The sequence below is a fragment of the Scyliorhinus torazame genome, chromosome 14, assembly GCF_047496885.1.
Source record: "Scyliorhinus torazame isolate Kashiwa2021f chromosome 14, sScyTor2.1, whole genome shotgun sequence".
NCBI classification, from domain to species: domain Eukaryota; kingdom Metazoa; phylum Chordata; class Chondrichthyes; order Carcharhiniformes; family Scyliorhinidae; genus Scyliorhinus; species Scyliorhinus torazame.
In genome coordinates, this window is record NC_092720.1 from 68125940 (window position 1) to 68198028 (window position 72089).

At 48.9% G+C, this 72089-nt stretch overlaps 1 protein-coding gene across 1 annotated transcript; it reads left to right on the forward strand.

Moving 5' to 3' along the window:
• The first annotated feature begins 8808 nt into the window (after positions 1–8808).
• LOC140389032 (large ribosomal subunit protein uL15-like) lies at positions 8809–26440 on the forward strand. Its single transcript, XM_072473198.1, is given in 3 exon segments — positions 8809–8927; positions 25777–26121; positions 26275–26440. Coding segments are annotated over 3 exon segments (630 nt in total).
• The last annotated feature ends 45649 nt before the right edge of the window (positions 26441–72089 follow it).

Below are 72089 nucleotides of genomic sequence, written 5' to 3' on the forward strand. Positions count from 1 at the left end.
ACAGTTATAACCTTAGTCGTTTTATTTTTTCAGCACAAACATAAAGTACATTCCTGAATGTACTTTATAACCAACTGGTGAAAATATTTATTATTTGGTTTCAAGTCAGCAATTCACACTGTCACCTTCTGTATGATGCATTGCTTCGGGTTTTTAATACCAGAACCAGTTTACTTGTAAATGATGGCATTTGTAGCTTCGGCACAGTGACTTCAGATTCAGTTTAAAATTCAACATTCTTAAATTCCATGAGACACACATTCAGTGGGACGCAAAGGGCAATTAAACTCAGCAAAATTGGTGTCATGAGTCTACAATTGAAAGCTGAGAAAAGAAAATGTAATGAACAGTCCGCACAAAACTCAGAGGAGGCCACCCCAACATTCACAGTTTCCCTTTCATATTGTTCATTCAGCCTGCACTTAAGTCTCTCAAGGATTCTATCCTCTTAGTGTACATTTAAAATAGTCCAACTGTGAAAGGTAATTTTGAAAAGTCATTATAAATTACATCTGACTGATTCTGTATCAATTTTACAAGCCCGTGAATAGAGTTGTATTTAGCTCACTAAATAACTGCCGTCATCTGACAAAATGCTTAGCAACGTGAAAGAGTGCACACAACTTAATACATTTTTAATGCAATTTTCTTTTGAAGAATCAGTGAAAAGAGATGACTGAGCACTTGTGTAGAGTTTTTAGCTGCTGCTACTCATGCAACATTGATATGTTTATCATTATTGAGATTTAAGAGCTTCAAAAATTCTTGTTGATAAATAACATTTATGGTATCAGCACGCAGTAAAACAGAGCCAACTAATTGATTATGTAAAAAAAGTTGAGGCACCAGACTTATTCGAGGTTGAAATTGTGATATTGCTAACAAGTGCATTAATATTTTGTGGGAAGTTCCTTTGCTATTTTAAGTTAAGGTGTTAACCCATTCAATCAAGGCTTGGGAAAAGAGGGTTTTTCGTTTTTGGATCAGTGTCATGCTGCGGGGAGAAAAATGAAAATTCATAATTTAGAAACTTGAATGTCAGCACTAGCCCAGACAATATTGTTTAATACACTCCATTATACAACTAGGGTGCACAGCTGGCAGTTCAGATACATGTCAACAACTGTGAGAACATTGTGCTGTAACAATATAGTTTAAAGGCGCTTTGTCTTGGCTTGGAAGTGTTTGTGCAGGATTGTTTCCTGGAGCAGTCACTTCAGAGCTGCCATGTTGACTGTCAGAGTAAGTTTGTATTGTAGCAGTGGTGATACGGCCAGGAATGCACAGTAACCTATTCCAAGGTCTTTCTGTATCATATAAGCTTTGAAGTATCATGTGGAGTACAATAATATTGTTGCTCTCTTGGCCCTTCATTGTTTTATTAATCATGCCATAAGACCATAGGACGTAGGAGCAGAAGTAGGCCACTTGGCCCATCGAGTCTGCTCAGCCATTCAATGAGGTCATGGCTGACCTGATATAATCCTCAACTTCAGTTTCCCACCTTATCCCACAACCATTGATTCCCTGACCGATTAAAAATCTGTCTATCTGCCATTGCCCATGTCCCAGTTTGCAAGCCCAGCTGTTCATTTTACCAGGATGGTGATACCACACAATGACGAGCCAAACAATTCACTTCACTGCAGTTAGATTTTGGAATGAAAATGCTTCAGGGGAAATTTTCCGCTCCCGTTTTCAGTGGGCGGGAATGGTGGCAGGAGTGGAGAATCGAGGAGTCCCAAAATGGCTTTGGCGCCGGCGTGATTTTCCCACTTGATTCTCCCTATCCCCCACCAATTAATTAATGGGGTTCCCACCTTAAAAGTATACATCACCAAATAGTTAGTGGGCCTCCCCTGCTGTATCATCCCCCAACATAGGGATTTCCCCATACCAGAATGACAATCCGTCAGCAGGGTTTACAACAGGTTTTATAAAATGGGAACCTGCTGAACGGTCCCCTCCAAGGGTGCACAGGGGGGAAGAGGCTCTTGCCTGGACAGTACCCTGGTGGTGCCCCCTGGCACTGCCATTTTTAAAGGGTGTCCACATCTCATTCTAAGCCCACCCCACCAGCATGATATCATGGGGCCCACCTCCAGCATTTTGTTTCAACTAAGGTTCAAAAAGTATGGTGGGATAAGCCAGCAGTGGAACCAACAGGCAGTACACCGCTTTCCCCGCTTGAGTTGGCAAGATAAAAAATGATAAAACTCTGCCTTTTGCTTATTTTTCATAATTTTGCGTGCAGTGTCAATGGCATTTTGCACCACTTGGCAGGAGCAACAAACAAAGATGTTGGGATGAGGAGAGGCACTTATTCCTAATAAGCCAAGGTAATTCAATGTTGGTCAATCCAGATTACTCATTTTTTGCACATCTAGCAGTCAGAGAGCATTTCTTATCCATCCCTCAGTAATGAAATGATGCTGGGCAATGTTGAAATTATCAGTTGTAACAAGAGTGTATAACAATAACAAGGCTGAAGTTCATGTTGGAAATTTAGACATTTCACCTCACTAACTTTCCCAGTAGTATCCTCAAAATAATTGAGTGAAACTTCCAACTCCAATGGCACAATTGTCCATGCGAACAAAATTCAATAGATTAAAAAACAGGTAACCATAAGAAGATTGTAATAATAGTGACAGGAATAGGCCATTCAGCCCTTCGCACCAGCTCTGCCATTTAATAAGATCATGGCTGATTTAACACTCACTAAGTCCGCTTTCCTGCCTTCTCTCCATAACCTTTAATTCCCCTACTGATGAAAAACCTATCGATCTTAACCTTGAAAGTGTTCAAGGATTTGGTCTCCACAGTTTCCTGGAGTAAAGAATTTCAGATATTCACTACTCTTTGTGAGGACAAATTATTCCTCAGATCCATCTTAAATCAGCATCCCCTTATTCTGCGACTATGCCCTCTGGTCCTACACCCTCCCTTGAATGGAAACACCTTCTAACCCCCTCTGAATCTTATATGAACAAAGAACAAAGAAAATTACAGCACAGGAACAGGCCCTTCGGCCCTCCAAGCCTGCACTGACCATGCTGCCCGTCTGAAATAAAACCCCCTACCCATCTGGGGACAATGGGCGGGGTTCTCCGCGAACCGGTGGGGCGGACCACTCCGGCGCCCAGGAGTGGCGTGAACCACTCCGGCGTCAGGCTGCCCCGAAGGTGTGGAATCCTCCGCACCTTCAGGGGCTAGGCCAGCGCCGGTTTGGTGCCATGTCAGCCGGCGCGGAAGGGGCTTGGCGCCATGCCAACCGGTGCCGAAGGGCCTCCGCTGGCCGGTATGAGTTGGCGGATGCGCGGGAGCAGTGCTAGCGTCATCCCAGCGCATGCGCAGGGGGGGTTCTTCTCCGCACCGGCCATGGCAGAGGTTGACAGCGGCCAGTGCGGAGGGAAAGAGTGCCCCCAAGGCACAGGCCCACCCGCGAATCAGTGGGCCAGATCCCCCCACGCCCCCCCCGAGGACTCTGCAGGCCGCCCGTGGAGCCAGGTCCTGCCGGTAAGGATCTGTTGTGATTTACGCCGACGTGACCCGCCGAAAACGGGCAGCCACTGGGCCCATCGCGGGCCGGAGAATCGCCGGGGGGGCCGCTGCCAGCAGCCACGATTCCCGCCCCCGCCAAAACCCCGGCGCCAGAGAATTCGGCAGCCGGCGGGGACGGGATTCATGCCGCCCCCCCGGCGATTCTCCGCCCCGGCGGGGAGTCGGAGAATCCCGCCCCATTTCTCTCTATTCTCATCCTATTCATGTATTTATCAAAACGCCCCCTAAACATCACTATCGTATCTGCTTCCACTATCTCCCCCAGCAGCGAGTTCCAGGCTCCCACCACCCTCTGTGTAAAAAACTTGCCTCGTACATCTCCTTTCAACCTTGCCCCTCGCACCTTAAATCCTTAAACCCATGCCCCTTCGTAATTGACTCTTCCACCCTGGGAAAAAGCTTCTGACTACCCATTCTGTTCATGCCCCTTATAATCTTGTAGATTTCTTTCAAGTCGCCCCTTAACCTCCATCGTTCCAGTGAGAACAAACAAAGTTTCTCCAACCTCTCCTCATAGCTAATGCCCTCCATACCAGGCAACATCATGGTAAATCTTTACTGTACCCTCTCCAAAGCCTCTACATCCTTCTGGTAGTGTGGCGACCAGAGTTGAACACTATATTCTAAGTGCGGCCTAACTAAGGTTCCATAAAGCTGCTTCATGACTTGCCAATTTTTAAACTCAATACCCCGGCCGATGAAGGCAAGCATGCCGTATGCCTTCTTGATTACCTTCTCCACCTGCGTTGTCACTTTCAGTGACCTGTGTACCTGTACACCCAGATCATTCTGCCTATCAATACTCTTATGCGTTCTGCCATTTAAAGTATATTTTCCATCTGTATTAGACCTTCCAAAATGTAATACCTCACATTTGTCTGGATTAAACTCCATTCGCCAGCTCTCCGCCTGTAGTGATTTGCATATCTGTATATATACAAGGGGTTAATGTATAGATGTAACAATCAAGTAATCACTAGAGGGCAGCAATAGAGATGTATAAATAGTCAGACTCAAGGGAAGATCCGCCTCTTCACAGGAACTGGTGACCACAAGCATACGAGGACAGCTCAGCACAGGTGTAGATAATCATAAGTATTTCTTAATCAATCATGTTCATGTAACATCTAGTTTAAGCATTGGAGAGAGAACAAACTCAGTTAATTAATCAAAGTTACTCAATGAAGTATTTGCTCTAATTGGAAGACTACGAGTGTGAATCATTATCGAGTTAAAAATCATCCTGGAAGAAGCAAGTGAATAACACAAGTTGCAGAAAGCAATACAACATTACTATCATAAATAGTAATAATACCGCCCAAGTCTCCAACCGATCTATATCTTGCTGTATCCTTTGACGGTCCTCATTGCTATCTGCAAACTTTGTGTCGTCCACAAACTTACTAATCAAAACAGTTACATTTTCCTCCAAATATGTTTCAATCATGTCACCTCTCATTCTTCTTACCTCCGAGTACTGGCCCAACCTGTCCAATCTTTCCTCATATAGCTGTTCCTCCATACCCGGGATCACCTAGTAAACCTCATTTGTCCTGCCTTCAATGATAATATATCTTTCTTTAAATAAGGGGACCAAAACTGTACATGGTATTCTAAATGTGGCCTCAGTAGTGCCTTGTACAATTGCAGCAACAACTCTGCTTTTATAGCTCCAGCCCTGTTGGAATGAAATCTAGCATTCTATTTATCTTCCTTATTACCTTCTGCACCTGTATCCTAGCTTTCTCGGTTTCATGAAGAAGGACCCCCAAGTCCCTTTTTGCTACAACTTTCTGCAGTCTCTCTTATTTAACTAATAATCCGCCTTCTCATTCTTTCTTCCAAAATAAGCAATCTCACAATTTCAAACATTGAATTCCATTTGCCAATTTTCTGCTCACTCACTTAACCTGTCAATATCTCTCTGAAAACTATTTATATCTTCCTTAAAACCTGTCTTCCCTCCCACTTTTGTATCATATGTGGCCACAGTACACTCTGTTCCTTCCTCCAAATCATTAAGATATACAGTGAAGAGCTGCAGTCCCAGCACTGATCCCTAATGGAACACCGCTGGTTACTGCCCTCCAACCTGAGAAAGATCCCATTTCGCTACCCACTGCTTCCTGTTAGTTAGTTAGCCAATCTTCTATCCATGCAAAACTCCACAATATCCTGGGCTGGATTCTCCACCGGTGCGGTGCTCCTGGGTGTTGCGGCGGCGTAGGGCCGCCCCACAATGGGAAACCCCATTGACTAGCCGGCATAACAGAGCATCCCGTCGGCAGGGCAAAACAGAAATGTGGTGCGGCGGAGTGGAGAATCCAGCCCTATATCTTGCATCGTAAACTTTTGTGTAGCACCTTCTCAAATGCCCCTTAAAAATCCAACTATACAACATCAGCTGCTTCTCCAGTATTTACCCTGGCTGATACCTTTTCAAAGAACTCTAGTAAATTTGTCAGACAGGATTTCCCCTTCATGAAACCATACTGACTCTGTGTGAAGTTTGCACTTTCTCCCGTGTCTACGTGGGTTTCCTCCAGATGCTCCGATTTCCTCCCACAGTTCAAAGATGTGCGGGTCAGGTGGATTGGCCATGATAAATTGCCTGCCCCTCAGTGTCCATAAAGAAAGGTGGGGTTACTGGGTTATGGGGATAGGGTGGAGGTGTGAGCTTAAGTAGGGTGCTCTTTCCAAGAGCTGGTGCAAACCCGATGAGCCGAATGGCCTCCTTCTGCACTGTAAATTCTATGATTTTATGGCTGGGATTCTCCATTCTGTAGCCACCATCAGAGGCCCCCATCACATCCCCGATCAGAGATCTCAATTTAGACTCCCATCAGACCCCCCCGTTCAGAGACCCCTAAGAGAGACATGTCACACCTGCCTGAAAGCTGAAGAGCAGCCCTGACAGTAGAGTGAAAAATCATTGCATTTTCACTTACCCTTCCCTAACATCTGCTGCCTCAGACAAAAGTATTTAAAGCAGCAGCCTGATACAAATATCAGAGGCTTCCTCAAAAGCTAATAACACTTCAAATGGTTTCAAATTCCTTGACAACCTTTGAAATGCAAATCTTCCATTTAATTTCACACAGCAATATGTTGAATTAGCCAGTGATAGACAGTTTTATTACTCCAGAGACAGGTCCTTGGTGGATTGTTTATCTATCTTTCCCTTCATGCTTGATGCATCTCAAGTATCCTGTTTTGATGCTAACCATAATGTTTGTAAACACTCTTGCTATGACTCATAGCTCTTCGCCGCATCAAAATGAGATAAGTGCTTTCTGGTGTGAAAAAGAGAATGTAAAAAGAGGGTCTGATGGGGGGTTCTGATGGGAGTTCTGATGGGTGTCTCTGATGGGTATCTCTGATAGGGTTTTTTTGGGAGTTCTGATGGGGTCTCTGATGGGAGGGGCTGATGGGAGTTCTGATGGGTTTCTCTGATGGGATCTCTGATGGGGGTCTGGTGACTGGGTTGTGGATGGAGGAGTTGGGTCACCCTCATGTTTATGTGCTGTGCGGGGAGGGGTTGGGGGGGCGATGACCAGTTATTCCTGTGGTGGGAGGGAAGGATGCCCCTAATTTTCAACAAGGGGAGGACTGGATTTTCATTGAGGGGTGCCTTTTGATGGACTTTGGGGGGGCACCTCAGTTATGCACTGACTCACGTGCCCCAACTCGGGATCCCCCACGTCAGGGCCATGCTTGGGAAAACTTGCACCAGTGCCCACCCAGAGGGTTTCCCACTGTGGGGGTCAGTGCATAACTGGGGGAAGGTGAATCGGGCTTTCAGCCCATTAATCAGATTTAAATAGATGCAATTCATGGATTTGCATGGTGCCGCAGGACTCGGGCGGGTAGGTCTCTGAGGCCGGGGGTGGGGAAGCAGAGCATTGCAATGGGTCTGGCGCCAGGTCCCGTTTTACAGGTGACCCGCCATTCTCCGCCCGATCAGGAATCCCGATACCGGTGTTGAGCAATGGAGAATCCACTCCTCTGAATTTCCAAATGCACTGCTGGTCTCTTATTGATAATTGATTTTAATATTTTTCCAATAACTGAAGTTAGACGAATTGGCCTGAAGTTTCCTACATTTTGTCTCCCCTTTTTGAACAAGACTACCACATTGGCAATTTTCCAATTCTTTGGCACAGTTTCAGAATCGAAGGATCTTTGGAAAATGACTACCAATGCATCCACAATCTTTGTAGCTACCTCATTCACAGATAATGTTCCACCTTATGGATAGGACTTTTCAGATGGCAGGATTTTCTGCCCAGTCAGGGAACATGTTCTTGTTGATCACAGTGCCCCACATCCATCTTACAGTCAAAGTGGCATGAATTGGCTGGAGACAGGACTTCCAACCCTCAATCAGGCAGAAGTCCTGCCTCAGAGGACTGCCAGCCAATCTGATTGTCTCTGGTCCCAGCTGCGTCAGTGGCAACAGCGGCCAGAACTGGGGCTGGGATGACAAGCAGTCTCCAGAATCTAAGAGCTCCAGAGTCCAGGACCGGACGCAGGGGTCACACATTCAGGAAGGGAAGGCCGAACTGGGGTTTTTGATGGAGATGCTGGGAGAGTGGAGGATGCACTCGCAGGGGGTAGACCATGGGAAAGGGAGCTTTTAAGGGAGGCACCCTACTTTCTGCCCAAGTCCCAGACTGCGTGACCTGCTGGGCTTCCCCCACCCTGAGCTCCTCCTGCCAATTTCAAAATTGAGGCTGAGTAGAAGATACCCTTTAGTGACCTCGCCCACCCCACATAAAAGTTTGGATAAAAATTAGGGCGGGCAGCAGTGGGGAGTCTTTCTGCAAACTGTTGGCAGGGACAATAAAATTTTGCCCCATGGCTGCGCTATTAGCTTAATATCTGATATGATGAATATTGATAATTGCATGTTAAATAAAAGACCTAAAATTCTGCCCATGTGCATCTCAGGGACCTGGGTTCATTTCCCTGCTTGGGTCACTGTCTGTGTTGAGTCTGCACGTTCTCCCCATGTCTGTGTGGGTTTCCTCCGGGTGCTCCGGTTTCCTCACACAAGTCCCGAAAGACGTACTTGTTAGGTGAATTGGACATTCTGAATTCTCCCTCAGTGTACCCGAACAGGCGTCGGAGTGTGGCGACTAGGGGATGTTCATAGTAACTTCAGTGCAGTGTTAATGTAAGCCTATTTGTGACACTAATACAGATTATTATTATTATCCTGCTTTGCTGCCGGAGGAGTGGAAAATGGAGCACAGCCCAGATCTACCAAAGTTCATCCTGATCACAGGAATCCAGAAAATCCTGGTTCTGCAGGCAGACACAATGGTGGATATTCAACTTTTGAGACGCCAATCAGTCGAAAGGCAAGAATAATATTGATGAATGTCACTCATGTCAGCCTTTATATTTCAAAGTTGTTTTTAAACCAACTGGCATATCTTTTAATTAATGTACCAAGTTGTAGTTCTAATAGCTGTGGAAAAGAAAATCCACCGTCACTAAGCTTGATTACATTTTTGAAGTTTTAATTAATATTTCTCACTTATTTACCTGACTTTTTTATATTTTCAAATCAAATCAACATTCTTTGGGGGTTTCTAATTTTCCCTTGAATTCTGACGATCTCTTCATACAGTGTCAAAACAAACATTTCCAATGGTCAATTACTTCTCAGTCCAATTACTGGATCATTGTTGAGGCTCCCTAGAGGTCACCCTGGAATCTTGAAATAAAGCAACTTTCTTTGAAAGAATGCAATGGCAATGAAGAAGGCCTCTGTCTGCTGAGGCTGCTTCAGGCTGATACACATCAGTTCCCAGAACTCTTTGTCGTGGGTCTTTCTGAAAATAATGGGAAGAGGCTCAAAGTGGAAGTAGATTTTCAGGATCAAATAAGGGTCAGGGGATAAGAGTTTAATGGTGAAAGCAAACACCAAAAGAAAAGTAAGTATATGTGTCTAAAAAGTGGCAATCTCAGGTGAACTGCAATTAGTCTTATTAAGCTTCAGTCCCTGAGGAGAGGACTCCCATGCTCTTGCTGCACATAATGGCACCTTCAGGATGTTTGGCTAGACTAATGTGTGGTCCTGTCATAAATGGAGCTGTCATTTTTGAGTTAACCCAGTACGTGGAAAGAACAAGAAGGTGGTGTGCTTGGAACGCTGGGAGTGTAGTGCATCAAAATTTAAATATTCGGTAATGTACCGTTGTAGTATCGGCAATTGCTCTTTTTGCACATCAGGTTTGAATCTAGCTACAGATCCAAAGTTTTAGTACTGAAAAAAACCTGGTGGGATGGCCGATAATTAAAAAAGAGAGTACTCATAAAAGCGGTGACAATCTTTACCCATTCACTTTTAACAAAGTAAAACATCCAGAAAGCATTTGACCGAAAAGGCTGGGGACAAAATATTGTTATGTTTGGCAGTTTGTGTGGCCGCACATTATTGTGAGCAACTCCACATCCACTGAAATAGACTTTAGGGGATTTGATAGATGCACCATTTTCTAAAGAGTGCATACCACTTCTCCCAACTGCTTCACCAGGAAATGAATATATAATTCCATGAGGATTGGTTCCTCTGACCTAACACCCAGCTGCTAATTTTGCTAATTAAAATGAAATTTGAAGATTTTGACAGAGTGGATACTGGGACAATGTTTCCTCCTGTGAGGAACAGCATAACTACAGCCCATCAATATGAGATAGTCACCAAGAAATCCAATAGGGAATTCAGACAAACCCTATTTACCCAAAGAGTGCCGAGAATGTGGAACTCATTACCACAGGGAGTAGTTGAAGCGAGCAACATAAATGCATTTAAGGGGAAACTAGACAAGCATTTTAGGGGGAAGGCATGGTTACCATGGTAGATTTAAATGAGAAACAATGTGAGGAGATTTGAGTGAAGCATAAACACCAGCATGGACTGGGTGGGCCAAATGATCTGTTTCAGAGCCGTAAATCCTACGTAACTCTGAAATAAACAAGTGTTTCTTTTGTTATGACAGAAAGTATGATTAAATACATCAAGTTGTGGTGCGTGCTCACAGAACAATAATTCCACCTCTGCCCTTGAAGATGTTTTATTATGCATTTAATTTTCCCCTTCTTTTTAATCTCATATGCCATACACCAATCTCAAGCCAAACTCACAGGCAAGAAACCTGCTCTCTGATCTTGGCATGCTGTCCTTGAACTGCACCAAGAGATATATGACAGCAACTACTAACTTTCTCTAACTATAGGGGCACCACAAACTGGAAGAGTTCACTGAGAGTGCACTGAATTTTGCATTTGACGTTTGATATTTTATGAAATGGATTCAAAATTTCCAGTTAGGGGTATATATAATTTCAGCTTTATTTTTACACAGCAATGGTGAGCTAGTTAACATTTAAAACAAATTATTGGGGATGATTTGAATCCTTCTGACCCTGCAAAAGGTGGGCAGGCGGGTAATTAAGAAAAAGCAGATTACTTACCCAAATTCAACATTGATCCATTGGTGCTATGTCAGATTTTAGTCTTGAGAGTGGATGAAGCAGTGACCAAAAGCAAGCAGGGGCCTTGCAAATTGAGATCTCATTTCCAGATATAAATGGGGCCCAAGTGCATTCCAATCTCGAGTGGGGAAGTCACACAGATTTCACCGTCAGGTCAGCAGTTGGGCTGCAGACAGAATGGGCCCTTCAAAGTATGTGTAAAACATTCGTTCCGGGGCCAGGAGGAGCACAAGTGATCCTTCAAGCCCTACAAGGAACGTTAAAGTCTGCCCTGCCCTGGACTTCACTGTCACCCAAACCGCCCCCCAAACACTGCCTCCAACCGCCCCCACTACCTCCAACCATCATGATTCAATATAGAGCATTCCCCACAACTTTATTGCCTCCTTTTATGTCGGACGAAGCATCCTATCCTTTGGCAAACCATCCATGTTTGCAAGGCAGCTTGAAGATGAGGCTTGTGAATGGAAATACTGGATGTGAAACTCCAGCCATATCCCCTGCGTGCTCAGGGTTAAGAATCAATTGTTTTGTACTTTCCTCAATGTGTCAAAATCAGGTTTGATTTGGGTTTTTTAAAATTGTTTTCCCGTCCTGTGGAATTAAATGCTTGAAGATACTTATTGATTTTTTACCTTTAAAATAATGTAGTTAAAGCTGATATTGTGTTGGTAATATTGGAACTGTCCCACTTTCTCCTTCTTTTAGGCCTGCATCAAACTGAAAAGCAGAAGCTGTCACATTGATCCCAGATTTCAGCAATTACTGCTCCTCAACCAGTCACCATGAGATGAAGCCTTGGCTGACTTTACCTGTAATATCTCTTTTCTTCCAATTAACACCTCTCCCAAATCCTTCTGCACAATGTAAACTTGTCTCTTGTGGTGGATTTTTAAAAATTATTTCTATTTCAGTCTGCTTCCTTTCTATTCAAGCAAAGCGGATCTCTGCAATCTATAGCTACGAGCAGCAATTTGGTACAGCTAGTAATACTGCTGCTTCGAATCAAAAAGGCATATGTTCAAGATCCCAATAGATTTGAGCAGAGGTTGGCACTTCAGTGCAGTACTTACAAAGAGTTTGTTGGAGGTGCCATCTTTTGGATGAGATATTAAACTGAAACCTTTTGTGCCTGCCCAGGCAGACATAAAATAATCCATTGCAATAATTGGTGCGGAGCAGAGGGCTCTCGTGGTTCACTGACTAACATTTCTCTCTTAATCAAGCTACGAAAAACAAATTATCTGGTTGTTCAAATATTTGTGGGACCTTACTCCCAGCAATTCACTGCAGCAATTATCTGTATAACTATAATGGTTGCATTTTGACAGGTTTTCATTGGTTTTAATGCCTTTTAGGATGTTCTAAGATTTTACAGAATATCATCACAGTTTAAGTTCTTTCTTTTAAGCGTATTAACGTTTATAGTTATTTTGTGTACTAATTTGGGAGAACAAACTCTTTGCTTTTCAAAAAGGTTTAAAAATGAATTTTAAAACTGGCCAGCTGTAGCATTGTGAAATAGAAGTCACTGAGGCCTTAAAGGTTGACACAACGTTAGTCTCTAATAATTTTATATGTTTTGTCTTGATGTCATTTAACTTACTCCCAATTTTAAATCCATGGGAACAGGGTGTGCAGAGGAGGCTACAGGGGCATGCCCTTCAATTCTATATACCATAGGGCAGAAGTTAATGCCCTCCAGCTTGCTGAGATTGGTGTTGGGGGTATTTAATATGGTGGGAGGGTGAAGAACGGGAGGCCCATTTCTGCCCCAATTAAGCCCGTGGTGGGAAGGCCTGGCACAACATTTCCATCCTGATCTAAATCGAAGCTCTAAGGTAGGTAAATAATGTCCAAATAACATTTAGGGGCTCATGCCAAAACTGAGAGAACTGTCTCACAGACGAGTCAAGCAACAACCTAACATAGTCATAGTCATACTGTCATAGTCATACAGAATCATACCATACAGATCATATCCCAGACACCACCATCACAATTTCTGGGTATGTCTTGGCTCACCGGCAGGACAGACCTGATAGAGGTGGTGGAAAAATGGTGTGCAGTCGGGAGGGAATTGCCCTGGGAGTCCTCAACATCGGCTCTGGGCTCAAATATGTTTCTTGGCACCAGGTAAAACATGAGCAAGGTAACCTCCTGCTGATTAGCACATCAGCTGCTGAATCAGTACTCCTCTATGATTAACACCACTTGGAAGAAGCATTGACGGTGGCAAAGGTGCAGAAAGTACTCTGACAGGGGCTTTAATGTCCATCGCCAAGAGTGGCTCTGTAGTACTTGTCATAATATACACCAGTATATAATGGTGCAGACACACCCACTCCCTGTGATGCCGGACAATGGCCCCTGCTTCGCGAGCCAGGAATGGTCCAACTTTGCCAGCAGGTACAACTTTGTGCATGTGACATCCAGGCCCCTGCACCCCCAATCCAATGGCAAAGTGAAAAAGGGCGTCCACATTGTCAAACGGCTCCTCTGCAAGGCTGCCGATGCAGGATCCGACTTCTACCTCGCCTTGCTGGCCTATCGTTCGGCCCCACTCTCCACGGGCCTGTCGCCAGCCCAGCTGCTCATGGGTTGCACCCTCAGGACCACGGTGCCGTCTATTCACGTCCCAGACCTCGACCATGTTCCGGTCCTTCAGCGGATGCAACAGTCTCGTGCACAACACAAGGCAGCGCATGACGCTCGGGCGACTGATCTCCTTGCTCTGGCGCCAAATGACAACATCCGCATCCATCTTCCGGAAGGTGGCTGGTCTGCAACTGCTGTGGTTCTTCGGCAGGTGTCTCCCCGCTCGTACCTGGTTCGTCTGCCAGATGGTTCCATTCACCGCCGCAATTGGCGTGCCCTTCGTCTCGTTCCACGCTCGCTACGTGATCCTCCACCGGTGCCACGCCCTCCTGTTGTCCCCAACCTGGACTATGTGGAGATTCCGAATACTCTGCATCCTCCTCACTCTGCCGTGGCCCAGCCCGTTCCTCAGCCGGTGGCTCCTGACCCACCCTTGAGGCGATCAACCAGAATTTGTCGCCCACCTCAGAGACTTGACTTATGAGGTTTACAATGTTGGACTCTTTGATCTGTTCTGTTATCCTGTTTCATCATTCCAGTAGTTTGTATATAATGTTCATTTCGTTGTTGGTGTGACACCCTATTTCTCTGCACCAGGCACCTTCCCGTGTAAATAGATTAGCCTCATGTACATAGTCATGTAAATAACGCACACACACATAGTCAGGTACATTCACTGCACAATATTTATTGTCACGCAGGCACATGTTCATTATATAAAAGGGGGGATGTCATAATATACACCAGTATATTATGGTGCAGACACACACACACACTGATGGACATGCTGTGGGACCAATCAGCATACACAACACTGCAGCCAATCACCAGTGAGAGCACACGCACTATAAAGACAGGGGACAGGAGAGTTCCCGCTCATTCTAGTAGCAGCCAGCTCAGAGCACAGAGCTCACAGCCTGCAACACAGACATTCACCATGTGCTGAGTGCATCACCTGGTTGGGACTAGGCAAGGGTCAACAGTTAAAGCTGGTATTGCATTTACCCACAGTTCAAGTATGTTAATATAGTTAACCTTATAATAAAATAGAGTTGCACCACTTCCAGTGTTGGTGACCTGTTTGTGATCCAGAACACCCAACACATCAGTACTGCCAGATACCGAGCTGGCTGGGTCCAAAAGGAAATAGCTACTAGACTGGATCTGCGGCAGGTGTTGAGGGAACCAACATGAGGGAAAAATATACTTGACTTCATCCTCAACAACCTGCCTGCTGCAGATGCAGCTGTCTAGGACAGAATCAGTAGTAGTGACCATTGCACAGTCCATGTAGAAACAAAGGGTGAAGTTCTCCATTTGGGTGACTAAGGGCCAGATTCTGCATTTCTGAGAAAGTGTTGATGCCGGGACTGAATTGCGTGCAGTCCGCGTTCCCGTTGGGGGTGCTATTTATGGAGCAATTCAGGACAAGCTAATGGACCAAAGGCTGCGTATAGGTGACCTCTAGTTGGGGTAAGCCCTGCTGATCTCCTGTTTCCTCTGCAATGGGGCAGCGCTTCTGAGGACTGCCAACACGTGGTGTGCCCCTAATTGAACTTGGCCTTTGATGATACAGCTGTGTATGAGGGTGTCCAGACGGGGTGGCCTGGATGGACTCCCAGATGACGAGAGAACTTCTGAGCATTTGAAGGACACAGGCAGAACCCAGCTGTGTGAGCAGCCAGAAGCCTGTAAGTGGCACCAAAGGGGTGCATTTAAAAGACAGATTGCAGCAAGATGGCTGTCTGAGCCAGCCCATCCCGATCCCAAGGGGGACAGCACAAGTCCACAGATTTGGCACCAAGTCATTACCCTCCACAGCCCCCAGCCCAGGCAACTATCCCCCAGCAAGCCCGACTGTTTTCAACGGTTTTTCAGTGTTTTTTAGCCTTCCACTCGGCCTCCGCAACCATAATGCCCAGTCCACATTTATAAATAATTGCAGTAATTCATGCCCGTGTGATTTCTGTCTGAGAGGAGCGGAACATCGCGGAAGGGTGGAGTAGTCTGTGTCCAGCCCTCCAATCACATTCAAATACATGCAACTGCCATTTTTGCATACCGCTGTCGGCATGGGTCACAAATCTCATTATCGCCACCGGCGAGGGACGGAGTATTGCGGCCGAATCAGCGTCGGGCCCAAACTTCGATTTTGGTCGGATGCCTGGTTCACTGCCCGATTGCAGTTCGCATTTGCGGTGGCGCGAGGCAGAGAATTTCGCCCAAAGTTACACCTTCACAATGAGGATTACCTCCATCGTTTTGTGTGGCACTACCACTGTGATAAATGGGATAGACTTTGAGCAGATTAGCAACTCAATGCTGGGCATCCATGAAACGCTGTGGGCCATCAGCAGCAGCAGAATTGTTCTCAACCACATCTATAACCACATAGCCTGGCATATTCCCCAGGTTACCAGATGATGATGCAACACAGTACAACCTGCAAGCCAAATAGCATAAGCAGCAAGTAATAGACAGAGCTAAGCAATTCCACAATCAGCAATCCAGATCGTAGCTCTGCAATTCTGCCACATCCAGCTGTGAATGGTGGTGCTCAATTAAACAACTCACTGGAGGAGGAGAGTCCACAAATATCCCCATCTTCAATGATGGAGAATCTCAACACATCAGTGCAAAAGATAAGCAACAATCTTCAGCCAGAAGTGCCGAGTGGATGATCCATCCCAACCTCTTCCAGAGATCCCAGCATTACAGATGTCAGTCTTCATCCAATTCAATTCACTCCATGTGATATCAACAAATGGCTGAAGGCACTGGATACTGCAAAGGCTATGGGCCCTGACAATATTCTATCAATAGTTATTCCTCCACAAGGGGCTGTTTAGCACAGGGCTAAATCGCTGGCTTTGAAAGCAGGCCAACAGCACGGTTCAATTCCCGGAACAGCCTCCCCGAACAGGCGCCGGAATGTGGCGACTAGGGGCTTTTCACAGTAACTTCATTTGAAGCCTACTTGTGACAATAAGCGATTTTCCTTTCAACTTGCTGTGCCCCTAGCCATACTGTTCTTGTACAGCTACAACACAAACATCTACCTGGAAATGCGGAAAATTGCCCAGGTAAGTCCTGTGCAGAAGAAAAAGGACAAATCCAACCCGGCCAATTACTGCCTGCTCAGTCTGCTCTCAATCATCAGTAAAGTTATAGAAGCAGTCATTAACAGTGCTATCACATAGCACTTCGTCAGCAATAACCTGCTCACTGATGCTCAGTTTGGGTTCCAGCATGGGTTACTCAGCTCCTGACCTCATTACAGCCTTGGTTCAAACATGGACAAAAGAACTGAACTCCAGAGATTAGCTGAGAGTGATGCCCTTGATATCAAGACAGCAATTGAACGAATGTGGCATCAAGGAGCCCTAGCAAAGCGGGAGTCAATGGGAATCAGGGGCAACCCCTCCACTGGTTAGAGTCATAACTGGCACAAAGGAAGATGGTTGTGGTGGCTGGAGATCAATCACCTCAGTTCCTGGACATCACTGCAGGTGTTCCACAGGATGGTGTCCTAGGCTTCAGTGGCTTCATCAATGGCTTGCCATCAAAAGGTCATAAATGGGGATATTCGTTGATGATGGCATAATGTTCAGCACAATTCGCAACACCTCAGATACTGAAGCAGTCCATATTCAAATGCAAAAAGATTTGGGCAATTTCCAAGATTGGGCTTATAAGTGGCAGGTAACATTCGCAGCACACAAATGCCAGGCAATGGCTATCTCCAAGAAATGAGGATCTAAACATGGCCCCTTGACATTGAATGGCATTGCCATCACTGAATCCCTCACTATCACCATCCTGGGGGTTATATTTGACCAGACATTCAGCTGGACTAACCATATGAGAACTGTAGTTTCAAGAGCAGTTCAAGGGCTCAGAATCCTGTGGTAAATAACTCACCTCCCTACTCCCAAAAGCCTGTCCACCATCCATAAGACTCAAATCAGGAGTGTCATTTGCGTCTGGATGAGTGCAGCTCCGACACCACTCAAGTAGCTCGACACCATTCAGGACAAAGCAGCCCACTTGATTGTTATCCCTTCCACAAACATTCAAGCCCTCTGCCACCGAGAACAGTGTCAGCCATGTGCACCATCTACAAGAGGCACAGCAGGAACCTATCAGTGTTCCTTTGACAGCACCTTCCAAACCCACAACCATTACCATCTAGAAGGATAAGAGCAGCAGATACCTGGAAACCCCACCACCTGGAGGTTTCCCTCCAAGTTACTCACCATCCCGACTTGGAAATATATCGCCATTCCTTCACTGTCGCTGGGTCAAAATCCCGGAACTCTCTCCAAAACAGCACTGTGGGTGTACCTGCACCTCAGGGACTGCAGTGGTTCAAGAAGGCAACTCAGCACCACCTTCTTAAGGACAGTTAGGGATGGGCAATAAATGCTGGCCGGGCCAGCGTTGCCCAAACATTTTTTTAAAAGGGCCTCATCCTGCCACCATTGGTATTAATCTAGCATCGGACACTGATAGCCAACACCCCTTCCCTTGCTACCGACACCACTACAACCCCCTTCCCGCCATCATTCCTCTGCGCCTTGTCTATCAGCGATTCCGGGCCTCAGGTGGGTGCAGTACCGGCAGCAGCCACTGCCTCCCTGATGGGCACTGACAAGTAATAAAGAGTAGGCAGCCTCTGATTGGTTGGAAGCTCTTGGCATGCGAGACATCCAACCCTGGGACCTTGACCAGAGGGTAGGCCCAATACTGCCCAGTTAGCTGCCTAATTAGCACTTAATTCAATGGGCCTTTGTAAAAAGGGTGCAGGTTTTCACTATCTGGTGTGTGCAGATTCCTGTCGCCCCCATTAATTACCACCCATTATTTTCAATTAAAAGACTTAAATAATTTATAGCGTAATTGTCTTGTTAACAACGACAGAGCACCAATTCTGGAACAAGGTTTAATGATATAAATTAAAACCCCTTTGTTTCCCCCACTCATCGGAACAAGTTTTTTTAGGTTCCTCGTGCCTCTGTTGATTGGAGATGAAATATAAATATAGGTATGGATATTACTTTGGGCACCTGTGTGTAGAAATCTGCTAAGCAACAAAGTAATTTGAAGCAAGTAAAAATCAGCATATACAATCAAATGATGAAAAAAGATTGAGGCACATTTTACGAGTCAACAAAAAAGACTGCAGTAATTGCAGCCCCCCCCCCCCCACCGTGAGAATAGGTGACCTTCAAACTTGTACACATTTCTTAACTTGCAATAAAATGTAATTGCCCTTCTTGAAAACCAAGTGCGTTTATTTTATAGATAAACAGTTTGTGAAAAAGATGGCTTTAGGAGAAGTTCTAATGAAAGTAAGAAAATTTATTTTAAAGAGCGAGAACCTGTGTAATGGCCAAGTGAAGTGATTGCAATGCCATTTATAACCTTTTAACTCGAGTTATCCCGCTAAGTACACTTACATGGAATGTTGCCTTTGTCTCAACCCATGTCTGTGTTGGAATGTTAACAAAGTCGGGAGAAGCCCTTTACATAAAAGAACTAGTGTAAGAGAATAAATCTACGCTCAAGGAATAAAGCAGATGTCTTATAGAATTTTGTTAAAAGAAAATGATTATTTCAGTAAGTTGCTCCGAACATGCTGGTGCATATATCAATATGACAGTTAGCACAAGATGTAAAATGAATTAGGGTGAGGTTTAAATGCTGAAGCCAGTGTCTTTGCTCATATCTGTTAGCAGGTAAAAATCAAAAAGCTTTTGTGTGTGGCATTACAATCCACTTCCCGCTTCCCCAGTTTCATTTATGCTTTTATTTTACAGCTTTGATCTTACCCAGAGCTACTTTCCACAGCCTTCTTCAAACAGGACCGCCTCCTTCCTAAAACCAACAGGTACATTGAGCTTTGAGGTTTTAATACTGGAGACATCCAAAAACTTAAAAATTCCTCTTGGCCCTGAGTTGCCCTTAAAGGGACAATTACCACACCCCCACAAAAATGTAAACTGTCTGTTTACAGTCTATGGTGTGTTTATATTGAGTCTTCATGTCGGAATTGAAAGTCAGTATACACCTCTTAGTACGCAGATGGAGTGGAGCTAGTCTGTTTGTATTACTGGCTCTGAACAATGCACAATGTGTGTCACGTTTCCTCCATTCCTAAAGCAGTCCCCAAGAAGCCAGAGTTCCTCTTTCATCATAAATCCTCTTTTTCCTTCAACAAACCCATGTGTAGGAACATTGTTCCTGTAGCTGGCCATGCTTTTCTCCTGCCTTTCTCACATTTCTGGACAGAATACAGAAAAACAGATTTGTTTGCTTGTGTGCTCCAGGACTTTTTCCACGCAGGGTTTCTGTTCAAGGAACACCATCAAAATCAAAACGTTCACCATCACAATTTCTTCCTCTTTCAATTTTCTCAAAACTGTATTTTTTTCTTAGTGCAAAGAGTCTGCCCTACACATTCTGGGCTAGACTTTCAGAAGGCATTAAACTACTTAAAGCCAATAAGCTTAACAGTACTGTTACAAATTACATCAACTGTGAATTTAGGTTCATTTGTCTTTGTTGGTGGCTGACTGAGTGAAAATCAGAACGATTCCGTTTTCTCCTACAAGATGCTGGTCTATTCTAGGACCTCGATACAATGGAACTCCTTAACCTCCCTCATTCTTTCCCACCGACTACAATCTTATAATCTGGGGTGGGATTGTCTGGCCTCCCAGCCATGTGTTTCTCAGCGGTGGGAGGTGTGCACCACTCGCTGGCGGTGGGATTCTCTGCTCCCGCCGCTGTCAATGGGAATTCCCATTGAAGCCACCCCACACCACCAGGAAACCAGTGGCAGGGGAGCACTGCTAGCAGGACCAGAGATGCCCCCACCAGCGAATGGCTGGAGTATTCTAACCCAGAAGTTTAAAACCCAAATTTGATGTCACTTAAAACAAGACTTTTGATTTCACTTGTAATTTATTTGCTGATCTATATGACCCATTCTAGTCAATAGTGGTCAAGAGCATCAAGCAAGTGTGATGAATGTGAGGAATTGCCACATTTTATTTGCAGCAATGTAATTAAAACCTTGGTTAAGATGCATATTGTCAGTCTGTCTGCTAAAGCTGTGATTAAGGGGTCATAAAAGTGAAATAATAATTGATTTTTCAGGTGAAGCATTCTGATAATATATTTGAGAACCATTTATGTGCTAACTAATGGAATTCTTTTTACATTTAAATGACAACTGGGATGTGGATATTTTATGAGGGGTATTGTGCTTGGTCCTGGCTAAACAGATCATGGGACATCTTGTGGGAGGAGACAGAAGACTGCCATATGTTTTGGGTACAAATTATGTAATTAAGGGGCGGCACCAAGTCTGTCTGAAATGCTAGTTCTTCCTAGGATTTTAATCTGAACAGAGGCATTTCAGTCTTGGTCCTGAATGGTTCTCTCTACAAATATCCTTCACAGAGAAAGTAAGTAAAAATAACCTTCTTGTTAACTTTATTCATGAATAGTATTTGAACTATATTGATATGCTTAATTGGAATATAGTGGCAGATTTAGGAAGTAACCTAACGTTTCTTCTTTCACTGAAGAAATAAGGTAACTGTTATTCATCTGTTGTAATGTGGTTAATCCTATGTTTAAATTAAAGTTTGTTTGAAAATAAAAGATACATCTGGGTCAGTGTTATCACTCCTGTGCTGCAGTAACTGTTCCTTGCAATTTTACAAATTGCAAATTGTCGGGTTCTCAGCTGGGATCCTAATACAGGTGATTTACACCCTGTTTTCTCAGAGCTTTGGGATTTATAGAGTTGGACAACCTTTCTCATGTGCAGGAGACCCATGGATGGCACTTACTGGGGAGGCACCAGAATCCCAGCCGACAGTTGCGTCGCTCCAACAGGGATGTGCCAATTTGTGTCAGGTTTTCAGGTAGCTGTCAGGGTATTTGTCGGGCTGCTGGTATTTGGAGCTTTTCACTGTTTAGAAGAGTTGGGAGCTGTGTTCTGGTCTGTCTCTGTCACCAATAACTGCTTCTGATCATTTGTGCTTGCTGCTTCACCAGATGCAGCACCTCCTAATTCACAGGTTCCTGATCTCGGTGTTGCTGCATGGAAGGGGTGAACACATGACTCTGCAACCTGGGCTTTTGAGTTATCGGGTGGGATTCTCCATTGGCTGGTGCCAAAATCGAGAAATGCGATTGGGCAGAGAATAGGTTCCGACGCCAAAATCGTGGTGGGCGGCGTTTTGAGCCAAATCGGAATTCTCCGTCACCTCGACAGTGGCTTCAATGAGCTCTGGAACGCATGTACAGTAAACACCCTTTGCATATCATTAGCGGGCCTGACCCGGTATTCTCCAGAACCTCCAGGATGCTCCACCTCCGATGGGCCGAGTTCCCAATGGCGCGGTTCACTTGTGCATTTAAATATCATGAAACCGGTGTCATGGCTGCTGAGGGAGAGAGAGGGGGGAGGAAAGGGTCACACATCGCCATAGTTTGCTGACAGTTGTGCGCTGGCCGGGAGGCTTCTGCCAGGGCCTGGGGGGGGGGGGGTGGGGGGGGAGTATCGAGGGGGTATCAGGCGTTGGGATGTGGTGTTGGGGTGGACGGGCATGGAACACCATTGACGCAGCTGGAAAGGCAGCCATGCAGGTGCGCACGTCGCTGACTGCCCACTGTGAACATCGGGCTATGGGTTGTATATGCGTGCCCCCAGGCCACTGCTCTAGATGCCCTCTGGCCCCAGCCGTTCCATCAGCTGTATGGGCATGATCCAGCACAACCAGTGCCATCTTGTTGGCCGAGATAATATGTGAGGGATTGTAATGTGTAAATGAGGCTGCAGCATGTCAGCCTCCCGAGTGTCAATCACAGACCCGGCGAGTCCCGTACCGTTTTGCATCGGAATCGATTGTGTTCCACGTGTCACCGGTGCTAGCCCCTACACAGTCATTGAATCGCTCTTGGTTCAGTGCCAGTTTTCCTGTCGCAAAAGTCCATGAATTCTGCTCTGGCACCAGCACTGAGGGCTGGATTCTACGATTGCCGAGGTCAAAATCGCATTCGACGATTGGCTGGAGAATCAGTTTTGATGCCAAAATCGGGGGGCGGCGCCTGTTTTCGGATGCTCCGCCCCGTCCAAAACGGCCTCAGCGGTGAATGCGCCGCACGTCGTTGGGATGGCCTCAGGACGTCACCTTAAGGCCCTTCCCGATGCTCTGCTTCTGATGGGCTGACTTCTCTATGGCGTTGATTTGATTTGATTTAGTGTCACATGTACCAAAGTACAGTGAAAAGTATTTTTCTGCGGCCGAGGGAACGTACACAGTACGAACATAGTTGACAAAGAGAATAATCAACAGGGTACATTGACAAATGGTACACCGACAAACAGTGATTGGTTACAGTGGGGAACAAGGGGCGGGATTCTCTACTCCCGCGCCGAAGTGCCCACGCCATCGTGAACGCCGTCGAGGTTCACAATGGCGTGAAACGGCCCCTATCCCGACCGATTCAGGGCCCGATAATGGGCTAGGAGCAGGGCCGCGTCATCTACACGCGCCAGGCCTTGTGCTGCGTAAAGGCGGCGCCGCATACATGACGTGGCCGGCGCCGCATAACTGGCGTCACCCGCGCATGCGTGGTTGCCATCCTCTCCGACTCCACCCCGCAAGAAGATGGCGGACGGATCATGCGGGGCCGTGGAAGGAACGAGGTCCTCCTTCAGAGAGGACGGCCCGACGATCGGTGGGCACCGATCGCGGGCCATCCCACATTTGAGGTACCCCCCGGTGCAGGATCCCCCCCCTCCCCGCCCCCCCCCCGCAGGCCACCCCCCCCCAGCATTCCCGCGCTGTTCCCGACGGCAGCGACCAGGTGTGGATGGCGCCGGGGGAACCCGCCATTTTGGCCTGGCCGCTCGGCCCATCCGGGCCTGAGAATAGCGGGGGTGCCAGAGAGTCACCATTTTGGGTGTCTCCGGCGATTCCCCGGCCTGCGGCCCGCGGAACTCGACGGGGCCGTTCTCGCTGCTTGGGAGAATCGCGGGAGGGTGTCGGACCGGCGTCGCGGGAAATTTTGGGTCCCAGGCGATTCTCCCAACCGGCGCGGGAGTGGTGAATCTCGCTCAAGGTGCTGCACTTGAGCTCTGCGTTTTCGTCAACCTCGCGTGGCAAATGCGGACTGTGTCCAGCGCCGCCACAGCCGGGGGGGGGGGGGGGGGGATGCTCCACTGGCCAGGGGCACGTCGGCCGGGGCGGGGGGGACTGGTGTGGTCCGGGTGTGGCGAGGGAGGTTACAGGGGAACACTATCTGGCAGGCCAGGACCACTAGCAGCCGGCACCATGTTGTACGGCGTGACCCCTGCAGGTCGCCGGCATGCACATGCACGACCACGGACCCAGCAATTCTCCATCTGTATCTGCCGGGAAAGCCGGGGATTTTACGTGGCGCGGCTGCTAGTCCCCCAACGGGTGGAGCATCGGTGCAGGGACACATGCTCCGGGCATAGCCTCAAAATTGGAGAATCCAGCCCTTAGTCTCAGAAATGGAGAATCCCACCCATCATCTTTCAGATCCTGCTTCTGACACAAAATGTGCAAAATGCGAAAAGGCACAAGAGTTATCATACCACCGATAGGCAGGTGTTCGGCTTTCAAAATATGCCTTAAAAGATGTCACGCTCAACTGAATGTGCATTTTTATTTCTTAGGGGCATGAAAAACTACAAGTATAAGATGGACACCCTGTTGAATCAGCAGATCAAATGTAGATTATTTGAAGGGCTGCTGATACCCTGTATGTCCTACTCTATCTTGCTGAGAGCCATGAAACTGCTTACCCTGTCCCTAGTCTTGAGCCTCTTCCTTGTGTTATGTGCTGTTTTCTCGAAAGAGGGGTCAAGAGTTCATGTGTGACAACTAAAAATTAAAGAGAGTGCACATGTGGGGCTTCTGCATGTGCTTCAGGGGAGAAGGAGCAAGGCGCAAGCGAAATGCTGAGGCGATGATCGGAAAGGAAAGTCATTTGAGTGTGAAATGAAGGAGTCATGATGGGAATTCCTGGTTGCACATTCACTATTATATGAGAAGAGATTGCTGTTAGTTGCCGCTGTGAATTAAGTCAGCAAACAAAAGACGAGTGTGTGTTTGGAAATGGGAGGTGGTATAATATGTCTTTGTGATTAGTGGAGAACGTGGAGAACGATGAGGTACAGGAGAGGGAATTATTTGGAGTGTTGACGGAGGACAGGAAAGGATTGTTTCCAGATGTTATGCAGAGAGGGGTGAGAAAGGATGGGTTGCACTACCCTTTTGTTCTCCTCATATCTTTGAAGTATTTTCTGCATTCAGTTCAGGTCCTTGGAGTGAGTGCTTCTGGGATTCACAAACTCAGCCATCTCTCTCCAGGTCTGCTGTATGTATAGCTTGGGAATCTTCTTTCGACTTTTGGGAAAGGGAACCTCCATCACTGCCCCAACCTTTCCAACTCCAGGACTTCCAGGAAAGGGTCCGATAATCTGAGTTTGCCTTGCAATTCATTTGGAAAGGTTAGGTCCTGTCAGCAACATTGGCAATCTAAAAGAAGTGACTGCAACCACTGTTTAAGTGGTGCATTCACACTTTCAATGAACTTCAGCTGGCCTGCTGGAAATTCCTCTCTGCAACTGGCCCACTCTCAGATGTCATTTGATGAACTCCCACCTTCATATTATAGCAATGGCAATTAAAGTCAATGGGTCTGCTGCTTCACATGACTGGCCCCTCCACTCAAATCCCAATTTCAGTTGAATCTTGCCTGCTAGCTTCAGGTAAATAAAAATATGATTTTGTTTCACACACAAAAAAAGTAGCCAATAAGTATTTTATTTTCCCAACTTGGGTGAAAAGCGGTAGAGATTTAAAAAATACTTAATCATTTAGTCCATTTGTTGTTTTTCAGGAATAATCCTGTGTTTTCCACAAATTTAGGTCATGCATGTTGACAAAATAATCACCAATGCTTGCAGAAGGTTTAAAATACAGTGGTTTCCTCAGTATTAGTGAAAGCATCAGTGTTTCAACCTCCAAAAGAAGTTATTTTCCAATCACCAAAATAGTGCAAATTGTGCCAACTCTGGAAGCCATTTTGTGTGGACCATTTCATTAATACCTTTGCTGTTCAGATTGAGAAAAAACAGGAAGCTGAGAGGACATGTTAGCCACGGTCATGGCCATATTGGCAAACACAGGAAGTATACTGGTGGTTGTGTCAATGCTAGTAGTCTGTACCATCACAGAATCGACTTTGATAAATTTCATCCAGGTTACTTTAGAAAGGTTGATATGAGACATTGTCATCGAAAGAAGAATCAGCTGTTCTGCCTGACCATAACTCTGGATTAATTGTGGATGTTGGTCAGTGAATAGACAAGATTGAACTATGCAAAGAAACTTGAAGGACAGTACCTGTTTTTAATGTTGAGCATGCTGGTTACTATAAAGGGGCTTTGACAAAGGGTCATCTGGACTCGAAATGTTAGCTCTTTTCTCTCCCTTCAGATGCTGCCAGACCTGCTGAGATTTTCCAGCATTTTCTGTTTGGTTTCAGATTCCAGCATCCACAGTAATTTGCTTTTATCCAGTGGTTACTATAAAGTTCTGGTCAAAGGGAGACCGCCAAAGCAGCCAGTCATTGTCAAGGCAAAGATCTTGAACTGGAAAGCTGAAGAGAAGATCAAGGGAGTTGGTGAGGCCTGTGTATTGATGGCATACATTTTATAATCGAGTGTACAAATGAAATACAGTCACTTTAAAACAAATGAAGTTCCATTACAATAAAACCTACATGTACACAGTGCACAAGGAAAATATTGGATATTTTGCAGAAAAGACAACTTCCAGCTGCAGTTATTAGATGCTTATCCATGAATTAAAAATAGCTTTCATGTAAGAGGTAAGATGAAAATAAATTAAATTTTCCATTCTAAAGTTTTACCCTCTGATAAAGTTGCTCAGTGCACCCGAAATATGTTTTAATAACTCCTACAATCCTCATTTTGGCAATCACAGGCACATAATCGCCACAATTTACCAACATTTTAATGGGCAGTAAATTGCCAATCTTGGTTAGAGAGGCTCCTTTTTAATTCATGTTGGAGATGTTAGCAGCATTAACAATGATTGGAGACACAGATAGGTCAAACCAGGCAGGGAGATTTAATAATGGGAGATGAGGAAATGGCTGAGGAACTGAACAGGTTGTTTGGGTCGGTCTTCACAGTGGAAGACACAAATAACATGCCAGTGACTGATAGAAATGAGGCTCTGACAGGTGAGGACCTTGAGAGGATTGTTATCACCAAGGAGGTAGTGATGGGCAAGCTAATGGGGCTAAAGGTAGACAAGTCTCCGGGACCTGATGGAATGCATCCCAGAGTGCAAAAAGAGATGGCCAGGGAAATTGCAAATGCACTAGTGATAATTTACCAAAATTCACTAGTCTCTGGGGTGGTCCCGGCAGATTGGAATTTAGCAAACGTGACACCACTGTTTAAAAAAGGAGGTAGGCAGAAAGTGGGTAATTATAGGCCTGTGAGCTTAACTTCGGTAGTAGGGAATGTTGCTAATTGTGTTTCTCTTTATTTGGCTCTGAATATGGTGGCCAATATGGTCACCTTCCTTAATTCTAATTATGTTTTGCTTTAGAGTCGGCAGGTATCTTTTGATACCGCCACAAGGTTCAAACCGAATACTGATCAAAGACTCGGTACACCAATTAGTTAGTTCAAAGTCAAATGCTTATTTAATTACACACAGTTAAATATAATCATGCACAAACACAACGGACTAAACTATCACTACTGCTAAAGCCTATAGTTAGCTTCGGGCACCCACTCAGTCAGAGGAACAATGGCCGTTATTCGGTTCTGAGGCTGCTGGGGTCGAAGAGGTGAAGGGGAACAGCTAAGGTCGTCTCTCTGGTAGTGTGCGTTGACCTTGGACTTACTTGTTCTGGTGCAGCTTTTGGGCAGGTCTCTCCTTGGTGAGAGCCAGAGCCAAGTGAGCGATTCTCTCTTGGGGGATCCTTCTTATACTCAAAAGGGGCTTCGCGCGCTTTTGGGCGGGCCTTGAACTAGGCCCCAATTAATTGGGCCGTTTATCAATCGTTCCTATCAATTTCCTCCAATAAAGGGGTGGGTGCCCTGATGGCTGGGTGTGTCCTAGGTGGCCGTTGGCCTGCTTTGTTCTAGTCTCCTCTGGCGCCGGGGTGTCTGCCTTGGTATCGTTTACTTAAATGTTACTCTTTTGTCCCCGGAGATGGCTCATTAGTATGGTAATGGCTTTGCAGTTTTGGTCTTGTCTGGGAGCTGCGGCTCCAATCAACAGACAAACCCTGCACCTGCTTGCTTTCTCAGTATTGTCCATTTTCCCTGCATTCTTTGTAAAGTGTCCATTTTGTAATCGGGATGTGGCCATCCCAGATGGCTACAGGAAGATGCTGGAATCTATCATCAAGGAAGAAATAGTGAGGCATCTGGATGGAAATTGTCCCATTGGGCAGACGCAGCATGGGTTCATAAAGGGCAGGTCGTGTCTAACTAATTTAGTGGAATTTTTTGAGGACATGACCAGTGCGGTAGATAACAGGGAGCCAATGGATGTGGTATATCTGGATTTCCAGAAATCTTTTGACAAGGTGCCACACAAAAGGTTGCTGCACAAGATAAAGATGCATGGCATTAAGGGTAAAGTAGTAGCATGGATAGAGGATTGGTTAATTACTAGAAAGCAAAGAGTTGGGATCAATGGGTGTTTCTCTGGATGGCAATCAGTAGCTAGTGGTATCCCTCAGGGATCAGTGTTGGGCCCAGAACTGTTCACAATTTACATAGATGATTTGGAGTTGGGGACCAAGGACAACGTGTCCAAGTCTGCAGACGACACTAAGATGAGTGGTAAAGCAAAAAGTGCAGAGGATACTGGAAGTCTGCAGAGGGATTTGGATAGGCTAAGTGAATGGGCTAGGGTCTGGCAGATGGAATACAATGTTGACAAATGTGAGGTTATCCATTTTGGTAGGAATAACAGCAAAAGGGATTATTATTTAAATGATAAAATATTAAAACATGCTGCTGTGCAGAGAGACCTGGGTGTGCTATTGCATGAGTCGCAAAAAGTTGGTTTGCAGGTGCAATAGGTGATTAAGAAGGCAAATGCAATTTTGTCCTTCATTGCTAGAGGGATGGAGTTTAAGACTCGGGAGGTTATGGTGCAATTGTATAAGGTGTTAGTGAGGCCACACCTGGAATATTGTGTTCAGTTTTGGTCTCCTTACTTGAGAAAGGACGTACTGGCACTGGGGAGTGTGCAGAGGAGATTCACTAGGTTAATCCTAGAGCTGAAGGGGTTGGATTACGAGGAGAGGTTAAATAGATTGGGACTGTACTCGTTGGAATTTGGGGAAGGATGAGGGGGATCTTATAGAAACATATAAAATTATGAAGGGAATAGATAGGATAGATGCGGGCAGGTTGTTTCCACTGGCGGGTGAAAGCAGAACTAGTGGGCATAACCTCAAAATAAGTGGAAATAGATTTAGGACTGAGTTTAGGAGGAACTTCTCCACTCAAGGGGTTGTGAATCTATGGAATCCCTTGCCCAGCAAAGCAGTAGAGGCTCTTTTGTGAGGGCCACGAAGAATCCAGCACGAGTTTTAAGGATACAAAGAAATAACATTTATTTACAATAACATATATATATATATAACAGCAGCAGCCACAACTTCGCTTGCTGCTCACTCCTTCCTGCTGGTCCCAACTGGCCAGCTTTATTTATACAGGGAGTCTGCTAATGATTTCTCCGCCCCCCTCATTGGGGAAGCTCATATTCCCACAGGATTGTGGGATTGTCATTAGTACCCAGTGAATGGTAAGCAGGCAGGTTATAACATCCCTCCCCCCCCCCCAAAGTCCAAGGAATCCACCGAAGACCCTGGCGAAGGAGGGTGTCGGACTCGTTTTGCCGCAGGCCGGACACCGTTTGCACGAGGTGCTGGATCGGGCAGCGTGTAACGAGACGGAGACCGGCGCTTCAATGATGAACGGCGTAATGGTTGTACATCCACGGCCCATGGGCCCGAGGATTCCCCCTCTGATGCGTCCTGTGTCTGCATCTCGGAGTCAGAGTCTGCTGATTCCGTCATCTCGGCATCTCTATCTCCACGTGGTTCTGTAATGACATGCGCAGGCTTTGAATGAGGCACCAGAGGAAGATTGTGAGGACTGCTTTCCATTGTCTCTGGTCTCTGTGGCTGTAGAAATGAGCTCCGGGGGTGGGGAATCTTTGGAAGAGATGGTCTTCTGGACCGAACGTGGTCTACATGTTTGCGCTGGAGATGCCCCTGGGCTTGCACCTGGTAAGATATAGGGCCCGTTCGGCGAAAGATAACGCCAGGACCCACTGGGTACCACCAGTAAAATTCCAAACGAACACTGGGTTACCGGGCGCAAACTGCCGAAACGGCCGATGCCGAGAAAAACCATGTCCCTGCCGTTCTTGTGTGCGTCGTACGTTTGCGCCAATGTCCGGGAAAACCTTGCTAAGGCGGGTGCGAAGTCTCCGGCCCATTAGGAGTTCTGCGGGAGCTACCCCAGTCACCGCTTGGGGGGTGGTCCTATACGAAAACAAAAAGCGAGCCAGTCTTGTGTCCATTGACCCGGAAGACGGCTTCTTTAGGCCTCGTTTGAATGTCTGCACTCGCGCTCTGCCAACCCATTTGAAGCCGTGTGGTAAGGGGCAGTGTGGATATGGCATATGCCGTTCATCTTCATGAACCTCGCAAACTCCTCGCTCGTGAATGGAGTGCCGTTATCCGTGACCAGCACCTCAGGGAGGCCATGCGTACTAAAAGACAAATGCATCTTCTCAATTGTTGCGCAGGATGTTGTACCTAGCATCTTATGCACCTCTAGCCATTTAGACTGGGCGTCAATTAATAGAAGGAACATGGATCCTGGAAAAGGGCCGGCGAAATCTGCATGCAAGCGCGCCCAAGGCCGCCCTACCATTCCCAGTGATGTAGGGGCGCGGCTGGCGGAAGCTTCTGATGCTAGTGGCAAATGAAGCAGTTTTGGGCCACCTTCTCAATGTCGGTGTCGAGGCCTGGCCACCAAACATAACTCCGGGCCAACATTTTCATTTTGGTCACACCTGGATGCCCATTGTGCAAGTCTCTTAGTATCAGCTCCTGTCCTTTTTCCGGGACAATCACACCCGTCCCCCACAAGAGGATGCCATCTTCCACGCTGAAGTCTGACAGCTTGGAGGAAAATGCCCGCAACTCGCCTGGGAGCTGTTTATGCTGCTCACCATACAGGACTATGTGTCGAACCTTTGACAGGACTGGTTCCGTCTGGGTCCACTCACGGATCTGTGACGCCGTGACAGGCAAGGTGTCCATAAAATTTAGGGTTGCAACCACCTCACCGGTCGTGGGGGTCGACATGGGGACGGTCGATAAAGGCAATCGGCTCAGTGCGTTGGCATTCGCTATCTGCATTCCTGGTTTGTGCTCCAGAGAATACTCATAGGCAGCGAGCAACAAAGCCCAGCGCTGGATCCGTGCGGAAGCAATGGGCGGTATTGGCTTATCCTCTCTGAAAAGTCCCAGCAGAGGCTTATGATCAGTCATGATAGTGAAGTGGCAGCCATACACGTACTGGTGGAAACGTTTCACCGCAAAGACCACTGCCAGGCCCTCCTTCTCGATCTGCGCATACTTTTTTCCGCTGCAGTCAATGTGCGGAAGGCGAAAGCTATCGGCCGCTTGGCCCCGTTCTCCATCTTGTGGGACAGGACGGCCCCAATACCATACGGGGATGCATCACATGTGACGAGCAAAGGCTTTCCAGGATCATAGTGGGTTAGTAACCCAGACGACGACAATTGTTGTTTTACCCGCCGGAAAGCGGTTTCTTGCAGCTGACCCCAAACCCAGGTGTGATTTTTCTTCAGCAGAAGGTGCAACAGGGCCAGGGTAGTTGCTAGATTGGGGAGGAACTTCCCGTAATAGTTTACGAGGTCGCGAAAAGAACGAAGATGCGAAGTGTCAGTCGGGGTGGGGGCATGTTGAATCACGCGCACCTTCTCTGCGACGGGGTGCAAACCTTCGCGGTCCACCCGATAACCCAAGTAGACTACTTCCTTCGCCTGAAAGATGTACTTTGTGCGACGTAAACGGACTCCAGCCTCCGAAAAGCGACTAAGGACAGATTTTCCAAATGTTCCTTCTCCGACGTCCCTGAGATCAAAACATCATCTAAGTAGATAGCGACACGCGTTGAAAAATAGTGCAGGCAGAGGATACTCCAAAGGGCAAACGTGTATATTCATACAGGCCCCTGTGTGTATTAATCGTTACATATGGTCAGGAGGCAGGGTCCAGCTCCAACTGTAGGTAGGCGTGCCTCATATCTAATTTTGTGAACGAGAGTCCGCCTGCAAGCTTCGCGTAGAGATCCTCTATGTAAGGCATTGGATATCGGTCGAGTCGGGAAGCCGTATTCACTGTAAGTTTATAGTAGCCGCACAAGCGAACTGTGGCATCTGGCTTCATTACAGGTACAATTGGTGCTGCCCAGTCAGCGAAACGGACGGGCCTGATGATACGCAAAGTCTCCAAACGAGTGACCTCCCCTTCTACCTTCTCGAGCAAGGCGTAAGGCACCGGGCACGCCCGGAAATAGCGTGGCGTGGCTCCTGGGTTCGACTTGGATACGGGATACGGCCCCTTTTATTTTCCCTAAACCGGGCTGGAATACATCTGGGTATCATCCTAGCACCTCAGTCAAACCTCCAGAAACTGTTTGGAGGATGTGCTGCCACTGCAACCGCACATGGCGCAACCAGTCCCAACCCAACAGTCTGGGCCCATGGCCGCGCACCACGATGAGTGGGAAACACCCCTCCTGGCGTCCATAAACAACAGGGGTCATCGTAGTTCCTGCTATGTCCAATGGTTCCCCCGTGTAGGTGGCCAACCTGTCCTGTGTGTCGATTAATGTAAGGGTCTGTATGCCCTGCTTGATGCGGTCGAATGTACTCTGGGAGATCACGGAGACCGCTGCGGCAGTGTCCAACTCCATCTCAAGCGGGTGACCATTGACCCGTACTGTCACCTTAATGGGGGCCACAAGGGGAGCTGCCACACAATGCAGCTGCAGGCAGTCGTCCTCCGTCTCCACATCCTCAGGAGTAGTCACCGCAGGTTCATTCACTTGGAAGGTATGGCCCCTGGGCTGGTTCCAGTTTCGGTCAGAACGACGGCGCCTCTGGTGCCCCCAGTACTGGCGTCCGTGACGGGGTTGGCGCCTAAAAGTCTGACACGGACATGGCTCCTCATCCATTGGTTCTGGAGAAGGCACCCTTCGGGGAGGAATGTCCGACGGCCACTGGTGTCGATCCAGACGTTGCCTCACCCAAGGTACCGCAGGAGTGCGGGGTGACGTTTTCGGACGGAAGGGGTTGCACCCTAAGGCATGAAGCTCCATTCCCTGTAGCTCCTTCACTCCTCGTTCTGCGCTCTCTCGGGACAATACTATTTGAATGGTCTGTTGAAAAGTCAATGTTGGCTCAGCTAACAACTTTCTCTGGGTGGCCGCATTGTTAATACCGCAAACCAAACGGTCGCGTAACATTTCTGACAAGGTCTCACCATAGTCACAGTACTCCGCAATCCTGCGTAGCCTGGATAGAAAGTCGGCAAGGGATTCTCATGGGATCCTCTCAGCGGTATTAAACCGGTAACATTGGACTATCATGGACGGGGTTGGGTTCAAATGTTGCCCCACTAAATTCACAAGTTCATCAAACGTTTTGGTGTCTGGCGCAGCTGGGTACGTAAGGCTCCTAATCACCCCAAACATATGCGGGCCGCAGGCGGTGAGCAATATGACCACCTGGCACTCGTTTTCATTGATATTGTTTGCCCGGAAATAGTAAAGCATCCGTTGTGCGTACTGGTTCCAGCTTTCCAGCGCAGCATCAAAATCATCCAAACGTCCGTACAGAGGCTTGGTGTAATAGAAAACAACTTCCAACCTGTATCCAACAAAATTCCATGGAGGTCGCTTCAGCAGTGTAGACAGCTATTCACTTTAACCCTCGTTGCCAGTTTTGTGAGGGCCACAAAGAATCCAGCACGAGTTTTAAGGATACAAAGAAATAACATTTATTTACAATAACATATATATACAACAGCAGCAACAACTTCGCTTGCTGCTCACTCCTTCCTGCTGGTTCCAAACTGGCCAGCTTTATTTATACAGGGAGTCTGCTAATGATTTCTCCGCCCCCCTCATTGGGGAAGCTCATACTCCCACAGGATTGTGGGATTGTCATTAGCCCCCAGCCAATGGGAAGCAAGCAGGTTATAACAGGCTCCTTCATTAAATGTTTTTAAGATAAAGATAGATAGTTTTTTGAAGAATAATGGGATTAAGGGTTATGGTGTTCGGGCCGGAAAGTGGAGCTGAGTCCATAAAAGATCAGCCATGATCTCATTGAATGGTGGACCAGGTTCGAGGAGACAGATGGCCTACTCCTGCTCCTAGTTCTTAATGTTCTTATGTTTGATTGCCTTCCCTATAAAGGACATTAGTTAAACCAGTTGAGTTTTTACAGAATAGATTTGTGGTTACATTTACTCATGTCAATACTTCATTTCCAGATATTTTAAACCAAATTTAAATTGGCAAAGTGAAATTGGGTTTATCTGGATTATGAGCCCAGGCTTCCAGATTACTCATGTAGTAACATGTACCACACCTCCCACCCATTTACACCATTTCCAAAACATTTGTAGCCTCTTATCTTATAAATTGGCTACATTAAGGATGAGTCTTCAATATGTTGGCATGACATTCCCCTGTAGGTATTTGTTGGTGTAGCATTCATCTGCAGTTATAAATGTTTTAAAGATAGAATTGTATTATGTATGCATGTATTAAACATTCATCTGTTACTATTTAGGTTACATTAATTAGGCGAGCTTCCTTTGCTTTTTAAAATTGTAGGATGCATGACATGATTACTGAGGCCAGTCACCTCTTCATTCACCCAGGGCCCTTGTTTATCTGAAACCAGGAGTAAAGCAAGAATAGATGGTGTTATCTTAGCTACATCAACTTGATCTCCTACTTATTCAAAGTAAGAATTGAATTATGAGGTCTTGTTGGACTGTACAACTGTTGGGCAGCATGTTGGCATGGTTGGTAGCACTACTGTCTCACAGTGCCAAGGACGGGGTTCGATTCCAGCCTTAAGTGACCGCGTGGAGTTTGCTTTTCCCTGTGTCTGCACGGGTTTCCTCCGGGTGTTCTGCTTTTCTCCTACAGTCCAAAAATGTACAAGTAAGGTGGATTAGCCATGATCAATGCGTGCGTTACGGGATTAGGGCAGGGCGAGTGCTCTTTCAGAGGGTGTGTGCAGACTTGATGGGACCAATGGTTTCCTTCTGCACTGTAGGGATTCTATGGAACATTAAAATCAAAGGACTATTTTATTGCTATTAAAGGTATTAAAAAAGATAGTGCTTTAGTTGTGATCATGCCAGATGAAAGTGGAAAGGTGCAGCGTGGGATCGCTCAGTGGTGTACAAGAATATTCCAGCTACATAATCCAATAAACTAAGCAGGTATCAGCAACAATACAAAAATCACACATATTTCCTCCTGTTGGTATGCACTGCAAGCAGAAGTCACTTGTATGTAATGTGCTTCCTTTATTGCAAGGATCACATTTAGAATGAGATGTTAAGACTCCTCTGATGGGCAGGACAGCAATCACATGTTGCAATTCTTCTCTCTTCCTCTTTCCCTTTAAGATGCTCCTTAAAAATCTTGTTACATCACCGCAAGGTTTTGACCAGCTGACTGACCTGCCATGATTGTCCCTTTAAGGGCAACAAAGCAGAGCAAGGGCCTGTGTGACCAATCAGACTCGAGTGTGGAATTACCCCATGATGAGAGAGGCTCTTCGGCACAGAGAAACTTTGGGAGCTAGCTACATCCATGAGATGCTGAACAATTCTTATTCATATATAATTACATTTTGCGTTCATTAATGAAATCTGTGAAAGTGCATCTTTACCTCTGGCGCCAAGGATAAATTATCCTGATACTGCCTCTGGCCTGACACCTGTGAGCATCCTGTTTTAATCAAAGTCCAGAAAAACAAGTATTTATCAGAATGCCTCTGTTTGGGAACATGAACCAATTTGACTCCTCCACAGAAGACTGGACACAATCCATTCAGCCCCTGTAGCAGACTCTGCATTATCCTTTGTAATATTGCACACTCCAAAGACATGCCAAATGACAGGTACTTGTACTGGTGCTTTGTATGTGTTTATCGTGACATACCCCTCGGAAGCGTCAACTAATTTGAGTTGATATACATGACTCATAACCAGCTTTGTGTAAAATTGACCTCATGCCAGTTTGCATATTGGTCTCAGGATTGAATATTTATCCAACTTGGTGGCCTGATTAACTGTTAGCTTACAATTGTCACAAATGCGATGGTCTTGTCCAGTTTCAATACGGGGACTATAGGCGTTGCCCATTCCGAGAATTAAATTGGCTGGTTCTTCCAGCCTATTTATCTCAGCACCTATTCTCTCATAAGGCATATGGTACTGGTCATGCCCTGAAGAATTGGGGAGTCGCTTTTGGATCCACATAAATTTTAGTTTGCAGCCCATTGATTTTGCCTAATTCATCACAGAAGATGCTCAGATTTTCTTATTAATTCACTCGCCTTTCCCACCCTTGAAAAGTCAATTGAACTTGATTTCCTTCAGCCAATCATGGCCAAGAATGGTTGATCCTTCACCCATCACTATTGTCACTCAGTAGACTGTTGCCCATAGCTTACAGGTACCATTGTGGTGCCTTTTACTTTTATTGCTTCTTCAGTAATTGGCAGAAGAGCTCTTTACTTCCCTTTGGTACTAAAATGTATGCTGGCCCATCACAGTGGCTGATGCCACTTCCATCTTGAGACGCTTCCTGTTTACCCAGGGTGTTACAGAAACCGGAGCACCCAGAGGAAACCCACACAGACACGGGGAGAACGTGCAGACTCCGCACAGACAGTGACCCAGCATAGAATCGAACCTGGGACCATGGCGCTGTGAAGCCACAGTGCTAACCACTATGCTGCTGTTATTGGTGAGGTGTTGTCCCATGAGATGGAAGATGGCTCTGAAACGCTGTTAGGGTATTTGTTAAAAATCCCCTCCGAGGCTGAAAAAGGCTATTCACAAATCAAGAAGTAAGGAATATCAATAGTCTTTGGCGTTAAGAAATTCCACCAGTGCTTATATGGTAAAAATGTTACCATTGTTTCTAATCACAAACCGCCCTTGGGTCTCTTCAAAAAGAACAAGGTTATCCTGCCGATTGTCTCAGCAAGAATTCACCGATAGGTGTTAATTCTGTTTACCTGTGAATATACTTTCAAGCAGCAACCTGAAACCTACATAACAAATGTGGATGCTCTTAGCCACCTACACTTGCAAGAAAGAATCACATGTACTCCAGTACCACAAAAAAATCATTATGACATTAAATATTTTCGACACATTGCCACCCTCAGCGAAGCAGGTCAGGAACTGCACCAATTGTGATTCAATGTCCAAAGTGAGAGACCAAGGGCAGGCTTCTCTGTCCACAATTACCAGAATCACAAATTGCAATTGGCCGGAGAATTGCACGTCAGCCGAAAAATGGAATGCCATGTTCTGGTGCCTTGACAGCGGCGTGAATGATTTCCACATCACACGTCGATGTGGGCATGCTAATGGTACAGTAAAAACCATTGGCATATCATTAACGGGCCCAACCCTGCACTCTCTGGGCCTCCCGACATGCTCCGCCTCCACCAGACAGAAGTGCCGACCGCGAGGTTCACTTGTTGTATTAAAAATCAGGAAACAGGCGCCATGCCTTGAGGGAGTTAGAAGAGGTAAGGCATGTTCCCATGGGCGCAGACGTGGACTGCCAGTCTTGCCGCTGGCTGAGGGGGCATCTGCCTGGGCTGGGGGAGTAGTGGGGGAAACCAGGGGATGGGCTATGGGGGTCTGTGTTTCCCTCCGAGACTGGGGTGTTCAGGCATGGACCGCCATTGCCGCACCTTGCAAGGCAGCCATCCAGCTGCGCACACCACTGACCGCCCACTGTGGTGCTTGGTTGCAAAGAGCATCACCAACTGACCCCCCCCCCCAAACAACTGGATGCCACTCTGCTGGCGGGACATCACATGGCCCACCCAATGAGGACACCCACAGTAGACCCCACAGGAGGGCTCAGGTCAGGGGGTGCAGAGCATACCATTGACATGGGTTGCACCAGCCATCGGTAGCCCTGCCGACAGGGACAGGTACCAGAGTCAGTAGACGTGGAGGAATGGATTGTTTGTGAACACATGGATTACTTGAAAAGTAGAGAGTTGCTTCAACAGTTAGTGTTGCCATCAAGAAATATTATCAAACGCGTAAGCACCGAAGATTCTAACCGACCTGTTATCGACATATGGGCCGAATGCCCTCCTCCTGTTCCTATTTTCTATAACTGATGTCTCCATGGAAGTAAATGGTAATTAATCATCTGTGCTAACAGAGCTGTCCGGTATTGCAGATCCTGTTAATGTCGATCTCGTGGAAGCATCTCAGACAACAGAATTACGTCGCTCGACAAGAAGAAGAAAAAACCCTCATAAGACTTGATCTACAATTGTCCAACTCATGTCCATAATATTTAGTTAGTATTTAGGATTGAGTGAATTAGTTATGAAGATTGTATAAAGGACTTAAAGGGGAGATGTTGTGATTGTCCCTTTTAAGGGCAACACAGCAGAGCAAGGGTCACATGGCCTGTGCAACCAATCGGGATTCAAGTGTGTGGAAACTCCCCTTGGTAAAAGAGAGGCTCCTCGGCAAAGAGACATTTTGGGAGCAAGCTACAGCCAAGTGGCTGCTGAACAATTCTTATTGGTAAATAACTACCTGGTGGGTTCACTAATAAAGCCTATGAAAGTGCATCTTTATGTGACCCTCGATCTTCGGTGAATCGGTGCCAATTTTTACTTGTCGGGGTACACTTCAACAGTCAAGGGCATTCAGCCTCTGATCTCCGGGTAAGCGTTCTCCAAGGCGGCCTTCAGGACGCGCAACAACGCAGAATCGCCGAGCAGAAACTTATAGCCACGTTCCGCACACATGAGTGCGGCCTCAACCGGGACCTGGGATTCATGTTGCATTACATTCATCCCCTACCATCTGGCCTGCGAAATCCTACCAACTGTCCTGGCTTGACACAATTCACATCTCTTTAACCTGGGGTTACCCCATCTCTGGATCTGTAAAGATTTAATCACCTGCTAATGCTCGTATTCCAGGCATTGTCTGGCATCTTTGAATCTGTCTATATATATGTTTCTGGAACATGCCTCTTCATTCACCTGAGGAAGGAGCAGCGCTCCAAAAGCTAGTGACATCGAAACAAACCTGTTGGACTTTTAACCTGGTGTTGTAAGACTTCTTACTGTGCTCACCCCAGTCCAACGCCGACATCTCCACATCAATTTTTACTTGATAATGCGCCTGTTAGGCACTTTGGGAGATCTCACAACATGAAGACACAATATAAATGCAAGTTGATATTGTTGTTACAGGGATGCAACAGTTATGTTAGCAATAACATTTTCGAATGAGATGGCTACAATAGTTTCACAGACTCCATATGCACTCTCCATATGCTCTGTTTTATTAAGTACTGAATAAAGCAAGCCACAAACGAGGGATCTGACCTGGACCCTTCCAGTTCAGTTAAAATCCAATGTCTTGTCTGAATTATTAGTTCAAGGTAAAGCAGCTCATTTATTCACTGGGTCCATGGTGAGGCAGCCATTTTCATATTTATTTAGGCAATCACTTTTGCTCTGTTTTTCTCTGCGATGGACGGTTAAGAATTTGAAATTTGTTTTGAGAAGCTGCTTTTCTGTTCTGATTCCTTGTGTTGACACTTAGGAATGTGGAACTTATACTTCAATGTTATTTTATTATTTCAACCTTTATGTTGATTCTTCAGGAATTTAGAATGTATTCTTCAACTCCGACATTTCTACCAGGATTCAATAATGTTAGTCAGTCGTCGTTGTTTATAGCAGTGTTTTTCAAACTTTTTTCCAGGGACCCATTTTAACCAACCGGCCAACCTTTGGGACCCAACCCAGCCGACCTTCGCAGCCCATGCCGGCCGACCTTGGCGAACCATGCCAGCCGACTTTCGCGGTCCACGCCAACTGACCTTCACGACGCACCATTTTCTCTTACCTTGTTTGCTGCTGACAAAACCTGGGAAATGATTTTGGGTCCCATTGGCCCTCATACACGCTCCTCCAATGGAACCTGTTGGACGAAGGTGAAGCCTTCCAGTGTTGGAAAGTATGGAGTCTCCATCTGTCCAAACGTAAGCTCCACAGTACAATTGTGATACAGAACATGCGGAAATACGACTCTGTCAGCGAGACTGTCTTTCCCAATCTTAAATGTGACACCCAGATCCTGACCATTCTTGGAGTAAGAGACATCCACTTCAACAGCATCAAAGTTCAGAAAGCAACCAATCAAGTCATTCTCCCCAACTTTTTGCAGCGGCTTTTAACAATGCCAGCGGCCTTCAAAAAGGCTGGGAGCACTTTAAAAAATTGCGACCGCTCTGCGCATGCATGCCTGTTCATCGGCGCGCATGTGCAAACCTCTGCACATGCGCACCGATGAGCGGGCACACGTCACAATGCGGCCGCATTTTTTTAATATGCTCCCAGCCTTTTTGAAGGCCGCAGCAGCCGGCATTGTTAAAAGCCGGCTGCTGCGGCTTTTGCCTGCAAATTTGCGCAATCGGGAGTGCTGCAATGGACGGCTCCACGACCCTCCCGACACCCGTCCGTGACCCACCTGACAATACCTGGTTTATAGCATTCATTAATTATTAATCACCAGCAGCACATGCAAAAATCTCAGGACAGGATTTTGGGAAAACAGGCAAAAGGTAAAACATTACTGAAATTTAAAAAAACATAAATAGATTCATTGATTTTATTGAGTGCTTGCTTCTGTTAGAGTGGGAATTATTTTGTCCACAACTTTTCTCTCTTTAGAATCATAGAATCACTACGGTGCAGAAGGAGACCATTCGGCCCATCGGGTATGCACCGACCCCAGCCTACCCCCTTAACCAAACCTAAACTAACCTTTTGGGCACTAAGGGGCAATTGATCATGGCCAATCCACCTAACCCGCACATCTTTGGACTGTGGGAGGAAACCGGAGCACCCGGAGGAAACCCACACAGACACGGGGAGAAAGTGCAAACTCCACACAACCAGTCACCCGCGGACGGAATTGAACCCAGGTCCCTGGAGCTTTGAGGCAGCAGTGCTAACCACTGTGCCTCCTAGAACCTATCACCACAATTTTCCTTCTGTCCCGAGATGATAATTCCAAAGGCAACAGCACTCATCCTCGGGGTCTCTTCTCTCCACACACAAACCAAAACTGTGAGTATTAGTCAGTTCCTTCACTGTGGGGCCATATTGCAGCTAAGCTCCATTTGTATTTTATTCAATGTCTGCAGACATGCTCTTTATAACAGACCAAAGGTGACAATTAAGAATAATTGTAATGTCTTCAGTGCTGTCCCATCATAATCGTGCTTCTGAAGAGTGCAACTACTGTTCTCCTCACAAATATGTTTTGATCTTAGATGTACGAATAAAAGGGACAAGTGACGGAGAGACATGTGCTTCTTAAAGTTACGATCCTGTCACAGTGGAGCAGATGCTCTGGTGGGAAGCGAGACCCGCTGTTACTAATTGGGAAAAGGTTAGGGCATTCATTTAAAGATGTGAGGAACTCTCCCAAGCCCACACCAACAGGTAAACGGCATGGGAGTATATGGTTGGTGGACTCAAAATCAGTGTTACACTGGCCTGAAATGGGATTTGCGCCAGTGGTAGTTCAGGTCAGAACCTTCCCCACCCCCCCTTCAATGACGTGGTCAGATTCATGCCCCGGAAGGGCGCAAGCCTGATGAACATATTTTAGCATACATTAAAATATCATTAGTGGGCCTGATGCTGCTATTTCCGCCCTAAACATATCTCCCCACCCAGCCGGCAGGGTACTATATCGCTATGAATCACGACTGGTTTTCATAAACAAAAAACAGTCCTGATGACCACATTAGAGGCGCACAGTAAGCATAGCCCTTGGGTGGTGAGGGACATGCCTGGCAGTGCTGGTGGTGGGTCTCTGTGGGGGAGGGGAGTCATGCAAAGGGTGCCTTGATCTCTATAATCAACTCTGATAGAGATGCCGGGTCTATCAGTGCGGGGAAATATGGAGAGAAATGTCAGGTGTGCAGCTGGTGAGCCTGATGCAGCACCCACGTCTAATATGTCGGGTGGGATTCGCTGTTGACCGACACTGGAATCGGGAAACACGATTGTGCGGAGAATTCAGCGCCAGCTGAAAATCGAGGTTGGCGCCGGGCAGCAAATGGAATGCCTTGCCCTGGCTCCTCGACAGTGGGTGAATACCTTCTGTGTGGCACACCAGCGTGGGCATGCAAATTGTACAGTAAAGGCCATTGGCATATCATTAACGTGCCTGATCGAGCAATTTTCTGGGCCTTCCTCGATGCTCCGCTTCCGCCAGGAGGAATTATGGGTGGCGAGGCTCACTTCTGGTATTTCAAATTGAGACGCAGGCACTGTGGCTGCTGAGGGTGCGGGAGGGGGAACCAACAGTGTCCAGCATTGCTATAGTGTGCTGACAGTTGTGCTGCTGGCCAACAGGGTGTCTACCAGGGCCGGGGGGAGTAGCGGGGGGCGACTGGGAGGTGGGCTATGGGTGGCTGGGCACCGACTCCCATTGCCTTAACCTGCAAGGCAGTCATGTGGCTGTGCACGCCACTGACTGCCAACTGAGAACTTAGCTCCAAGTGTCGTATGTGTGCCCCCCAGGGCCACCCCCTAGGTACCCTCTGGCCCCAGTTAATCCATCAGTGTGATGGGCGTATTTCAATAACGGCACCTGAATCTCTCCAGGACTGGCACGCTTTCGTCCACGGAGAACACTCATGATTCAGTCCTGGCATCAGCGCTTTCTCTGAAACGGTGAATTTGCCCCGTCATCTCTTGCCTCGACTGGGTTTCCTAATTATATGATGCCATTTGGATAATTAGGTGCTCATACACACAAGTGAGAATTGTACAAAGTAATGGCATGTGAAAAAGTACCAATAAATATAAAATGATGCAGAAAAACAAATGCAGCTTAATTTTCATTGAATAGATATGATTATAGAGCATGTATCTTCTTCATGAATGAGGGTAAATGGTCTCATCAGCCCTTATTCACCTATGCAGGTGAGATCATTCATTTAAGGGAGGCTAGCTGACTGTGGACAGATTATACCAATAAATTGTAAATTGCTTGCAATGACAAAAAACGAGTAGGTTTTCCTCTCATAAGTCTAATTATATAGCCAGTTTTCAGGAAAATAATTCACACGAACCGCATACTCATCAAGTTATAATTTTTGAAATAGGCATGTTTCTCTAAGTATGGTAGTAGTTAGTGTTAACACCATAAGGAATTAATTTGACTTAAATAATTAATTGTAAAGCTTAGGCCGACTATTCAAATAATACGTGGCATGAACACAGATGGCCCTTATTTGAACCAAAGTGATTCCTCCTACTTTTTAATGAGCCATGCATCAAGATCAACCAACCCCTTAGGCGTTTGTTCATTTTTCCAAGGCCATTAAGGGCTTCGAAAGAGGTCACACATTTCTGTCCTTCTAGTCCATTATATGTCATGTTCAGTGGACAATTCTGTACAAGACAGGTGCTTCAATAGACAAAACAACAGGGGCTGGTTCAGCACAGGGCTAAATCGCTGGCTTTTAAAGCAGACCAAGGCAGGCCAGCAGCACGGTTCAATTCCCGTACCAGCCTCCCCGAACAGATGCCAGAATGTGGTGACGAGGGGCTTTTCACAGTAACTTAATTTGAAGCCTACTTGTGACAATAAGCAACTTTCATTTCATTTCATTTCACAAAGGCGTGTCATTGACAGTATATTTGGTATCGCTACACTGCTCTTTTGTGCACATACGACTCTCTCAACCGTTCTTGCACTGCTGTCCACACAATTCCTGACACCTCTGAGAAACTGAACTTTTTCTTCTTTGACACAAAAGGCTGGGGACTGTGACCACAGTAACACAGTTTACAAGAGCTAGGGGCGGAATTCTCCGCCCCTCCGCTGGGTCGGAGAATCGCTAGGGGGCGGCGTGAAGCCCGCCCCGCCGCTCCGGTGCCGGCTGCCAAATTCTCTAGCGGCGGTTTTCGGGCGTGGGCGGGGATCACGGCCCGCCGGTTTGGGCCGTTGGCAGCGGCCCCCCCCCGGTAATTCCCTGGGCCCTAGGCCGCCTGTTTTTGGCCAGTCCCGATGGCGTGAAATGAACATGGTCCCACATGGCGGGACCTGGCTGGGAGGCCGTCTAGTGGAATCCTCGGGGGCGGCGCTGGGGGATCCGGTCCCGGGGGGCGCCCCGTAGTGGCCTGGCCCGCTATCGGGACCCACCGATTTGTGGGCGGGCCTGTGCTGTGGGGGCACTCATTTCTTCCGCGCCGGTCTCTGTAGGGCTCCGTCATGGCCGGCGCGGAGAAGAAACCCCTGCGCATGCGCAGGAACACGCTGGCGTCCTGCGCATGCGCCAGAACACGCCGGCGGTTCTGCACATGCGCGGGACCACGGTTGGCGCGGAGGATTCCGCAACTTCCGGTGGCCCGACGCCGGAGTGGTTCGCGCCGCTCTTGGCGCTGGCGACGGGCCATCACGCCAAATACGGGAGAATCCCCCCTTAGAAGTTCCTATTGTTCTCCAATACATATCCTGATAATCGGATGACAAGTGAAGCAGCAGAATCGGTCATTTGGGGTTACTCAGGTGAATCCCAGGGAATCAAGTGCAAAATAATTTTCGTGCAGAACCCGCTCAAGGTCATTTGTGTTTCTTTCCAATCGAACCATGTGAAAAATTGCAATACTCGCATCCAAAACTAAAAATTACAAGCCTCCATTTCAGTATTCTGTGCTCCATCATTGGAAGCACTGGAACAGATGATTCCTGGAAGTTACTGAAACAAAAAGCAGACTTGGATAGTGACAGTAATAATATTATTTTCATAATGACCTCACTGGTGGGAGTGCCAGTGGGCTAGTGAGTAAGGCAGTAAACTCGCTGGAGAGATTCGAATGACAGGTTTCCTTTGGCTGCAGTGAGTGAGTTTTGAATTGACACCTAAAAGACATGTGGCCTCGAATCAAAATCAGGGCCGAATAAATACTTCCAAGTCTTCATTCTCCTATAGTATTCAATTGGAAATAACACATTTTGATGGGGAGAAATTTTCAGTTGGAGCAAAATCCATGCATGAAACGCCCCGTCCAATTTGCTTTCCTTCGAATTTCAGTGGAGAGGGAAATCTAGTGGGGCGCACAACAGCTGGCTGATTTGCAACCATAAGCTGTCCAATCTGTGCCCCAAACTGTAAAGGACCCATGTATTTTTATAGGAAAGATTTTAATTGAACATTTTGTTCTGTTGTGGCCTTAACTAAGGCTTTGGAAACCCTGTTCACATTGGTTTATAATGTATCATTGAATTTGGCTATCTGTGTTGACAGGCTCACTTCTTTTTATCATTTAATACTCTTTTTTTTGGTGGCCTTCGTTCCTTGTATGTTGTCGCTATTTCTACAATTCAAAATTACCTCAAAATAAAAAAATTGCCAAGCCTAATGTTAAATTGCGAATGGAGGTCTGCTTATTTAAATAAAACAGATTTATTTTCAAAATCTCCCATACGCTGCAGTTCATTTGTTTTGTCAAGTTTAGGGCCTCGCTCTAACTAATTGTCCAAGAGAGGGCAAGCTACCTGATTTGCCCTTCCTTTTAGCCTTCCGACGGGGAAAGTACGATACGGCTGAAAGACCAGTTCTGGCTGGGAGCTTGCAAAGGGAATCAAATTGCAGCAATGAAACAGCGCCTCATACACTTGAAGAGTCAAAAAATTTTCCATCTGCTTAATTAAATTTAAATAAACAAAATTATTTTGAAATATATCAGTTTGATTATTTCTCATACACCACTTTTGACAAATGACATGGGAATTTACATAGGTTCATTTTCTAATTCAATAAATATTACTTAATTGTGCTGAGTATTTTATTGTTTAATAAGTCAAAAATAAGTAAATATATATACTTAATAACAAATAGGCACATTTAAGACAATTATGGGTTTTGGCAGAGTAAAAAGAGAGAAAAACATTTTCTTCTGGTGTGGAAATCCAGACCAAGGTTAAAGTTATGGCTGTAATGGGCCAGAGTTTGTTATGGGCTGTTATGGGCCGTAAAACCTCGGGGGCGATTCTCCGAGCCCTGCGCCTGGCCGGAGAATCGGAGCAACCGCGCCACGCGCCCCGACACCAGCGTGTGATTCTCCGAAGTACGGAGAATCGGCGCCATTTGCGCCCGCGCGTTTGGCGCGGCGGCGGCCGCTGGAATCGGCGGGGCCGCCGATTCTCTGGCCTGGATGGGCCGAGCAGCCACTCCGACATGACAGAGTCCCACCGGCGCCATTCACCCCTGGTCGCTGCCGGCGGGAACTCTGCGGGAATGCTCGGGGGGTGACCTGTGGGGGAGGAGGGGGGCTCCTTCACCGGGGGGGGCCTCCGAAGGGGTCTGGCCCGTGATCAGGGCCCACCGATCGGCGGGCCAGTTTCTGTCGGCGGGCCTCCTTTCCTCCGCCGGCAATGTTATAGCCCTGCGCCATCGTTGTGTAGGGCGGCCTGGGCGAGGACGGCCACTGCGTATGCGCTAGTTGGCGCCTGCCCAACTGCGCATGCACGGGACCCAAGGCGCCGTGTCTTTCACATGGCGCCGGGTCTCCGCTGCCGCACCGAGGCCCCCGCAAATCACGCCACGCCCCTGCCAGCCCCACGGAGGCCCCAGAATAGGGGTCTGGGAATGGGTGCCGACACCGGAGTAAAACACTCCGGTTTTTACTCCGGCGTCGGCACTTAGACTCCCATTGGGAGAATCCAGCCCCTCATCTTTTCGCATTTTGTCAGGTAATGTTAACTGCAATAATTTTGCCAAATCTAAAAGTCTGTTTTTCGTCTCTATCCGTAAGGTACTGCGTGTGACCATCTCCACCCCCAAAAACATCTGAGCCTCTGAAAGAACCATTGTCCACAACACCCCCCTACTTAAAATAAAATACCACACCTGAAAAGCACCCAGAATATGCTCACCCCTCACTGTCTTTAAGTTCACAAAGCCAACTCAATAGATAGACTTTTAACCCCCTCGAGCCCCCCATTTCTTATGGGCCAGGGTTTGGAGAACTCCAAAGTGTATCATGGAGTTCACCTGACCCACAACTTTTACTAGATTATGGTATAGGGAGCACATGGTCCACTCTACAAGTGTGGTGTAATAGAGCTTTTTAAATGAAAACAATGTTTATTATGAAACCAGTTAACACTTAAATCCACAGTAAACATCTTAACAACTATCAACACCAATAAATCCCCAAAGAATACAGTACTCAATAGATAACCCTTAATAAATTCCCAAATAACATCCGGAAGACAAAAGACCCTTTTTAACACAGAGATCAGGTTTAAATTCACTATTGAGAGCAGTCAGCACTTTGAAATCACCGAATTGATTTGGAGACAGTCTTTAGTTTGCAGAGAGATCCTTATGTGCCTCCTTGCTTTGCCTGCAGCTATCCAGCTCTCAAAATGAAACTAACCACACCCTCTAGCAAACAGCCTAAAACGAAAGTAAAGCAGACAGACAGCCATGCTCCACTGGCAGATTTCTCAATTGGTACATTAGTAAGGGGAGTTCATTTGACTGTTCCATTTCAAGCGTCAATTTGAGCGCAGTGTGGAGCCAAATAAGACGTGTAAAGAATTTATTACAGCATTACATTTACTTGTTAATCAATCTAATTGCAATGGAGTTCATATTAATTATGAGTGGAATCAAAGACCCTCCCACTTGTGATTTCACATTTTTGAATTCCTCCCCCACTCTAGGCTTTATAATAAATTCTTTACACGTCTAGGCTTTACCTGTTTGCAGTTGGCCTCTTGGTTCTCAGAACATATGACACAATAGCTGCTGAAATAAACCACAAGTAAAGATAATTAACTGCAGTAGACCAAGCATTTTCAAAGACAAATGGAATAACATTGTGACCACTGCACAATCCTTGTGGACGCAAAGTCCCATCTTCACAATGAGGATATCCTCCACCGTGTTGTGAGGCATTACCACTGTACTAAATTGAATAAATTTCAAACTTAAAACTGGGCATCCACGAGCCACTTCCAGCCATCATCAGCAGCAAAATTGTATATCTCAATAATCTGTAATGTCATGGCCTGGCATACCCTCACTCAAACATTACCATCAAGTCAGGAGATCAACCCTGGTTCAACAAAGAGTGCAGAAGGGCATGCCAAGAGCAACACCAGGCTTACCTGAAAATGAGATGGCAGCCTGGTGATGCATTGGCACATGTGTGCCAAACATTGAAAGAAGCAATAGACCAGAGCTAAGTGATCCTACAACCTATGGATCAGATCTAAGATCTGCAGTCCTGTCGCACCCAGTTGAGAATGGTGGTAGGCAATTCAACAACTAACTGGAGGAGGAGGCTCCACAAATATCCCATCTTCAATGATGAGGGAGCTCAGCACATTAGAGCAAAAGACAAGGATGAATTTTTGACAGCAATCTCCAGCCAGAGGTGTCAAGTGGATGATCCATCTTGGCTCCCGCCAGAAGTGCCCAGTATATGAGATGCCAGTTTTCCGCCTGTTTGATTCACACCAGATGATATCAAAGAATGGCTGAAAGCACTATATGCAGCAAAGCACTGGGCCCTGGCAACATTCTACCAATAATACCAAAGATTAGTGCCCCAGAACTAGCTGTGCCCTTAGCCAAGCTGTTGCAGTACAGCTCCTACACTAGTATCTACCCAGGAATGCGGAAAAGTACCGGGTATGACTTGTCCACAAAAGGTTGAACAAATGCAACCTGTCCAATTGCTGACCCATCAGTCTACTCTCGATCATCAGTAAAGTGATATAAGGGGTCATTGCCAGCTCTATCAAGAGGCACGTACTCAGGAATAACCAGTTCACTGGTGCTATGTTTGGATTTCATCAGGTTCGCTTAGTTCCGGACCTCATTATTGCCTTGATCTGATCGTGGGCAAAAGAGCTGGGGCGGGGTTCTCCCCTACCCGGCGGGGTGGGGGTTCCGGCGGGATGGAGTGGCGTGAACCACTCCGGCGAGAATCCGCACCGTGCCGGAGTGGTTGGTGTGCAGCCAGCAGGCGAGAAAGGCCTTTGGCGCCACGCCAGCCGGGGCCGAAAGGACTTCGCCGGTCGGCGGAAGTCTGCGCATGCGCGGGAGCATCAGCGGCTGCTGACGTCATCCCCGCGCATGCGCAGGGGGGGGTCACTTCCGCATCGGCCATCGTGGAGGCTGTGGCGGAGGCGGAAGGAAAAGAGTGCCCCCACGGCACAGGCCCACCCGCGGATCGGTGGGCCCCGATCGCGGGCCAGGCCACCGTGGTGGCACTCCCCGGGGTCAGATCGCCCCGTGTCCCCCAGGACCCCAGAGCCCGCCCGCGCCGCCAGTCCTGCCGATAAGGTAGGTGGTTTGATTCACGTTGGCGGGACTGGCATGACAGCAGAGGGACTTCGGCCCATAGCGGGCTGGAGAATCGCCAGGGGGTGGGGGGGCCCGCCAACCGGCGTGGAGTGAATCCTGCCCCCGCCAGATTTTCGGTGCCGGAGAATTCGGCGATTCTCCGACCCGGCGGGGGACCAGCGTGGAGGTGAGTGACGGCCTGGGGGGTTGGCTCTGGGCAGGCAATGGCGTGGCCGCAGTCTGAATGCGTGAGGAGAGGTGTGTCTCGGGTTGTGTGTGTGTGTGTGCGGCGGGGGGGGGGGTGGTTAGAGTAGGCTGGGCTCCGGGGGAGTGCCGGGAGGGGGTCCGTGCCGGGGAGGTGGATGGGGGTCCGTGCCGGGGTGAGGTTGGGGGGGGTCCGTGCCGGGGTGGAGGTTGGGGGGGGGGTCCGTGCTGGGGTGGAGGTTGGGGGGGGGGGTCCGTGCCGTGCCGGCGTGGAGGTTGGGGGTTGGGGGGGGTCCGTGCTGGGGTGGAGGTTGGGGGGGGTCCGTGCCGGGATGGAGGTTGGTGGTTAGGGGGGGTCCGTGCTGGGGTGGAGGTTGGGGGGGGTCCGTGCTGGGGTGGAGGTTGGGGGGGGGGGTCCGTGCCGGGGTGGATGTTGGGGAGGGGTCCGTGCTGGGGTGGAGGTTGGGGGGGGGTCCGTGCCGGGGTGGAGGTTGGGGGGGGTCCGTGCTGGGGTGGAGGTCAGGGGGGGGTCCGTGCTGGGGTGGAGGTTGGGGGTGGGGGGGGGGGGTCCGTGCCGGGGTGGAGGTTGGGGGTTGGGGGGTCCGTGCTGGGGTGGAGGTTGGGGGGGTCCGTGCTGGGGTGGAGGTTGGGGGGGGTCCGTGCCGGGGTGGAGGTTGGGGGGGGTCCGTGCTGGGGTGGAGGTCGGGGGGGGTCCGTGCTGGGGTGGAGGTTGGGGGTTGGGGGGGGTCCGTGCTGGGGTGGAGGTTGGGGGGGGTCCGTGCTGGGGTGGAGGTTGGGGGGGGGGTCCGTGCCGGGGTGGAGGTTGGGGGTTGGGGGGGGTCCGTGCTGGGGAGAAGGTTGGGGGGGGTCCGTGCTGGGGTGGAGGTTGGGGGGGGGGGTCCGTGCCAGGGTGGAGGTTGGGGGGGGGGTCCGTGCTGGGGTGGAGGTTGGGGGGGGGGGTCCGTGCCGAGGAGGGGGATGGGAGGGCAAGTGAGTTGGTCCACCTGGCCAGGTGCCAGCCTCCAACAGTTGGACCCATGCGGTCCATGCCACCTGGCTGGGGGGAGGAGGGGATATGGGCAATGATGACATGTCGTCGTTCCCCTCCCCCCCACCAGGCCGTCATGTTTTCAGATCATCCAGCGATGTTGGCCGCCGTGGTGGCAGCCGCTCATGTCTATGTTGCCCTGGATGAGGAGGAGGAGGAGGAGGAGCGTGCCAGAGAGGCGGCGCAGGCTGCTGCAGAGGGGCAGGCGGCAGCCGCCCAGGCTGGAGGGACACCTGACCGACAGGACGAGGAGAGGGAGGAGGACGTCGCGGCCCCACGGCAACGGAGGCACCCAAGGGCGCCCCGTGTGTACCGGCCCCGGCAGTCATACCAGGACCTCACGGACCGGGAATGCAGGAGGAGACTCCGGATGAGCCGGGAAACCATGGCACACATCTGCCACCTGCTGGCACACCTGTCACCGCGTGGCACTGGCGGGGGACACCCTCTCCCCGTGTCCGTCAAGGTTACGGTGGCCCTGAACTTTTATGCAACGGGGTCATTCCAGGCACCGAGTGGGGACCTGTCCGGCATATCGCAGACATCGGTGCACCGGTGCATCCGGGCAGTGACAGATGCCCTATATGCCATGGCGCACCGCTTCATCCGCTTCCCCGTGGACCGGGCCAGCCAAGATGCCCGGGCCGTGGGCTTCTCTGCCGTGGCCGGGTTCCCCATGGTCCAGGGCGTGATCGATGGGATGCACGTCGCCGTGCGGCCACCTGCAGATAACAGGGCCGTGTTCACTAATAGGAAGGGGACCTATTCGATGAACGTACAGGTGGTCTGCGACCACCGCATGATGATCCTGCACGTCTGCGCCCGTCACCCAGGCAGTGTACACGACTCATTCGTGTTGTCGCGGTCATCCATCCCCGGCATGTACGAGGGACGCCATCCCCGGCTGAGGGGCTGGTTGCTGGGCGACAGGGGCTACCCATTGCGATCGTGGCTGATGACGCCTATACGGAGGCCACGCAATGAGGCGGAGAACCGCTACAATGATGCCCATGTAGCGACAAGGGGAGTGATCGAGAGGTGCTTTTGTGGTGTGCTGCGTCCTGCACAACATAGCCCAGCAGAGGGGCGATGTGCCGCAGGCAGAGGAGGGCGGAGTGGAGGAGCAGCAGGAAGAGGCCCAGTCCTCCCCAGATGAGGGGGATAGGGCAATGGTCAGGGCAGACGGGGTAGACACAGGCGGGTGGCTGTCCACCGTTAGCGGCTGGCCCAGCGGGCACGGGACAGACTGATAGACGCCCGCTTCACTGACTAGATGGGCGTGGGAATCGGGTAGTATGGCCACAGACCGCACACCATGACAACAGCCGACCACCCACACCCCCCACCCATCCACCCACCCAGCACCCTCACCCCCCTCCCCAACGCCACCCACCCCACCCGCATGCACACCACCCCCCCCCCATTGCGGATCCTCCGGCGGCACAACGGGCCGGGCTCACACAGTTGCGGGTGGACGCGTGTCTATCGCAGGCCATGGAGGATGATGACAACCCGCCCTGCGATGAGCTCCTGGCTCTACATCGTTGGACTATGTCTGACCCATGGCCACAGTACCACCATCCACCCGGACCATCCCTGCATGCGGCTGTGACACTGCAGCGCACGGTCCCGTCCTCTGCCCGGGGGATGTTGATGGCGGCCCAGGGGGAAGGGGGCAGACTCACCTGGGGCTGAGGTAAGACCACCCCTCACACACACACTTGCGCTCAACGTACATGACACCCCCGCACACTTTGGACAGACCACAAAGGCAGCTTCGGTAGGTGTAACATTGACTTTAATAACCAAAGGAGTTCATGCACGTGCCCTAGCCCCTAAAACTCATCTGTGCCCTGCACCCGTGCCAACTTACTCAGTGTCTAATTGTTTGGCCTTACGGGCCCTTTGACTACGTCTACGTGGTTCCCCAGACGGTACAGCAGAACTGGAGGTGGACTCCTGTGATTCCTGCCCTCTGACACTGGATCCCTTTGGCGGCCGTTTCCTGGGGCATCCTGGCCTAGATGGGCCAGGCTGCGGCCCGGGCGACTGGGATGGCGAGCTGCCAGCCTGTCCTGCCCGTTGCCCACCCGATGCACCTGGGACGGAAGGGGGGGAGTCCGAGGTGTCGCGGTGTACCGGGACCTCCCCTACAGAGGGAGCCGGGAAGGACCACACCACCTCCTCCTCCCTCGGGGTGCCCGATGGCCCCAGGCCTCTACATGGGTGGGGGATGCGAACGGACTGGCCATCCGACGCCCCCCCGACATCTGGCGCTGCCAGTCCTGGAGGCCCATGCTGGTATCGACAGGGGTCTGCAGGTTTGCAGCCATGGAGCCCAGGGGGTTGGCAAACCCTGTCTGTGACAGTGCGACGCCGGCTCGCACATGGCCACTGGCGCCGATGCCCTCAGCGATGGCCTGCAGAGACTGGGCCATGGCCTGCTGAGACTGGGCCATGGCCTGCAGAGACTGGGCCATGGCCTGCTGAGACTGGGCTATGGCGTTGAGCGCCTCTGCCATCTGGCGCTGGCACTGGCTCATGGCCTCCTGTGAGAGGGCAGCCATTTCCTGGGCCACAGACGCCGCCTGCACGGAAGGCCCCAGGCCTCGCAAACCGTTCCCCATGTCTGACACCGTCGCGCTCATTGCCTCCCCCGCGGACGCCACCCGTGCGGTGTCGGCCTGGGTGGCACGCATGATCGGCACCACTCCCAGCTCCTGGACGCGGGTGGACTCCTCCACCTGCGACCGCAGCCGCCGCAAGCCGCCGTCACCCTCTTCGCTCGTCTCCGGGTCGGTGGTTGCATCGGATCTATGTGTGGGTGTGGTAACTGCAGGAACCCGGAATCCATCTGGGCGGCAGATGTTCGCTTGGGCTGGGCTGCCCTCCGACCGCCCGGTCCCTCTGCTGCTCCTACCTCCACCTGCTCTACCGGGACGGCTGTGTTGTGCGCACCAGTGAGTGTACCAGACACCTCATCACTAAAGTGCCCAACCGTGGTGAGTGTTTCTGCGATGGTGGAGGGTGTTGGTGACAGCAGTGGCGTTGTGTCGTGCTCTTCGTCCCACTCTGAGTCCATGGCACTTTGGGGTGGGGGTTCGTCTCCACCCATCCACTCTGAGTCACTGTCCGGTATTTCGTCTTCCTGGGTAGTGCTGTCCCGGGTAGTGGTGTCCTGGGTAGTGGTGTCCTGGGTAGTGGTGTCCTGGGTAGTGGTGTCCTGGGTAGTGGTGTCCTCGCTCGGATGTGACGGGAGCCTGTGGCTGCCCCCCTCGTCGCTGGGTGGTCGCTCCAGCACGTGACGGGGGTGTCGTCTCCCTGTTGCTCCAGGTCTCTCCGTCTCCCGTGGTCTCCGAGGGGCATCCTGCGGGCGTCGCATGCTGGAGGGTGCGGGTCTCTCCCTCTCCTGTGGTCTCCAAGGGGCATCCTGCGGGCGTCGCATGCTGGAGGGTGCGGGTCTCTCCGTCTCCTGTGATCTCCGAGGGGCATCCTGCGGGCGTCGCATGCTGGAGGGTGCGGGTCTCTCCGTCTCCTGTGGTCTCCGAGGGGCATCCTGCGGGCTTCGCATGCTGGAGGGTGCGGGTCTCTCCGTCTCCTGTGGTCTCCGAGGGGCATCCTGCGGGCGGTGTGCATCTGCGGGGATGGGTGCCTGGACGTTTGGTCCTGCGATACACAATGAAGCATGCATGGTTAGACATCAGGCAGTGATCAAGTGATACGGGGGAGGGGGATATAGGGGAAGGGGGATATGGGGACGGGCTGTCGGTGGCTCACTCGCTAGTACGCCCCCGACCTCTGCATCAGCAACCTCCCGGTCCTCAGGTCCGCCAGCCAGTTCCAGGGCCCTTTCCGTGGGCCGTGTACGGTCAGTGGCCTCTCATCAGCGGGCCCTCCACCAGTCCTCACATGCTCCCTATTGTTGTGTGCGCGCTTCTCCTGTGGGGGGGGGGGGCGGGGGCAGGGGTAAAAGGCAACAGTGTTAGGCAGGTATATGAATGCACGCCATCGGTTGCGCGTGCATTGCAGAGGTTAAGGTTAGGGCTGGATTCACTTGGGGATATGGGGGAGGGGGGATATGCGGGAGGGGGATATGGGGGAGGGGGGATATGGGGGAGGGGGGATATGGGGAGGGGGATATTGGGGATGGGGATATGGGGGGTTATGTGAGAGGGGGGATATGGCGGAGGGGGGATATGGGAGAGGGGGGATATGGGGGAGGGGGGATATGAGGGATATGGGGAGGGGGATATGGGGGAGGGGGGATATGGGGAGGGGGGGATGGGGAGGGGGGATATGGGGAGGGGGGATATGGGGATATGGGGAGGTGGGATATGGGGGTGGTGGGATATGGGGGATGGGGGATATGGGGGAGGGGGGATATGGGGGAGGGGGGATATGGGGAGGGGTATATGGGGGATATGGGGGAGGGGGGATATGGGGGAGGGGGGATATGGGGAGGGGGGATATGGGGGAGCGGGGATATGGGGAGGGGGGATATGGGGGAGGGGGGATATGGGGGAGGGGGGATATGGGGGAGGGGGGATATGGGGGATATGGGGGAGGGGGGTATGGGGGAGGGGGGATATGGGGGATATGGGGAGGTGGGATATGGGGGATGGGGGAGGGTTGATATGGGGGAGGGGGGATATGGGGGATATGGGGGAGGGGGGATATGGGGATATGGGGGAGGGGGGATATGGGGAGGGGGGATATGGGGGAGGGGGGATATGGGGGATATGGGGGAGTGGGGATATGGGGGAGGGGGGATATGGGGGAGGGGGGATATGGGGGAGGGTGGATATGGGGGATATGGGGAGGGGGGATATGGGGGAGGGCGGTATGGGGGAGGGAGGATATGGGGGAGGGGGGATATGGGGGAGGGGGGATATGGTGGAGGGGGGATATGGGGGAGGGGGGATATGGGGAGGTGTTGCGGTCGGGTGGGGGGGAGCAGCGCGGCCTTATGAGCCGTCACGCCGTGCAGCGCGTATGACGCTGCACGGCGTGAACCACTGCGCAAGCGCGGATCCCGTTACGTCGCTGCTAGCCCATTTCGGGCCGGAGACTATCTACCCATTTTTCCGACGTGACGCAAGTCGGATTTGCGCCGTTTTTTTTACGCCGATCGGTGGACTTTCCGCCGATAACGGAGAATTTCGCCCAAGGGGCGGGATTCTCCCTTACCCGGCGGGGCATGTTGTTCCGGCGTAATGGAGTGGCGGGAACCACTCCGGCGTCGGGCCGCCCCAAAGGTGCGGAAGTCTCCGCACCTTTAGGGGCCGAGCCCTCACCTCGAGGGGCTAGTCCCACACCAGAGTGGTTTCTGCTCCGCAGGCTGGCGGGAAAGGCCTTTGACGCCACGCCAGCTGGCGGCGAAAGGTCTTCGCCGGGCGACGTATGCGCGGGAACTTCAGCGGCTGCTGACGTCATCCCCGCGCATGCGCAGGGGAGGGGGTCTCTTCCGCCTCCGCCATAGTGAAGACCATGGCGAAGGCGGAAGAAAAAGAGTGCCATCACTCCACAGGCTCGCCTGCGGATTGGTGGGTCCCGATCGCGGGCCAGGCCACCGTGGGGGCACCTCCCGGGGCCAGATCACCCCGCGCCCCCCCAGGACCCCGGAGCCCACCTGTACCGCCTTGTCCACCCTTCAAAAGGTGGTTTAATCCACGCCGGCGGGAGAGTGTTGACAGCAGCGGGACTTCGGCCAATCGCGGGCCGGAGAATCGCCGGGATTGGGCCCGCCGACCGGCGCGGCGCGATTCCCGCCCCCGCCGACCGGCGCGGCCTGATTCCCGCCCCCGCCGAATCTCTGGTGGCGGAGAATTCGGGACCCGCCGGGGGCGGGATTCACGCCAGCCCCCGGCGATTCTCCGACCCGGTGGGGGGTCGGAGAATCGTGCCCCAGGTGAGAGTTACTGCCCTTGACATCTAGGCAGCATTTAACCAAGTGTGACAAAAAGGAATCCTAGCTAAACCTGAGTTAATGGGAATCAATGGAAAACTCCCCATGGGTTGAAATCACAACCTATCGCAGAAGAAGATAGTTGCGCTTGTTGGATGTCCACCTCTCCAAGGCACAAGTCAGTAGTGTCTAAAAAATACTTTCCCACTTGCCTGGTTGAGTGCAGCTCCAACACTCAAGACGCTCGACACCAACCAAGACAAAAAAGCTCATTTGATTGGCAGCCTATGCCCCACCTTAAACATCCATTTAGCCCATCACCCTCACACAGCAGCAGCATTATGTACCATCGACAAGATGCACTGCAGCAACTAATGAACGCACCTTTAAAACCCACAACTTTCAATGACAAGGGCCGCAGATGCTTGGGAACACAACTTGCAGGCTGTCCTGAAGGTCACATACTATCTCTACTGGGAAATTTATAAACGTTCCTTCAATGTAGCCGGGGCAAAATCCTGGAGCTCCTTCCATAACAGCACTGTGGGTGTACCGACTGCAGTGGTTCAAGAAGGCAGCACCCTACCACCTTCTCAAAAGGCAATTAGGGATGGGCCGTAAAAATGCTGGCCTAGCTAGCAACACTGAAAGAATGAAATAAATTTTGGATGTCACATGATCAGACAAAAAAATGGATAGATGCCACGTGATTGAACCTTCAGCAGTACCTGGGACTGGATTCTCCGATTCTCAGGCCATGTCCTGACGCCGGCGCGTGGAAACGGTGGCCTTTTACGACTGAAAATTCGGCGCAAAACGACCTCCGATCCTCCGTTTGGCTGGGGGCTAGCAGGAAGGCAGTGTAGAGCACCCGGCTCTAGCTGCTGATGTGGCCCGGAGAATTGCCAGGTCCACAGCCGCGCATGCGCACTGCGGCCTACAGCAGCCATGCCGTATAACATGACGCTGGCCGTGCGCAGACCCGGCCTGCAAAATCGTGCCCCCCCTTTGGCCAACTTGCGAGCCCCGGACCACCCCCCAACTGTGCCCCCAGCCCCTGCCAAAGTCCCCCCTGCCCGCTGATCGGCTCTCCCCGACTGTGGTGGTGCTGGACTGAGTCCACAGCTGCCTCGCTGAGTTTCCAACAGGTGTAAGCCCATGAGAGACCCATGTCGTCGGGAACACAGCCGGTCAGGGGTGGAGCATCAGGGGGTGTGGGCCTCAGGCAACACCCCGAGGCCGTCGATATGGCGTGCGGCCTATGTGGCATACTTCTCTAATACGCCACTTTGGAGGGGGTGGAGCATCGCGAAAGCGGCGCCTGCCCGATTTTGGTGGGAATGGGGATTCTCCGGCCGATCATCGAATGTGATTTTGGCATCGTCGACCAGAGAATGCCGCCCCTCATATCAGGGGCGTCATTCTCCGCCGGCGGGAGTCTCCGTTTTGCCGGCGCCCGGGGGTTTCCCGACGGCGTGGGGCTGCCCCACAATGGGAAACCCCATTGACCGGCCGGTGTTACGGAGACTCCCGCCGGCCGGTCGGGGCAGAAATGCTGACGGTGGTTGCCTGCCGTTGGCTGGCAGCAGGATCTTCCTGTTGAAAGTGACGGTCCGGTTTTGCCATTCTTCGTACCCTCTGCTCCTGGAGAACCCACAGACAAGTGGGAGGATCGGAGTTGCCGTCGGAGCGGGGGGAGGGGTGTGCAGAGGATCCCACTGGCAGGAATGGCTGTAAAATCTCAGCATATATACTGTCTCTAAAATAATAAAACATTCCAAGGCACTTCATCGGAGCAGTATGAAGCAAATCGTATCATCTGGCCATGTTACGAATGAGTGTAGGTGGCTAAATGCTTGATCAAAGAGGCAGCCTTTAAGAAGCATCTTGAAGGGAGAAACAGAGTTGGAGTGATTTCAAAGTTGAGAATCCAGGCAGCTGAATCACAGTCACTAATAAGGAAGTAATTAAAATCAGGGATACTTAAGGGGCAGGAATGAATTGAATGTCGATGTGAGGAGGTCTGTGGAGATTAGGAACAGAGAGGGATGTGACAATGACAGGATTTGAGAAAATGAAAACAAATTTTCACATTTCGGTGTTATTTGACCAGGAGCCAATGCAGATCAATGAATACAAGAGTGTTAGGTGAATGGGGATGAATAAAGATCTTGGCAGCAGGGTTTTGGATGACCTCATTGTTTCAAACTTTGAAAAGTTTACAATCAATTGAAAGGATCAAGGGCAAACAATTGTTTTAGTGAGTGGATCGACCGTTTACAAGCATCCAATACAGCAATAAAATTTATACTGCACATTGTCTATTCAAAATCACACAGCACAGCAACCGTGTGGATATGAGACTTGAGAATTCCCTCGCTACTGAAATGTTTCAACATAGTTTAACCATTCATCCATGGTGCTACAGAAGAAACAATTATGACAGTAGGCTAACGTAATGGCTATCAAATTTCCCTTTGTAGTGTATTCCCAGCAAGTATAGATACATTCTTTAGAACCCCTTGGAAATATTGGCATGCACCCCTGTACTTCCTGTGCCAAATCTGAAAGGCAGTGTCAGTGAGAGACTAAAGGAAACTCACCATCCTGACTTGGAAATGCATCGCCATTCCTTCACCGGCGCTGGGTCAAAACACTGGAACTCCCTCCTTAACAGCACTATGGGTACTGCTACGCCACATGGACTGCAGCGGTTCCAGAAGGCGGCTCACCACCACCCTCTCAAGGGCAGCGAGGGATGGGCAATAAATACAGGCCTAGACAATGCCGCCCACATTTCGTAAATTAATTAAAAGAAACAATTGTTAACATCGCAAACAACATTTTTGTTGGTATTCAGTATCAGCAATCACAAGTTAATACGGAAAAGTACAGTCAGAGAAAAAAATCTGAAGACACATGTGGCGCGATTCTCTGAAAAAATTGCGAAGTGTGCTGGCGAGCGGGAGTTGGGCCAAGTTTCCCAGCGCTCGGCCCAGCAAGGCCGGCAACACTATTCAAAATTAATTGGTCCACTTCACAAGGATTTGCGGGCTTTTCACCCCGAATGCCGGATCGCCAGCTGATTTGCCGGGACCATTCTCGCCAGACCCCCGCTAACAAGAATGAGGAGCACGTAAGCTGCACTTGTTCAGCCAACCCCAATCAGCTCGCAACAATGGCGCTGAAGAGACCAGCACCAAGATTTGAGAATGCTGACCTGGGGAGGCCCCTGGACGCGGTGAAGGCCAGGAGGGATATCCTTTTCCCCCGAGGGTCCTGGAGTCAGCCAGTGTTGCCTGGGACCAGATGGCTTGGGCAGTGTGAGCAGGAGGAGTGGCGTCCAGTGTCAACAAAAGGTCAACTACACCCTACACTGAGCAGCACGAGTGAGTAGACACCAACGTCCCACCCCCCCCACCCCCCAAGGGAGCACCCCCCAGTTGACCCCCAAACCTCCTTCTACTGCTCTCCCCCTTCAATCCTCCCTCCACCCACCTCCCCCTTTAATTCTCACTCCACCCACCCCTTCACCCCCCCCCCCCCCCACCCCCCCCCACCCCACCACAACTGTGAATCATGCGTGTGGCTAACAGTGACCTCTCTGTGTCTCCTCAGGAAAAGCTCTCCTATAACCGGCAGGAGAGGACCCAGACTGGTGTTGGGGTGTTGGACTTGAGAATCCTCACCTTCTTTGAGGAGCATGCCCTGAAGTGACTGGTGTAGCCGAGGGCAGTATGGCCACCAACGCAGAGGCTGGCGGACGCCGTAGAGGTGAGGAACTACCAGGCTCCACCTGGAGGACCTGTCAAACATGAATAGTGATTGCCTTACTAACCCATCCCTCCCACTGATTAAATGTCCATTCTCCCGCAGGTCCTCCAGCCAACGGCACCAGCCCATCCCCGGCGGCACCGCTCTTGACTCCGAGGAGAACACCTCGGAGGAGAGCTCCGAGGATGCAATTGTTATAATTGCGCCACATCTGTCAACCCCACCCTCCACCAGCACCGATACATGCATCTCTGTGCGACATGTCAGTGGACAGGCTTCAGGGCAACAATCTGCTGAACACCACACTACTGATGACGCACATCAGGTGGAAGCAGGAACCCTCAGTCGAGGCAGCAGTCGGAGATCTGCTGGATCCCAGGACCCAGCTGGGTCCCAGCTTGATGCTGAGCCTCTGAAACAGGGTTACCCAGAGCTGATGGAGACAATAGGGGACGCCGGGACAATCAGAGCGAGATGTCAGCGTCATTCCAGCAGTTCCATAGCCACTTGGTGGAATCCCAGAATCTGCAGGTGCAGGAGATGGCCCGGCAATGAGTGGCACCGAGGCCAACACTCTGAGTGGCACCGAGGACTGCTAGAGTGGATGCCATAGTGGAAAACCTGGTGCACAACATCGGCACCATGACTGAAGGTGTCCAAGGCATCGCGCAGTCAGTGACAACCATGGCTGAGGGTCTTGGCAGAATGGCTGACTCACTCGGGGATGTGATCCAGTACCAGGCTGACCTTGGTGAGGTTCTGCGGAATATGCCCCGCTCTCAGACAGGAATGGCTGAGGCACTGCGGAGCTTGTCCATGTTGCATTAGGCATGGCTGAGGCACTGCAGAGCATGTTCCAGTCACTGAGGAGCACCGCTGAGGGCGCGAAACAGCTGCCCCTCCATCCCAAGGTGAACCCAAGGGCCCTCTGGGCACCGACCGAGGGGAGGGGCTGCTGAGTGCCAACCCGGACCCATCCCATTTGATTGGATTGGATTGGATTTGTTTATTGTCACGTGTACCGAGGTACAGTGAAAAGTATTTTTCTGCGAGCAGCTCAACAAATCATTAAGTACATGAAAAGAAAAGGAAATAAAAGAAAATACATAATAGGGCAACACAACATATACAATGCAACTACATAAGCACTGGCATCGGATGAAGCATACAGGGTGTAGTGTTAATGAGGTCAGTCCATACGAGGGTCATTTAGGAGTCTGGTGACAGTGGGGAAGAAGCTGTTTTTGAGTCTGTTCGTGCGTGTTCTCAAACTTCTGTATCTCCTGCCCGATGGAAGAAGTTGGAAGAGTGAGTAAGCCGGGTGGGAGCCGGTGGTCACCAGCTCTCCCAAGTTCCACCCCTCTGATGAGGCTCCGTATCGTGGTCGGCACATGGGACAGGACGGCACGGCTGTGCATGTGCTGTCGACAAATGAGCCGGGGCCCGCTGGCCCCAGAGGACGTCCACCAGGGGCCATGAGGGCCATGGGACAAGGTAAGCAGCTGACTGCCTCCACCTCAGATGTGCATCCTGGGTAAACACCAAGATATGGTGGTCGAGCTAGGAGGGCCAGGCACAATGAGGATCACAGAGGGAACTAGGGAAGGGGGAGTGGGGAAGGAGGTAGGGACATGGGGGGTGGGAGTGTGGCACTATCGGGAATTTGGTATTGTACAGCACATTGAACAACTTTTTGCACAACCATTATGATGCCTGTCACTTTCTTCAGCAAAGCGGTTTGATGCCTGGACCCTTTGCCCATCTCTCCAGGCAAACTCCCTCCCCCCATGGCAACCACCCACCCTCCGGCCGTGGACATGTCGCCGCAGCTGTGTCCCATCCCCTGGCTGTTCGGATGTTGGCTGCTACGTGTGTGGTGTTGCCTCCTGCAATGTTCAGGCACAGTGTTCAGGCATCAAGGTGTGACTGGGATGGTAGGGAATGACTCCCACATGCTACATGGCCCGCCCAACCATGGGAATCCACTTGGCATGTGTCAAGTGTTCATTGCCAATTCACTATTCGCGATAGACTTCAGCCGTGTGTCCAGAGGCCTCAGCGGTCAGTGAGGATTATGGGTGATTGGTGGGGCAGACTGGCAGGGTCAAGACTTGCCCCCAGAATGGGGTTGGGATCCAGGGGTTGGCATGATGGTTCCACGAGTGATTGCTCCCCCAGTTACCCCCCCCCCCCCCAGTGCCTCTCCACCACCCTCACATGGCCTACCCCTGGGAGGGTCCCTCCACTCCCAGCCGAGAGTCCCCCTCCCCCCTCCGAGCACTGGGCAGCAAGCCCTGTGACCTGGGGCACTTTGCCTGTGGCAAAGGTGGCTACTCAGCTCCTTGGCTCCTCACAGAAGTCCTTCTGTCAGTTTCACGTTTTTCAACACGAGTACTAATTGGTGCGTGAGCACTTGCTGAGGAGATCGCTAAATGACAGGAGGCCGTTGGATGGCTCTCATTAATTGTATGGAAATGGGGCTTAAGTGGTGATAATTGATTTCTCGCCACGGTACAGCGAGATCCTGAATTCGCCTATGGGACCCGGTCGGTTGCATCGCAAACAGTTTGGTGCCTGGCGCGGTTCCCGTTTTTGGCCTCTCCCGCTATTAACCGGCCTTGTTACGCTTGAGCGTATGTGCCATGTGGCCGGAAGTTCGCGTCCGTGGGCAGGAACCATGTGGACGTAATGAATACAGTACAATATCGGAGTGCCAGTTTGAAATTTGGTAGGCTAATGTAATGACAGTCTGTCTTGTGGGTTAAAGGATAAATAGTCAAAATGCACACATGTCATTATATTTATTACAATTCAAGAGCAGGTATTATTTTATGAGGTAAGTGAACTCCGAAGTATCTCCAGTCTTTTTATAAAAGTGGACTTGCTGTAGCACTAAATTCTTTTCAAATTTACTTTGGTAACTGCCTTTTAGGTATTGGCTATATTCTTGGAAAGCTAATCCCAAGCAGGATTATTTTAGGATTTAGTGCAGAAATTCTTTACTCTTGGGCACTTGGTCTTAATTAACATGTTGATACCTGGAAGATGGCATGATTGTACTTCAAAAGTCTCTAAAATGTTCACTTTCTGGTTCAAACTGCTTTAAAGTCAACTGACAGAACAGGACCACCCCAAGCATCAAAGTATTTAAGATCCTACAGTCACAAAGCATTAAGCTGTTTACTTTGGCTATAGACACTCCTGTGAAGCTTTGGTTCCATGTTGACTGATACAAGTAAGCTCTGTCACTGCAAAGAGCTGATTTCAGAATAAAGATAGAAAGACAAATGTTATGCCTTTAAATGTCTCCGAATGCCCCCAAAGACTTTGCAGCTAATGAAATACTTTGGAAAGAAACATGGCAGCCAGTTTGTGCACATCAAGAGCCCAGAGACAGCAGTCTGATTATGGGATTCGAACCTGTGCCCCAGGGGCCTAGGCTTACTAGTTAATGACATTAACAGGGCACCACCACCTCCCCTTATAATATCGGAAAAGGTGGAAACTAGATAATGGCGTTTTATTGAAACATTTGTGGGAGGCGTGTCTCAACAGTTCACGATATCAAGAAGTGAAACATTTGAAAGAAACAGTACTTTGGATAAGTCATCAGCTGGCCCCGATTCGAGAATGATGCTGAATCAGGATCGCAAGATTCTGAGATTCTGCCATGGGCCTTCGTGTGATTGAACAGACCAATTCTCGAACCACAGGTCTTTGATCAGACAGAGCAGGATGTCCCATGAGGTAGTGGGATCCAGAGTGCGTCCTCTTCTTTCCTGCTGGGCCACTGCTCATTCTCAGCTTTAAAATGTTGTGACTTGATGGACAAGTTGTCATCATTCTGAACAATTGGTAGCAAGCTCCTTTGAGTCATTAATGTCAACACCGTCATGCTTCAGGGTGATTCTGAAGCATTTTCTTTATCCTCCCCTGGAATGTTGGCTATTTGAGAGTTGCAAAAACAGATCTTAATGGGGGAGATGGGTTTTCAGTCATTCAGGCAATGTCAAGTCCATCATTGCTGATTTTGCAGAATTTAGACTGGATACTTGTGGAGTTGGCTTCAAGATGAACACCAGTATTTATTTGACAGTCATTGATAGAGTCATAGATATTTACAGCATGGAAACAGGCACTTTGGCCCAGCTTGTCTATGCCGCCCAGTTTCTAACACTAAGCTAGTCCCACTTGCCACATTTGGCCATATCCTTCTATACCCACCCTGCCCATGTAACTGTCTAACTGCTTTTTAAAGGAAAACATTGTACCCACCACTACCACTGCCTCTGGCAGCCCGTTCCAGATGTTCACCACCCCCTGTGTGAAACAATTTCCCCTCTGGTCTCTTTTGTATCTCTCCCCTCTCACCTTAAACCTATGCCCTCTATTCCTAGACTCCTCTACCTTTGGGAAAAGATGTTGACTATCTACCTTACCTATGCTCCTCATTATTTTATAAACCTCTATAAGATCACCCCTAAGCCTCCTTCTCTGCAGCCTATCCAGCCTCTCCTTATAACTCAGACCATCAAGTCCTGGTTACATCCTCATAAATCTCTTCTGCACTTTTTCCAGTTTAACAATATCCTTCCCATAATAGGGTGACCAGAACCGAACATGGTATTCCATGTACCAATGCCTTGTACAACTTCAACAAGACGTTCCAACTCCTGTATTCAATATTCTGAACAATAAAACCTAGCATGCTTGAATGCCTTCTTCACCACCCTGTCCACCTGCTACTCCACCTTCAAGGAGCTATGAACCTGTACCCATAGATCTCTTTGTTCTGTAACTCTCCCCAACTCCCTACCATTAACTAAGTAGGTCCTAGGACAGCACAGTTGCGCAGTGGTTAGCATTGCTGCCTCACGGCGCCGAGGTCCCAGGTTTGATCCCGGCTCTGGTTCACTGTCCGTGCGATGTTTGTACATTCTCCCCGTGTTTGTGTGGGTTTCACCCCCACAACCCAAAGATGTGCACGTTAGGTGGATTGGCCATGCTAAATTGCCCCTTAATTGGAAAAAAATAATTGGGTACTCTAAACTTGGATTAAAATAAAACTAAAAAAAACTGAATAGGTCCTGCCCGAATTTGATCTATCAAAATGCATCACGTCACACTTATCCAAAGTAAACATGGCAGCACGGTAGCATTGTGGATAGCACAATTGCTTCACAGCTCCGGGGTCCCAGGTTCGATTCCGGCTTGGGTCAATGTCTGTGCGGAGTCTGCACATCCTCCCCGTGTGTGCGTGGGTTTCCTCCGGGTGCTCCGGTTTCCTGCCAAGGTCCAAAGATGTGCAGGTCAGGTGGATTGGCCATGGTAAATTACCCTTAGTGTCCAAAATTGCCCTTCGTGTTGGGTGGGGTTGCTGGGTTATGGGGATAGGGTGGAGTTGTTGACCTTGGGTAGGGTGCTCTTTCCAAGAGCCGGTGCAGACTCGATGGGCCGAATGGCCTCCTTCTGCACTGTAAATTCGATGAAATTCTATAAACTCCATCTGCCATTCATTGGCCCACTGGCATAATTGGTTAAGATCCTGTTGCAATCTATATAACCTTCTTCACTATCCACGATGCAGTCTTCCCATTGAGTCCAGAGAGTATGGTGGAAACGTTGCTGATGTAATTTCTCTCACAATTTCATTGATACAGACTCTCAGGTCTTGATGTGGGGTCTGTGAGGACTGCTTTTACTGCAGCAGTGAGAGAGACAGGCTTCCAACACTTGAAGAAATGCAACTCGATTTTATTGAGCTCTTAACTATCATACATATTTTAACTGTGGGTTGACACTATGCTGACTTGACTGGAGACCTGAGGCTAACCTGACCAGACTATCTTACTGCCACATGGTGTATGGTCTAGTTGCTGCTCATGGACTCCGACTGTCTCAGAGGCTGGATCCCAAGAGAACGGGAAAACTAGTGCCCTCTGGCTTTATAGTGGTCGTGCCTTGTCTGGTGATTGGCTGCTGTGTTCTGTGTGTTCACTGGACATCCTGTGTGTCAATCACTGCCTGTCTGTGCACCATCATATACGTTTGTGTATATTATGACAGGTCTCACTGCAGCACAGAGGTTGGTAATGGCCGTTGCTCTGTGTACTAGACTTTTGTTGGCTCGCAGAGGTAATTGTTGTCAAACCCTCACTGCCCGAGTTTGTAGAAAGCTGACCTCGTGCAGCTGATCTGGTATTAAATTAGAATCAAGAATTAGAATCATTACAGTGCAGAAGGAGGCCATCGGCCATCTCATCGGATCTGCTCACCAATGGTGACATTTTAAGAGCAGTGGTTGCCAAGGTATGGGATGTGCTCAACATATTCCACAGTCCAACCTTCAACATATATGCAAAATAGAGGGCTGGATTCTCCAATGCCCGACGCCCATTTCGTAATTGGCCATCAGGCGGAGAATCCTTTCCAACGTGCAAAACGGGGGTGGCACCGGTTTGATGCCAGTTTTCGAGTCTCCACCTCCTCAGAAATGGCATTGTCGTGTTGCGCGCCGCACGTCATTGAAACGGAATTGGCACGTCATCAGAAAGCTCTCCCGTGATGCTCCGCCACCGATGGGCCGAGTTCCCGATCACACGGTTGACGTATGGCCTGAGCGGTTGGGTACCCAGCGTGGCAGCTGCAGATTGTGTCCAGCACCGCCAGACGTGGCTGGGAGCCATGCCACTGGCCGGGGGGAACTTTCGCGAGGGCTGGGGGGGACTCATGGTGGGTGGCCTGTGGGGTCATGGATGGCAGGTCGGGTCCACGCACGGCCAACGCCATGGTGTGTGACGCGGCTGTGGCAGATCATCACCATGCACATGCGCGACCAGAGACCCGGGCATTCTCCGGCCGTTTTTTGGCACGGGAGCTGGGATTATTGCCCGGCGCCGCTGCTAGACCCTCACTGGTGTCGGAATCGGTGAGGGTTCGGTGCTGATTTTAGCGGCGTAAAACGCCCGCAAATTTGCCATTTCAGCTGACACTTAGCCGCTGAAATGGAGAATCCAGCCCAGAATATTTGGCAGACCAGGTGTGGATTGATGTGAGTTGCGTGTAGAATTGAAAAGGTCAAGTGTGGCTTGCAAATCTGGTGTTGAGTGGGCAATGTCACTGCAGTCAACCACTAAACTATGGTTTAGTTTTGATGCAAAGGTAATTGAGGTTAAAAAGTTTTCCATCTCGGCCGTATGTAACACTGATTTATCTTGGATGAGGTGAATAGTCACTGTCGAGTAGATAGTCTCTGTACAATGTACAATCACACAGCCTTGCTTAACCTTGTTTCTGATTTTGAAGGCTTCTGCTTTGGATCTCCCATTCAAAACAGTTAAAGTCATATCACCATGAAGCAAATGCCGCATGGTGATGATGTTTCTTGGTGGCATGGTGGCACAGTGGTTAGCACTGCTGCCTCACATCCCCAGGGACCCAGGTTCTATTCCGACCTTGTGTGACTGTCTGTGTGGAGTTTTTGCGTTCCACCCGTGACTGTGTAGGTTTCCTCTGAGTGTTCCGATTTCCTCCACAGTGCAAATATGTGCGGGTTAGGTGGATTGGCTATGCTAAATTACCCCATTGGTGTCCAAAATGTTAGGTGGAGTTGCGGGGACTGGGTGGGGGAGTGGGCCTAAGTAAGTTGCTGTTTCGGAGTGTCAGTCTAGGCTCGATAGGCTGAATGGCCTCCTTCTGCACTGCAGGGATTCAAAGATTCCTCTCTGATTCTATGAACATCCAAATTCTGGGAGCAGAATTGTTCAGCTGGATGATTGCAATGGTATCGTTTTTGGATTTGCACAAGGATTATGGTGAAGGTCTGGAAAGTTGAAAGCCACTGGGTTTCTCAGCCATAGGAATTAGATAATTCAGGAGAATCCCCAAATGCAGCTCGTGCCCAACCTGGAGCATATTCATATATTCACTTAATTCCAGAAGAGTGGAATCAAATAATGTCAGCTGTATTATAGATTCCTGTGTCCAGACCATTGAATTTGAGCACTATCTTCACCAGGGCTGCTGAATACTGAAATACATGACCTGCTACAACTAAAATGAATAATCTGCATTGCTTGGTAGAACAACCCAAACTTGCAGGTCAAGAGGGCTGATGCCCAAACATAAATGCAGAATAAGATGGGCATGTGTTGGCAAGAGTTACCATTGGTGAGGACATTTGTTAGGATATTTTCCTTTCTTCCGACTCCTCAATTAAGGATAGCAGGGTTTGCTTTTGCAATTTATAAGAGTGAAAGTGTAAATTTGATATCCGTGCTTCACAATTAACATACTGATTGCAAAGAAACCAGTCTGACAGGCTTTCCAGAGTTTAAACAATAGAGGTTTTTTTTTATTGAGCTAACTTAACCCCCACCCAGGTGAAGATGTAAAGATACTTAAAAAGTAAACCCACATTCCAAGCCTATGCACACACACATACATTCTGCAAAAGGTTACTCTTTGGCCAAATTAAAATTAAACAATAATAACCAAACAAATTAAAGTTCAATGTTTGTGAATCCTTCACTGGTGTCCGTTGCTCAGGCAGAATTTTTTCACAGTGGTCATGAAGTATCAGTCAAGTTGAGGCTGATAAAAAGTGCGATTTCTGGAGACAGTCGGTTTTAAACTATAATCCATCTTCATTAAAAATCGATGCGGTTATACCTAATGGTTCTTTTTGATGGAATTCTCTATCACTGAGAGAGAGAGTAGCCATGATGTGGAGATGCTAGCGTTGGACTGGGGTGAGCACAGTGAGAAGAAGTCTTACAACACCAGGTTAAAGTCCAACAGGTTTATTTCAAATCACTAGCTTTCGGAGCACTGCTCCTTCCTCAGGTGAAGGAGCTGTGCTCCGAAAGCTAGTGATTCGAAACAAGCCTGTTGGACTTTAACCTGGTGTTGTAAGACTTCTTACTGAGAGAGAGGGGAGAGAGATGGCATTACTGCTCCATTGGCAATTTCTTCCAGACTCCTGTTCAGCAGCTTGAATGTTATTCTGAAATAAATTTCAAAAATGGTTATTGGGTTATATGACCTCTCTCCCCACAGTGATTTCAGAAGGCATTTGAGTAGCTCATACAGGGACAGACCTTGGTTATTGTTGTGGCCCAGGTGATTAGTTACTTTAATCTTCCAGTCATTAATTCACGAATAATCTATCCTCCATCCTGATGAGGTAAGAACAACATTATCTTCGACATATCGATTGTCCCAGTCGATTTTCTATCTCCACTTGAAAGGTAGCTTGAAAGAAATGCAAACAGCGAGGGCCAATACAGTTTCAGTAAATCTTTGAAGTAATTCTTGCCATCAGCAGATGTGAAATTCCACAGATGGTGGTATTGGCATTTTGTAATTGTAATCCACATTGGAACCTTCTAGAAACTGGCCAACATTTAATACCAGGCCTGAGGTGACCCTTAAGTCAGTGCATTTGCTTGAATTTTAAATGTCCTTTTAAAATAGTTGAATATATATGTAATCAGCTGATGAAATTAACGACTAATGTACATGCACACGTTACGTCATTGTGACAGGAGAAAAAAGCCAAGAGATCCAACATTATGCTGATCATCATGACATAAAGTCTTTATGAAGCCAATATATAGACCAAGATCAAATGGACAAAATCCCCTTTGCTCACAGGATGGTGTTTCTCCCCTTAAGGATGACAATGCCATCCATCAACTCTGGCTGGAAAGAACATTTTGAGCAACTGTGAATCTATTTCCAGTCCTGTCCACTGTGGGAATTTTGACCAGAAAAAGGTCTGTTTGATTCTTGGAAGCAAATAGTAGTGGCAGCTGATACTTTTCAGGCTTTTTCTAAGTGCCCAGTAGTAAAGTCCATAAGTGAGTCACCATCATTGGGAGAGCTGTAACAAACAATCAAACTGATGAGAAATAACAAAGCTTGCAATCCTGATACTATTCCAGCTGTAGCTTTCAAAACTGGTGGACATTTGCTCACATCAAAACTCCATGCGCTCATCCTATGGATTTGGATGAAAAAGAACTCCCACACTGTCTTTTTTCAGAAACATGCATGGTGTTTTTCAGTTTCATATGCCGAGACATCCTGAAGTCTGAAATTCTGAAATCCTGAAATGACTTGGTTGCAACAAGCATTCTGGATTGCAAAGGTTATAGTATATCAACTGCTAATCAACAGTCAATGCCTGTCTTTTCCATTGCTTGTTTGGTTCAGACTCCAGAGACAAGACTTCTAGTTATAGCTGCAGGCTCTGATAAATCAAACATCCTTGTTGAATCCTGGAGCACAGATGTGATTATATTGATACCTTTGGTTTATTGTTAATTACCGAAACTCATATTTGTTATAATATAAATTGAGAGTACCCAATTCATTTTTTCCAATTAAGGGGCAATTTAGTGTGGCCAATCCATCTAGCCTGCACATCTTTGGGTTGTGGGGGCGAATCCCATACAGTGACCCAGAGCCGAAACTCATAATTAAGGATTATTCCGCCCAGAGAAACAGATTAGTTGTTAAACTATCATAAAGGCAAAATATGTTCACATTAAAAGAGTATGTGTACTTCCACATTGACAACAATAATGAAAGAATTACTGAGTTAATTTTTTATAGGAAGCCTCTTTTTAGATTTTCAGTGGACATGAGGAAACCATCTTTCCACTGGCGAGAACTTGTTTGGCACTTGAGTTTTACACAGGAAAGAAGAGTCCTGTCGATAATCTGACACTCATTGACAACCACTCTAGACTCAAATGACTCTTTAACTATGCCTTCCCTTTAATTGTTTCTGTATTTCTATTTAAAGATTGAACTTGCCTGTGGATATCAATGATCAAGCACTATGCTCCAGTTACGAGAAAGGCAGTTTTATTGCCTGCCTGTGCTGCTGTGTGAAAGCCTGATATTGTGTAAAACAATGCTGTCAAAGGTGGCTGCAAGGCAAGGAAGAGTGTGAAAGTAACAACCTGTAAATGGATTACTGAAATAATGGGGCATTGACTGGAGAAGTGATGCTGCAGTAGAGCCAGAACCATTTTCAAAGTCTCCAACATACACAGTCTCTTGTAGAAACACTAAATGGTGAGGTCAAGGGTTCAAGCAATGATTATACACCAGTAGAGCAAAATAAATCAGCACCAAATCAATGCTAGACCAGCATTTAAAATGCATGGTATCACAGAGTGGTTAGCACTACTGCCTCACGGTGCCGAGAACCCGGGTTCGATCCTGGTCCCGGGTCACTATCTGTGTGGAGTTTGTACGTTCTCCCTGTGTCTGCGTGGGTTTCACCCCAGAACCTAAAGATGTGCAGGGTAGGTGGATTGGCCATGCTAAATTGCCCCCTAATTGGGAAAAAAAGATTTGGGTACTGTTGTACCGTCAATAACGACGCTTAGAGAGTAAAACGGTAAAGAAGGCTTTAATAAGCTAAGAACTAGCCTGGTGCCGAGATGGGTGCTTATATACGGCTCCCAGGTGGGCGGAGCCAGAGGCGGAGTCCCCCAGGGTTCCAAGCCCGGTCTTAAAGGGGACATCACCTTACATGATGACAAGGGTACAGTAGTACAGTAACCGTTCATCACAGGTACTTTAAATTATATTTTAAAAATGCATGGT